This window comes from Equus caballus, chromosome 17 (genome assembly GCF_041296265.1).
Source record: "Equus caballus isolate H_3958 breed thoroughbred chromosome 17, TB-T2T, whole genome shotgun sequence".
Classification (NCBI taxonomy): Eukaryota; Metazoa; Chordata; class Mammalia; order Perissodactyla; family Equidae; genus Equus; species Equus caballus.
In genome coordinates, this window is record NC_091700.1 from 45,613,147 (window position 1) to 45,685,235 (window position 72,089).

The window sequence follows — 72,089 nt, forward strand, 5'->3', positions numbered from 1 at the left end:
AAGCTGAAATCATCCGGCAACCCTAAGCTATAAGGCAGTCATGTTGATGATTCAGAGTATGTTTATATATATTTTAAAGTATATGAAATGAAAACATTTCAAAAATTTGTCCACAGGCTCTAGTTTGAGAAATGCTGCACCATATCCTACTGCCTGTGCCCTAAAAGCACAGACGGTGGTGAAACATCCCTATTACCTGCTACAAATATCTGAAACTCCACGTTCCAGAGCCACACCTTTCCTTCTCAAGGCTTTTCATCCATTAATGTCTTAGAATCGGTCCCTGGAAATCAAAAAATGCCCAAGTACAAGAGGGGTGTTCCAGATCAGGGAAGGGAGAGAAAGCACAGGAGATGGAGAAAGGGATCCACTGACTTACAAGGAGTGCTCGGTCAGCCCCACTCAGTTATTAAAATCTGAACACTGTAAAGGACCCCTGCTGATAATGCAAGGATGCAAGAACAACTAACGTGATAGTTAGTTACACAGTGCCTCTCCTCTGCTCCTCACTTTAACCCAAGGAGGAAGTTGGTGGATATGATCATTACCCCCATTTAATGAATGAAGAAACTGAACCCCAGAGGGGTTTGTGAGCCACTCAGGATAATGTTTAGTAAAGGGCAGACCTGTCATTGAAACCAGGATGCCCGACCAGACCTTCTCTTTCCTTCCTTTCACCTCTATACGAACATGAAAGTGAGTGACATGAAGATGTACATTTGAACCTTAGTACTTTTAGTAACAGGGCATTTCAGCAAGCTTGAGTCCTAGGGGTGAGCATTACAGGCTCAAAGAAAGACCTCCGAGAGGAAAAGGCTTGAAGCTTTGGTACGTTCTGTTCTACTATAAAGCAGGAGTAGTCCAATGCCAAAACATTAAATCATGGCATCTAGGAGGAGGAAGGATAAAACAGCTGGCTCCTAGGCCCAGCCCCGTGGCCGAGTGGTTAAAGTTGTGCACTCTCCTCTTCAACAGCCTGGGTTCACAGGTTCAGATCCCAGGCGTGGACCTACTCTGCTCACCAACCACGCTGTGGAGGTGTCCCTCGTACAAAAAAATAGTGGAAGATTGGCACAGATGTTAGCTCAGGACTAATCTTCCTCAAGCAAAAGAAAAAAGAGGAGGATTGGCAACGGATGTTAGCTCAGGGCAGATCTTCCTCAGGAAAAAAAAATAAACAAAACAACCCCCCAAAAAACCGTCAGCCTTCTCAGATCCTGCTGTATTTTACTTCATTGCCTGTAACACAATGAAGTCACAAAATGGAACAATTTAAAAGAAAATATTCTTATGTACACCTACACGTCTGCAGTTCCCTCTTGAATTTTCAGAGCATGTTAATTTGGAATTGCTAAATTTCTTCACGTGCGATCCTTCAGCTTGTTAGAACCACTGATCTTCGTTGGCTTATATAGTTTCATCAAGAGCTCAAAGATGTTTCCCTTTTCAAATTATTTCCTTGCTTGTTCACTTTATCAGTTTCTCATTCACACATCAGTAAACTGTATAAATCACCTTAAACCTTGCCGATTTATTTAAACAGTAGCTAAGGCTTTATGACAGGATAACAGAAGCGTTGCTGCCCTGGATCAGACCAATGGTCCCCCAGCTTAGAATGTAAAGGCAATATTTAGAATCAAGGCATATTTTGAAGAAAGGCAAAATTACCTTCCAAGATTTCAACCTTCAATACCTATGAACTGTATCTTTGCTGGTAATAAAATTAAAACAAGTACAATAAAAAAAAATTAGCACATGCTGGTGATGAGAACAAACACTGGCAACATCAGTAAAACATCTTTGGAACTATCACTACCTTTAAAATGCTCTTTTTTTTACTTCCTCTTCTGGGGTTCTCTCAAAAATTGATAATCTTAAGTATTTTAAAAAAGCTTTATGTACACAGATGTTCGTCATAGGATACTAACAAACATTTGAAAAAGTTTAAGTATAGAAATATGGTAAATTTATTCAATGGTCTATTAGACAGTCATTTTAAATGTTAATTGTATCTTCTATTTCTTTATATACTTTTAAAATGAGTAGGTACTATTTATAATGATGTACATATATTAATTATTTCTATATATTTTTGTTATGTGCCGCACGTCCACGTGTGTGTATAGTACAGCATTAGGGATCTCAAAGTAGAACCAATTACCCATTTGTTCATTAACTCATCCACTTCTTAAACATTTAGTGTGCACCTACTGTGTGCCAGGTTGTGTGCTGATCTGAGTATTCAATACTATGTAAGAACATTTCTTGCTTCGAAAGACCTTACAATCTGGCAAGACAGATAGACAATACTGGAAAGTGCAATATAATAAAAGATGCAGCATCACTGGAATAAGCAAGATGATGTTACAGAAAGCACAGAATTAAGGCATCTAATCTAGCCCATACTTGGAAGATCGGGGTAGGTTTCCTGGAGGAAGGGACCTCTAAGCACAGTACTTGGCATACAGTATATGCTCAATAAATGTATTTTGAATGAATGGCATCTGAAGACAGAGGACAAAGAGAGAAGAAACCCTTTCAAGCCAGAGACCACAGCATGAGCTAAGGATGAGAAGCAAGAATATAAAATATTTTTAGGAAGTCAAAAATTTTCCAATATGGCTAGAATTTGGAGTTGAAAGTAGAGAAGTGACAAGACTTGAGGCCAAAGAGGTGAGTAGGGACAAGACTAGGAAAACTCTGGAGTTTGGCCTCATGCTGAGAATGGGGAGTGAGGATATTGCCAGATTGGCCCCGTAGAAGGGTCCTAGACAGAATGACACACACATCGACACGAATTCACATTAACTGAATGTGAAATGAAACAGAGAGGGAGGAGTCAGGGTGCCTGGCAGCAATGGAAGCAGTGTGGTATTATGTATATTTTACCACAATGAAAAAAAGTATCAGATGCAAGTTCTGGGATCTTACCTTCCAGTGTGGGCCTGTCCCAGGGCCACAAGATGAACACTGCCAAATGACTGAAGGACCAAGACCCGCTCAAAACCACTCATCTCAAAGTTCTGACGATGGATGGTGGTGACGGTTGCACAACAATGTGAATGCACTTAATGCCACAGAACTGTACACTTAAATATGGTTAAAAGAGCAAATTTATTTTATATATATTTTACCATAATTTTTAAAAATTAATCTCAGCCCAAACTAAACATTACCTCACAGAGGTTTTGAATTCTTTGAGCATCACAAAAGAAACATGGTGAATAAAGCAATCAGTAGGAAATACTACGTGCAGTCCTCTCATCCCAGTTCTCACTGACTCCTTGTAAGACTCCCAGAAGTAATGAGCAAATCTTAGTAGGTTGCTTCGATTTAATGCAACAAGTATTTATTGCAGTATCTACTATGTTCAAATTATCATGTTAAAAAAGTACAGGGGCTGGCCCAGAGGTGTAGTGGTTAAGTTTGTGGACTCCACTTCAGTGGCCTGGGGTTCACAGGTTCAGGTCCTGGGCACAGACCTACACACCACTCATCAAGCCATGCTGTGGTGGCATCCCACATACAAAATAGAGGAAGACTGGCACAGATGTTAGCTCAGGGCCAGTCTTCCTCACCAAAAAAAAAAGCACAAAGCAGGACAGCAAACTAGAGTAGTGATGCAATTAAAGATGAAGCCTGCTAGTGGCCTTAAGCAGCTCTTGGATGTTTGTAACCCTGGCTCTAACTGTACAATGTGGATTCCTTCTAATTGGAGTCATCAGAACTGTCACAGATACATCTGGTGGAGACAGGCAATAGCTTACCCTTAGCCAGCTTCTCTTTCCATAAAGAATTGGAGAGTGTTTCAGAAATATATTCAAAGGATTATAATTAATGAAGCAAAACCTCTTAACAGGGAACATAGCTGTCTCCACCATATAACGCAATGCAACAGTATAAATTTGAAAGTCAGTACAGTCACAAGAAGACCAAGAATTGTGTAAAATAACCTAGAAGTTTAGAGGGTAAGTACACAGTCTACATTGATGCCCTCTTTCTAGAGGTTCCCTCTGTCAAAAAAAAAGGTTAACTTTTTTTTTTAATCATAGTATTAAGTTCACTGAATAAAAACGAAGTGGTTAAAAACCGAAATAAACAGCAAAAGTTTTCCATTAATCCTTTTAGTTCAATTTTAAGGTTGATAGACAATTAGTACACTTTTAGAAACATTATAGTTAGAATATTATATATACTGCAACTTCTGTTTTCCATGACTTGGACATCTGTATTCCAAGCTAGGTCCTTTTCGTTCTTTTCTTTACAGATTTTGGTTTTAAATTACAAAATATAGGCTTTTGAAACAACCAATATAATACAATTATGTATAAGGAAAACATTACTAATTCTTTCTACCCTATGATAGTTAAATTCTACATCAACTTGGCTAGGCTATGGCCGTCCAGTTGTACAGCAAACACTGGATGTTGCTGTGAAGGTATCTTATAGATGTGAAAAACATCTACGGTCAGCTGACGTTAAGATTACACTCCACAACAGGGTGGGCCCCATCCAATCAGTTACAGGCTTTAAGAGAAAAAACTGAGGTTTCATGGAGAAGAAGGAATTCTGCCTCAAGACTAACAGAAATCCCACCTGAGTTTCTAGTCTACTGGCCTGCCCTGCTGCCCTACCGATTTCAGACTCGTCGATCACCCACAATCGCATGGGCCTATTCATTAAAGTAATTCATGTATGTGTACACACACACACACACACACACACACTCTATTGGTTCTGTTTCTCTACAGAACTCTAATGCACATCCTTTAAATCCATTTCCTACCTATGAAAGTTTATGCTTTTTCCCTAAGAAATGAGTTTGTGGTATACGTACGAGTCTGCATCTTAACTTTTTTCTACTTAACAACATATCCTGGACATCTTTCCAGATTAACAGGCTGAGATCCAACTCATTCTTCTCAGGAACCACACAGTAAGCCACTGCACACATTATGATGTAAGCGGGGCGGGGGGGGGGGGGGGAGTAGACACACATAGGTAGTTTCCAGTGTTTTGCTCTTGGTTCCGTTATTTTGCATCAAGCTTTCAAGAAAGCGATTCAAACACTGCCCTTGTCTTGTATTCCTATGCTTTGCTTCAGAATGGATCTACTTATAATCTACCGAAAATCGACCCTATCAGATTTTCCCAGCTGCCAGTTTAAAAATAAATAGCCTGGATTTAAGGCCAAAAGAGTCTAACAGGTGCTAGGCAAGTGTGAGTTCTACTATTCACAGGCCTTTGAGAAACACCAGCGGCGGGCTGCTCTCCGGGACCTCCACAGAAAGTCAATCCTGTACAACTACGTCACTTAATCTCTCAGGGGGGAGAACTGAGACAGAAAGCCTCCCCCTTTTTCCCAATTCTGTTTTTTTAAGAGACTAAGTTTAATTCAAATGTTAAGACGACAGGCACCTAGAAAATATTTTTAAGTAAAAAAATGAATGAACCAGGTTTGCATTTCCTGCACTGGTTATTTTATGCCAACCAGAGACGTCTCTGCTTAGTCCACAGTTAACCTCGGATCCCAGTTCCTGCCTCTGGTCAACACCCAACAGTGGAAGGAGGACTGGGGGAACCTGAAAGTGCAGGGCACTGATGTCAGCACAGTGGTGTTCTCCAGGGTGCCCTGCCAAGCCAGGCCACGAATCAAATTCACCGGCCTCTACTGAGCTGCAGGGTATTTCATACAATGGGAGGGCACACAGGTGTCCAGGCAATGAGTAAGATGATCCCAACAACTTCCCTGTGCAGAGAGAACTGTCTGAAGCCACTTTCACAAACGCTATTTCTACTCCAGCCCTCTGGACTCTCTGGAGCTAGTCTCTGTTTAAATATTTCTATTTATCTGAAATAATCACACGTTATTTTTATTATTATATATTACTTCAGTTTATTAAATAATGAAACAAGGTTTAGGCCACATATTCCAATGATGTTTAAATAAAGAGCTCAAAATATGAAGGCATATGAAAAATTTATAGTCTTCAGATAATACATACTATTTCGAGTACATGAATAAATATGAAGAACAGGAGTCATTTTTTATATCACAGATCAGCAACATTTACCATCAATAATTACAGAACTCCACAAGCAAATGAAAAATTCCACTTTCTTCTTTTTGGTTATAAAAGCTAAAAATCCTTTTGCTACATTTACGCATATCCAAGGGGGCAGAGGAACTTGTAGCCACACCCCTGAAAACAAGGGGAGCAAGTCTCCCAAGCCTTTAATTCTTTCTTGGTTAGAAGCTTCAACAATGGCATTAACCCCTTCAGGAAGCAGAAAAACCAACACAGGTTAAGATTCTGTTCTACAGAGTGTTTAATAAATCTACACTGAAGAAATACTAAATTTCTGTCTCAAAAACGTGCTTAAGTTTCACAGTGAGGTTTGAATTTCTTTTCATCCTGGTATGAACATGTGCATAATTTTAATAAATTGATAGAATGAATATTGCATGGTCTTTAAAATGAACTTCCTTCTACTGTTTTAGAAATTATATGTACACTTAAAAAGGAAAATTTCTACATTAAAAAAAAAGTGGTTCATATAAAGTAATCCTTTAAGCTCAAGGAACTTGAAAGTGAACGCCTTTCTATAGAAAGCCCTTACCACATTAATGGAATGTTTTGGTAAGAAGAAAGAACTCTCCTCTCTATAAAGATATGGTTTGGTACCAGAAGTGAAGCCTGAAGGAGCCTAGCGTCCCAGAGTCACGTCTACAGCTGGCCAAGGAGATCTGAACTTTCATCTTAGTCTTTAAGCAACTAACACCTACATGCCACTCCACCTCCCCTTCTTTTTCCCTTTCTCTTTAATGACTTTGTCTCAGCTCTTTCTTTTGAAAATAAAATTGTGCTGCACAAAATCTTTGTCAAAGTCAACATTAACAAAGAAGGCAAGCTGAAAGTGACTGGGAGGAAAACTGTCCAATGCCCAAGGAAAACCTGCATCCCTTCTTTCTATTCTGCTTGAAGGGAGGAGGCAGCCCAGGGGCTAGAGGGTAAGTGCCCGGCACACATGCAGAAGTGCATGCCCTGGAGCCCCAGTTAGTATGTATTGAATGTTGTCCTCCAAGCGTAGAACTGAAGGTGCCCCAAGTAAATATTTCCCTTTCCTGGGCTGTCTTCTAGAAGTGCAAAGTTCCTGGGGCTCTCAGAGTCACTTTTTATTTTGAAACGAATAAGTCGAAGATGAGAAAGAAGAGGCAGGGGGACAGCCCGGTGGTGCAGCGGTTAAGTTCGCATGTTCCGCTTCAGCGGCCGGGGTTCGCCGGTTCGGTTCCCGGGTACGGACATGCCACCACTTGGCAAGCCATGCTGTGGCAGGCGTCCCACATGTAAAGTAGAGGAAGATGGGCACGGATGTTAGCTCAGGGCCAGTCTTCCTCAGCAAAAAGAGGAGGATTGGCGGCAGATGTTAGCTCAGGGCTAACCTTCCTCAACAAAAAAAGAAGAGGGAGAATGATTTATCTTGTCTTTAGAAGAAAAGAAGAAAGGGAGATATTATACACCTCTTATCAGAAACTACATAAATAGGTGCAGCATTAAAGTTTTTAGAATTTCAAACAAGTATTTTCTATCCAAAGTAATTCAGAAGCCCAAGACATGAAATATTTTAACAAACATGACCTGATCTAAAGTAAAAACTGGGGAAATCACTTGCAACATTTTGCTGAAGAAAACACAATAAAACCTCAGTTTATACAGTGCTCTTTCTTTCATAAGGCCTGTAACAAGAGCTTCACCCAGGATTACAAAGAGAAGCCCCTGATAAGTTGACTCTTCTATACACAAAGGCTATTTATTCTGGGATGACAGCTGTATGACAGCAGGATGTAAACACACTCACACTACAAGTCAGGTAGTAACAGCTGCTGGTTTCTTTATTTGACCTTTAACATCAATAGATGTTATTATTCCCATTTTACAGATTGGGAAATAAAACTTTGCTAAATATCAAAGAGCAAATTGCTAACATTACCTAAGAGAGAACCTGAGCTGCTTGAAACACCTGCCACCAACACGGACCCCATCACCTTCAAAACCAACACATCACACCATCATGGGTTTAGATGTCAATACTTTGTAACAATTCCTCACAAAGGTCAAGTCTTCAAAGGCTTAAAATCACTTATTATAAGTGAAAGATCCTGCCAAAATAGGAAATTACAAAGCAGTGCAGTGTTCCAGAGGTCTACTTCCTGCACTGCTTACACCCGGGGTTGAAGAGTCCAGGTCTTCACGTGTGTGATTTCTTCAGCCGACAAGAAGCCAAAGCCCCCAGGAGATCAGGAACAGTAAGCCCCTCCCGGAGGCTCTATTCCCTGCTTCCGACGAGCTTGTTCAGAGCAGCCGGGTCTTCCCGCCTCGGAGCTGCCAGGATCAGGTGCTCCTCTCCCCTGAAGAAAACAGCACACACTTCCTGATCTTCTTGCAAGTTTTCCTTAGCAAGAAACACGCATTTAAAAGTTATCTTTGACGTTGAAGGGCACTTTAATGGTAAAGACTAGGGTTTGGATGTTACAGTTTATGCCATTAAATGTTTGCTGCAGAGCATCTGATGCCAACACACAGCAATCTGAACTAACCCAGTCTTCATCTGCTGCTCACACCTCAGAATCTGTGACGAGCCAAGCGGTGAGAAGCAGTGTGCAACACAGGAAGCTTTACTCTTTCGGAAGTGAGCATTTTCGGAGCGCTGTCTCATGGAGCCTGGACTTGTCACAAATCCAATTTCTTCAGCTGCTCATATGTCACAAAGAACTGCAGTTATCAGTTAAGGCTGACAAAAAAGATGCCATCTCAACAACCCTGAGGTATGAAATCAGACCCACAAATAGCACATCTCCTAACAAATATGTCTGGGCAGACCACATGATGTGGACGTGGTGAAATGAGGGGCTCCATCCCTAACTGCCCCAGAAGATCGCCACATAAGCCTTCCCAAGGTCGCCTTGGAACAGAAAGATCACAGCTGACACAGACAAATCCCCCAGCATCAGCTCCGACGGCCTCTTGGAAGATTATATCCTCACTAACTAGCTTTTATGACTTTGCTGTGGCAGGAAGACTTTCCAGAACAGTAAATTCTGTGAGAAAGAGAAAAACAGCAAGCCCTGGGAAGCTCTCTTCAAGGGTTTCTGCTAAGCAGGCCTCCGAAGGACGGAGCTGCAGCTAAAGAGAAATAAGAGGATGGTGAAAGCCAATATTTCCTACTTTATATATAATCCTGCCCTTTCATGTCTAATAAACTGCTACTTCTTTCCTGCCTCCCACTTTGGCACATAGTGGGATCATTCTGATCAGCCAAATAATTCAGGGGCTAATTCCTGTTTATCCTTAGGCACTCTCTAAAATAAGCATTCTAGAACTCCCCCACCAAACCACTTCCTTCCCAAGGGTGGCTAGGGATAAAAATCAATTCTTGTGTCTCTCTGAAATCATAAAAACTCAGCTTCTGGAGCAGAGTCTGAATAAAAATTTTTATTGATAGCACTACTTTTCAATAGCACCATCACTAAACCAAGATTCATAGTGCCTAGCACACAGACTTCACATTTCCTAAAAAAGCACCTGAATAGTTCTTAGAATCAGAGGAACTCAAAAAAGTAAGAACTTACTTCTAAATTATAATTAATAACATGATAGTTTATACAAACAACATTTGTTTAGCTACATCTTTTTTCAGATCTACTACAACAGAAAAGGATACAATGATGTTCCAAGGTCCAAGTCTCAACCAATTTGGCCAAAACCCTTTATACAGAGCAAAAAACCCTTCATTCTTCCATGTCTAAGGGGAAAAAAAATAAGTTAACTTCCAACTTTCCAATTATGTCAAACGTATTAATAATTAGTAGCCAGACTCATCTATTTTTCTTTAAAATACAATCCTGTTTGGAAGGACTATTTAAGAAATCATTGCCATCTGCCTCTTCTTGTTCTTTAAAGGCTTCTGCATAGGTGAAGACTAAGGCTCCACGCCAAACTACCCCTTCACAGAAAACACACAGCAGTTGAATGAGTAAGAAATTAGATTTAATTCGAACTAAAGTCTTTTGCTTCCAAGCCATTTGGGTTCATAAACAGGTCGGAAATAAAGAGGCAATGGTGGTAAAGATATCATTCAGAGCACCACTGTTTCATAAGTTACTGGATGGATAAAAAGTACTTTTGCTTCATTAAAGCAGTACTTAAAGTCTAGAATGCACCAGAATCACGCTGGATAACAGGAACCATAAAGTGGTCCCTAACCTTTGACAACTAACAATCTAGTAGGGGTGACAGTCTCAAACTTTTGTCCACTCGTGAACAATAGGCTCGATTATTTAAGCTGAGAACTACAGAAAGATCGACGCGTTGCCTTGAGAGAGATGTCTGAACGAAGGATATTCATTCCAGTTTGACTCAACAGGAAGGAGATCTATTTTGGAAGGAGACACAGTTCTACTATGATCACAGGAAATACGACTATTTTCTCACCCTTCGCAGCAGAGCAGAGATATAAAGAAATGAACTTTCACTTCTAAATATTCATCCAGATTTTGTATTTATAACCAGTAATCCTGGTGTGGTGAAAACTGGTACCATCTCAGGCTTTTAGAGCATCACTCGTCTTAGTTTTAACAGCTCTCGAAATTTAGTTACCTCTTAGGTAAAAAACAAATAAATAAAACATATATCTATTTGGAGACAGATTCATTGATTGAAGCAATCCACTAGAATGCTGAAGATTAAGTAAAATAAATTTTCTTATTTCCTTATAGCGGCCCTTATTATTATCAATTATACTAACAATAAGGGCTTACTACATTCTAGGCCCTATGCTAACTGCTTTCTAGGCTTTATCTCACTTACTTTCACAATAACCCTATGATGCAGGCGCTATTATTGTCCCATTTTATTTATGAGGAAACTGAGGTATAAGGAGTCTAGACCTTGACCAAAGACACAGTTACAAGTGACAGATCCACAGGTCTGTCTTGCTCTAAACTCTATGCTCTTAAATCATAAGAAACTCTTCAAAGGGTAATGTGGAATCTCATGGGCTACGAAAGGAATTCACAACTCCATACAGATGGACATTCATTCTCACCTGTAACAAGCAATCCAGGGTACCCGTGTAGCCAGGGCAGCTGCCATCTCGAAGGACTCTCTGATTCATCATACGTGTTCTCACAACATCAACAGGGTTTGAGGCCAGCGCCCCGGCCAGACCACAGGTGAAGCTTGAGCTATGAAGAAGATACCATTGGAAAAAGAAAAAGTTCACCACCGAGCTGCAACCACCACTATCAAAGACAAGAAACAGCCTCCTCCCAAACTATGTTAAAGTGACACATAAGAAGATGCAACAAGATGAAATGCACCAAGAACGAGGTTCATATTTAGAGAGCCGCACCAACTCCTTCAACACCAGCACCGAACATACAGGCTTACACACTCCAGCCACAGCTAAGAATATCTTTGAGTTTCTGGAATGTTAAAGAATCAAAGAAACGTGAAGGAACGTCCTCCAAGGATGGTCTATTGCATCTGTTCACCTATAAGCAGGCATCAGAGACATTTCAGCCATATCATAACCATGTTTTTCTTAGAGATCAGAGAAAAAGATCTCCTCACTGGAATGCCCACGAGGGCCCACAGGTTCTACTACATTTTCAGTCTCAGAGGACGACCACAGACCACACTTGCTACCAATTAACTCAGAGCAGAGGTCTCAACTTCGGCACTGCTAACATTTTGTCCTGGATAGTCCTTTGTTCTGGAGGTCTGTCCTGTGCATCCTAAGATGTTTAGCAGCATCGCTGCCCTCTACCTAGGAGATGCCAATAGTACTCCCCCTAGTCATAACAATCAGAATAGTTGCCAGAAATGGCCAAATGTCCTCTGAGGGGCAAAAACCATCCCTTAATGGATTAAACTCTGACACATCCATACTAATCTGCAGCTATCAAAAATAAATGAAGACTGTATGTACCAACACGGAAAGATATCTGGAATGTATTATTAAATTTTAAAAAGAAAGACAAATACTGTATAAGTGACAACTTATACACGAAATCTAAAAAAAAAAGCAAACAAAAAAGAGAGGAGCAGAGTGGTTTTCAGGGGCTTGGCGGTGGGGGAATTAGGCAGAGGCTGGTAAAAGGAGACAAACTTTCAGGTATAAGATGAATCAGGTCTGAGAATCTAACATATAACGTAGTGACTATAACTGATGACACTGCATTGTATAAACGAATTCAGCCGAGAGAGAACTTAAATGTTTTCACACACACACACAAAAAGTAAACATGCGAGGCAATGGATGTGTTAACTCGACGTAGGGAATCCTTTTATAGTGTATACGTATATCAAATCATCATGTCATACACTTTAAATATCTTACAATTTTATTTGTCAATTATACCCAATAAAGCTGAAAAAATAAAGATAAAACTAAAAAGTAAGAGAATGCAAAGCACGATCTTATTTGTGTAATAAAGTACCATACATGTAATATCCTTTTGTAGACATATTTGCATGTGCACAGAAAACGCCTAGAAAGTACACATCAAACTGTTAAGAACGGCTACCTACAAAAACGGATAAGGACTTTTACTTTTTCCTGGTTCGCTTCTGTATTGTAATTTTTCAAATATGAGAATATAATACTTTTGTAATCAACTTTCTTTAAATTCACATAAGTATGTAGCAAATTTCCACCCTCAACTCATGCATACCTAAAATATTAATTTTTTAAAAATCCTCAACATACAGGAAGTGGGTATACACGGTGTCTCCCATCAGGCCCGAGAGGATCAGATGCTTCTTGGTGAGGTCGTAGACCGGCAGCTCCACGCCAACAACAATAGCAGCCCTCTGAGCGGTGAGGGACACGCCCTGCGCAAAAATATTAGATTCAGATGTCTCTGCAAAAAACAAGCCTTGCAAATGTGCAAAGGTTCTACTCCACAAACTACAGCAATTTTTATGTTTTGCTGCTGATAGGCAGAAATGTAGTGACAGAGTAGAAAAGACTAGAGCGTAGGAAGTCAGAAGCTCCAAAGTCTAATTCTGATTCCGGTACTAACTATATGACCTTGGCCAGACCTTAGCCAGGACAAGTCACCTCTCAGAGCCTCTGGTTTCCTTGTACATAATAAGAGGATTGTACTGGATGACCTTTACTGATAAACCACTAGAATAGTAGCAAGTAGCACTCCATACCAGCGTTTGCCTAATAATAACAGTCACCACTTACGAGCCATAAAATCATACAGGTCAAAAAATCCAATGTAACTGTAACCCAGAAACCCCTTCTCCATAAGAATTTTTTAAAAAGCAAGGAAACAAAAAAGTACTCAATATTCACAGAATCTCTTATATATGAATTATTCAGAAAGTCCTTTAAAATCATGACGTATTCCTTATATTTCCATTTTACAGATGAGGAAATTAAGGAAGAAGCCATCTTCCAGGGCAGATGTCACTCTTCTTCCCTTACTCCATTATGCCATTTGGATTAAATAAAATGATGGAAATAGGAAAAAGGAACTCAAAAAAGGAAGAACTAAGTCAGATGGATGCGTTTTTCAAGCTTACCTTCCACAGTCCTCTCGTTCCCTCTTGCTGGTAAATGTTAATGAAGTTGCCTATCATTCCTCCTTGAATGGTGCTGCTTTGTGCTTGCATCCGTATCTAGAGATGATTTTAAAGACTAACATGAGGACACTAGCACACTTCTCCCCAAATGTAGACCTCTGAAAATCATTCAATCTCTTGTTTAATGCTCATTACAAGAAAAAAATTATAATATAAATGCCAGTTTAAAATGTCCTCAGTAGACTAAAATTAATTTATAAGGATTGGTTCTCAGGCACTTTGGAATCAACAAAAAAGCATCTAGAAGAGTCCAGAGAGTCCTGGATACAGTAGCTCATGAAGTGTCAAAAGATATTCATTTTTTTTAAATAGTCTTTTGAAAAGGAAAGAAAATGGCATATTTCCCTACAGGTTACTAAGTAGGAAAGAGAGAACATGATGGTAATTCTAAAGATTTAACATAATTAGTAAGAGTATTCAGTGTACCTGGCAGCACCAAGCATGGGTGAACGTATTTCCTATTTTAGTTACTCCAAGCCACTATTATTTCCAACCAGCTGAACCAAAAGGTATGCAGGCGAGCTGGCCACGGGATGGCCACATGACGCTCGTCGCAGTCTGTTACACTTGAACTTATAAATGAACTTTGAAACAGCCACGGAATTCACATGACCAAGATTCCAACATAAAAATAATGTTTGATGTAGCTCTCTGCATTTTTAAGAACAAAAAGAGACTTCTCACTAAAAAATTGGTACCTTATTTTGGTTTAGGGACCAAACACACTACCTCAAACTTCTAAAGGGAACTGTTACTGCCACGCTAACTTGGGAAAATAAACCAAAACACAGGAACTGCCTTTCTGAAGCCCTGATGTACATTTCAGAGATTAATAGGAATAAAGATATTTTTTCCCAGTAATCGTACCCCAACATAGCATAAATTTATGGCAAAAGTGCCTTGTGTTTTTCTTCACACATGCTGTCCCTTCACTGTGCATAACTGCAGTGCATTCAACGTGCTGCTGCATAAAATGTTGATGCTCGTCAGAATCTCCTATTAGACTGAGGGCTGAGGGCAGGGTCCTTGTCTTACTCATTTTTGGATTCTAAGCACCCAGTACACCCACTGGTACAAGGGAGAAGCACAGTGAATGCCGGTTAAATAAAGGGGGAAACAAGGAGAGGGAGGGAGGGAAAGGAATAACTGGAGAGGGTTCAAAAAGTAACGCAGGCCCAATTTTTATTTTATGTAAATAGTTAGCCCCTTGCCTTATTCCAAAAAGGATTTAAGGAGGCTGTATCCCGGCTATTGTCAACAAGGTCATCTAATGTGACATGTCTAATTGTGGTAAGTAAATATTTTCATTAGTATTTCCTGAAATCAAATTAATGGATAACATAATACGTTCAGAAAGGGTCATTAATGAGTAGCCTAGACTTGTTTAAAACTATAGCTCATCTATTTTTAATGAACCAACAAAACAAGGGAGATATTCAGTGAAAAATGAAATTCAAATGCATCCAAGCCTAAATTTATTTTCTGCTAAATCAACAAAACTTCCAAAGTCTCCCAAATGAGCTCTACTTTTGAACTCATCTCTACCAGTGAGAAATTCACCTAGTAGATATTTATAAGTTAGAGTCTTCACAGTGGTTAAATTATAAACAGATTCACACATACATAGTGTACGCTATATTGGCAGATTTTCATTATCTGGACATGGTTCTCAGTAAGAAAATACAGAGGATGCCTATAAGAGATAGAAAGGACTGCTTACTTTCAAAACATCAGTTGGATTAGCAATGGTCGAGGATATGACTCCAGAGAGAATTCCACAGACCACATTTATCAGTAGGGTCTCATCTGTAAATGCAGACATATTACTTGACTTTACATATATACAGAGCTCTTCATAAGTGTAACTCATATACATACCACTTGCGCATCTTAAGAGAATAAAGAAATTTATGCTTCATGAATCAAGTAATTTTAAAAGGATTGAGGATTTTGCTGGCTAAAGGGATTTTGCTTAGCAAAATTTCTTGATATCCAAAAAGAATGTGAATTATCATGCAAAGTTAGTAACTATCTACCAATTCCCTTTTGTGTGTACATACAGACCACTGAAGCAATTAAGATGAGGAATATCCGGTAGGAGAATAAAAAAGACACACGCCTATGAGCCATTTTGAGAGTCTATGAGAAATGGAGATAAAGTTTTAAAGCCCATCGCACAGATTTAATCTGAAGTATACTGAAGCACTTCCAAAGCGGTGTGGCTGTTTATCACTCTCATGTGACAGCGACTGGTGATCGTCCCATTGTAAAAAGAGACAGGCTGCTCTATAGACAAAAGCAAAGCCGCAGAATGAACCAGCAACAAATTATTAGAACTCAGAGCTCTTAGCACTAAAAAACGTATTCACTGCTTCCCTGAAAAATAGGTGATAATTCCTATGACTTTAGAAAATTTTAAATTGGCTAGAACTGTAACTTATTCTCTAGCCTAGACATTTTGGAGATGAGGACAAGTCAGGAGAATGTTTATAAGACTGCTCCTTTTAACTGTTAGTCCCCTAAATTCGGCTGATAACTGACTAGCTTTAAGCACAATTCATTTAGCCTTATACCCAGAGCTCTCCTCAGGAGTAGTAAAGTCACAAATAACCTGAAGAAAACAGATCCAAAACCACTTGGACAAAAGATTCCCCACTCACCTTCTGGGCGTTCGACAAATAGTCGCTTCAAGCTCTGGTAAGTGCCTATCTTGATGGTGCCATAGGAAGCCTGCCGTAGCATCGCAGGGGCAATCCTGTCAAACCAATTACAAAGGGATGGAAAAATTCTAAAAAATCTCTTAAAATCTTCTAGAAGAGCCCCACACAGAGAGACACTCACGTATCTGCCTTCCACACTAAAGCAGATTTCTTAAAATTCAAAGTCCAACAGAGATATAGGTGAGTTCAGTTAAAATTGTGCAAATTATGAGTCCACTAAGTGAAAGCTCAGCCCTCGTATTCATCCTTAATGAAGCGTCAGTGGAGTTCCACTTGCCCATTCACGTTCAGAGGAGAGGGCTTTCCTTTCTCAGTACGAAGCGCCCAGTGAAACATGGCCTCTGTTGGCATCCATCATTCTTCCACTGCCGCTCTGGAGCTCATCTACCTCCTTGGAGGCCCTCTTCCAGGTATTTCCTCTCCCTCTCGTTAGCCTCTCTGACCCCAGAACCACCCTGTGGCATTTACACTCCCCAGCTCAGTTTTTGCACTTCCAGCTTCCTTCTTGAATTGCAATCTGGCTTCCCTCCAGCCTCCCCATCAAAACTCCCTTTTCACCCAGGCGAACAACTGACATCTTTGTCGCTTAATTAAATGATGCTTCTCAATTAGTACCTTGTATAACGCCCCCGCAGCATTTGCTACTGTCCGCCCTTTGTCCTACTTGCAGCTGTCTCCTCCCTGAGCTGCTGAACAGCACCCTCTCCCACGTCTTTTCTGTTCTCTGCAGCATCCTACCTCCGTCCTCTGGGATTCCCCAGAATTCTATCCTGCACTTTCTTCTCTCCTTGCTCCACGCACTCCCTGGGCGAGCTCATCTGCTCCCACGGCTTCAACTACTGTCAAACACTGATGACTCTGAAATCCGTGTTTCCAACATTGATCCAAAGATGCATTTCCAACTGCTTCCTAGGTTTCTCAATTCACATGGCCTACACCCACCTCTAGATCAACTGTCCCACACTGAATTAATTATCTTTCTTCTCCAAGCAATCAGCTCTCCTCTGCTGTTTCCTAGACTAGGGAGGGGAACCTCCATCTACACACCGGCCAAAACCAGAAATCAAGACATTAGCCTGGTCTCCTCCTCCCTCACCACCTCCTCATATATTAGGCCACATAGTACGTCGATCCTATGCCCTAAATAGCTTTCTAGCCTGTCTTCTTTCTCTCCATCCCCACACCACCACCTCAGGACAGATCCTTGTTGTCTCTGCTTCCTATGTGACAGCCTGTTTCCAGTGTTACTAGTCTGTAATTCTTTCTCCCCATGGCAGTTAGGCATCTTTTTACAATGGAAACCTGATCATGTCAGTCCCTCTACTCAAAACCCTTCAGTGGCTTCTGCCTGCCACAGGCATAGCAAACTCAAGTGCTTACAGGCACCAGGCAGATGCCGTGGGTGAGGGAAGCAGGCTGGGTCTAACTATACACACGTGCACTATGTGAGTGGCAGAGGTTTTGGTAAAGCAGAGAAAGCATCCTTAACACCAGTTACTATGATCATAAGCAAATGAATGTGGACTCAGATGTTGATTTTTCTTGAGAAGATGGAATCCCAGGTTTTTATGTGCAATTTCTCATATTTAAAATATTGGCTCAGTTGAAAAACAAAAATCTTTGGGGACCAGTGGGTGGAAGGGCTGTGAGGCACCAGTTTGGGACCTGCGGCATACTGGAGAAAACCAAGATGCTCAGCGCAGCCTGACGTTGTCCATGTCCTGACCCCTCATTACTGCTCAACCCCATCTCTTGCTACTCACCAACCCCCACACTCTATCCATGCTGAATTACCTGCAGTTTCCAGGATGCACCATGCTCTCTTGCACATACTACTGGCTCTGTTTGAATATAGTTCCCCTCCAACCTCACCGGGCTACCTCATCTTGGTCCTTCAAGATCAGATCCAGCACCTCCTGGACTGAGCAACTTTTCCTGAAAACCCACCCCTTCCCCCGTCCCCACAGCCTGGGACTGCCCAGCCTCTACCTGACTCCAGTACTTACCAGACCCCTTGGTGATCCTGTTTACACACCTGCAGCCCTCACTAGACGACAGCTTCTTCATGACAGTGTGCTGCTGCGGATCCCCATTACTCCTCCCAGATCCATTCTCACCCTTCTCTGTCCTGCTCTGTGCCCAGAGATGCTGGTGCCTGTGGATGACGACACCACCCAGGCTCCCTTGCCAGCTGACCTCTGGGTGGATTCAACCAGTGGAAGATGGGAGGGTGGGAGGAGAAAGAAGCGGAGGTACTCTTCCTCTCCCTGGGCACTTCCAAGGCATCCCTCGACAACTGCTGTCTGCTCCTCCAAGGCTCAGGCCTAGGCGGCGGTGCTAACACCATTCCGGCCCTTGCCTCTTCGGTCCCAGGGTTGGCAACAACCTCGCACTTTGTTAGTTTCCAGGTACCTCAATAGCCTTCACTTGTTCCCTTAACCCGTGAGCAGCTCCTTCATCAAAGTCTCTCATTTAAACCACCCAATGAATCCTGGTTCCCGCGGGGACTGACTGACACAGGCAGGGCTTGCCTCGTTCACGTCCCCAACCAGCGCCTACAGCACACTGTTCACTAAGTACCGGAGGAAAGCAAGGAGTTCACGCAGCTTTTACTCACGGACAATACTCTTATCATTTTCGTTATGGCAAAAACCTGGGTGAATGAGAATAGCCAAGCGGGAGGGCTATTTTCAGAGTGAAATACTGAATTACAGAATTTTTCAAAAACAAGCATACTTTCTGTATTATCTGTATTTGAATATAATAAAAACATAGTTTCACCACAAGATTTGCTACATAAAATACATATGTAGAAAATAGAGTTGAAATGAAAAATCTACCTTGCTCTTTTCAAATATACCTCAAACTTTTACTTTTTCTCCATGAAGTCTGAATCTTAAGTCTACTCATTTGCGAGGCCCACGGTGAAATATACACGCCAAAGGTCTGCTTACCCGGAGTACAGCGCTTTCAGCCCTTCCTCTCGGCCTATCCTCACTAAAGCATGCAACATGCCTCGATACCGGATTTCTTTAAAGTTGGCATCATTCGTCTGCCCTTGAATCTGGAGCCGTGTCTTGGTTAAATCAATTGGAAATGTACCTAAAAATTGTAAAGAAAGAAATATTTCACTTAATAAAAAGAAATCCCAAGGGCTGGCCCGGTAGCGTAATGGATAAGTTCGCACACTCCACTTCGGCAGCCTGGGGTTTGCAGGTTCCGATCCCAGGCACAGACCTAGACACCACTCATCAAACCATGCTGTGGTGGCATCCCACATACAAAACAGAGGAAGACTGGCACAGATGTTAGCTCAGGGCCAATCTTCCTCAAGCAAAAAGAGGAAGATTGCAACGGGTGTTAGCTCAAGGCCAATCTTCCTCACAGAAAAAAAAAATCTACTAAATAAAAATACACAGTGGTATATTACTGGGGAAACATTCTGACTATAATGTAAAGTAAGAAACAGAATTAAGAAATGGCAGATACTTTGCAATCTTTTCTCTGTTAAAAAAAATTGGGAACCAAAACATTAAAAAAAATGGATAAATGTATTTTCCTTTCTTTACATATTTGTTTATGTCCCATCTTATTCTACATAGGATTTGAGAAGGCTGCACTGCTGTACAAAGTAGATACATGGAATGATTCATACAAACAGGAAATCCATTTCAAAATATGTTACTACAGGGCCAGCCTGGCAGCACAGCAGTTAAGTGCACATGTTCTGCTTCGGTGGCCTGGGGTTTTCTGGTTTGGATCCCGGGTGCAGATATGGCACTGCTTGGCATGCCATGCTGTGGTAGGCATCCCACATATAAAGTAGAGGAAGATGGGCACAGGACGTTAGCTCAGGGCCAGTCTTCCTCAGCAAAAAGAGGAGGATTGGCAGTAGTTAGCTCTGGGCTAATCTTCCTCAAAAACAAAAAAAAAAAGTTACTACTTTTTACAGACGTGAAGGCTAAAATAGGGTTCATTTGAATGAAAAGGAAGTAAAAGTTCATTTTCTAAAGGAGTTTCTCACTTTGTGTTTTATAATCTAAAAGTAAATCTGTGAATGTAAGTAAAAAGCTTAATACAGTACTTAACGCACAGTCCATCTAAACAGATAAAACCCATACTCAGTAAACCTGATTCACTGTCAATGGGAAAGTCCACCTGCCCAGAGAACCTTCGCAGGTGTGTGAGTAGGTGGTTAAGGTGCCTGAAACCCTTAGCCCTGATCCTCACTGGCTCCTCAGGGGCAGCCTCTGTCCCAGGGCAGCAATGACTGAGCCCTGGAAGCAAATGAAGTGTCCAGTCCAGCACTCAGCACTCAGCAGCTGCTGAATCAGTATTTGCTGAATGAACGATTCCACGGGATAAACAAAGGAACAAACAGGATCTGATGTGGAACTGAACTGACGAGGAACTACAAGTAGGATACGGATAAGGCACATAATTGGAAAGGGATGGAATAACAAAGGTAAGTGCAATCTGGCTCAGGAGGACCGTTGAGCTCCTCAAACCTCTTTACAGCCCGATGTGCTAACAGTGGCAAAGAGGGGAAAAGGACAATGAAAACAGGGACAGATGTCATCCAAAAATGATTCATGAAACTTGTTTGTTCAATTGGTTCAACTTTCTCCCCCTAAACTTTGACCCTTAAACTGGTAATAAATAGCCAAAATGACTATTTTGTCTGAAAAGCATACCAAAAGAAAAAGGAAATTTTGAATTCTGAGATTAACGTTTCATAATCTCACATTCTGTGCTTGAGCTACATTCACATCAAACACTGAATCCCGACACCATCACAGGCAGCAGGCAAACCGGCCCCAGCGCCCTGGGCTCCTTACCGCATTCTGCCGTGATGGAGGCCAGCCCTCCGTAAACAAAGGGCTTCCAGTTGAGGGCCGACATTCTCACCACCGTCCCTGCTCCTTCGAGTCACAGAAACATAGCCTCCAACAGGGTTTTTCCTGCACACGAAAAGGAAGACGTTTCAAAGTTGTGACTTGTCACACAGGCAGTTTCTTCTTTAAACTTGAGTTTCATCTGGAGAGTGCCACCAGATGCTATCACTGACACCCTCCTGCAGCGGTTCCCCGGGGGAGCCTCGCCTTAACGAAGCAAAGCAGCCCTATCCACTAAACCCCAAGTCAGCAACTACTATTGTCACTTGATCAGTTCCCTTAATTCTCATTCAGGCCTTAAAGCGTCCAATACACTGATTCCTTGATATGCGTGTATGTATTCAGCGGAGCACAATGGAGGCTATTTTCTAGAAGTCTATTTTATCTTTAATTTGTTTTGCACTCAATAAATATTTGTTATTTGCTCGCCACTGTCTTACTGAGTCCCTCCTGGGAGGCACTGGAATCCCTCAGGTGCACTGGAGCAGAAAAACGCTGCAATCCAGTGTCACAAGGTAAAATGACAATTACTTCCAATTACCAAAATACATTTCTAGTTTACACTGCATAAATGTTAACTCTCTTCTCTTACCCTTACTATGTGAATAGCTGGGAGGCAGCTTGGTATGAAGGAAAGAGATGGACTCGGGAGTCAGAGCCACACCACCTCCTAGGGAAGTTCCTGTTAACCTCTAGGTTTTTGATCATCATCATCATTATCATCACCATCATCATAACCATCATCGCGGCAGCCAACACAACCAATTAACTAAGGTAAAGAAAACACCTAGCTTTTAAGCTTATTGTGGGAATTAAATATATATGTTAAGACTAGCACAAGAAAGACACCCCACAACGGCTGCCTTCCATCCTCTTTCCCTCAATAGGTCTTCCGGCACTGTGACATATATTCACAAGCCTGCCACAGCCAGGTCCCCCACATTCAATTTATGTTCTGTGGTTTTACACAACTTCTGTTGGTAAATCTGGCCTTATGTCCATTAACAGGAAACACACGCAAATGAACACTTTTCTATATATACTATCAACTATAATTATTGTTGGTTTAAAATAAAATTTCTAGGGGCCAGCCCAGTGGCACAGCAGTTAAGTTCGCACGTTCTGCTTCCGTGGCTCAGGGATCGCCAGTTTGGATCCTAGGTGCGAACCTACGCACCATGTGTCAAGCCATGCTGTGGTACGAGTCCCACATATACCGTAGAGGAAGATGGGCACAGACGTTAGCTCAGGGCCAGTCTTCCTCAGCAAAAAAAAGGAGGAGGATTGGCAGATGTTAGCTCAGGGCTAATCTTCCTCAAAAAAAATAAATAAATAAAATAAAATTTCTAATTTATTATAGTCATTACCAGCAAGAAACATGCCCAATGTTTTTACTTTGCACGTTTTAGCAGTTTCCCAAGTCTATAGTTTCCAAGAATATCAGTTCTCAACAAGGCCAAGGGGCTTGTCCAAGCTGAGGGGAAACACAAGGAACCCAAAGGGGACCCTAAAGAGACCTACCCACAGCCACTCCTCGTTTATGGACATTAACCAAACTCAGAGCCTTCCAGCTCTGACATGCTAACAGAAGTGAGTCATGAAGGCATGGGTGCTGGTCCAGTAAGCCAGGCAGCAGACGGGCTCCGTTAGGGTACTACAGAGAAGTGCCACCTGGGATGAGGTGGTCAAAATGAGCCCATTCTCCCTAGAAGGGGAACCTTAGCCGTTGGGGTCCCACTCTTGCCTGCAGGAACCTGTGGGCACAGACAACGGCAAGCTACCCCATCCTCACACCAAGGTCCCCTCTGTCCTCCAGGCAGGCATCCACCGGAGGCCAGGCTAGTCAGTGGGCCCCCAGAGGTTCTCCAGCTCATCTTCCTCTTCCTCTCCATCCTGCTGCAACTGCCAAGCATCAGACCCCACCACCTGACACCTAGACCGAGGGTGTTCATAATTGGCCTGCCTGCTCTAACCTCCCCCATGCCCAAACCATCCCACACACGGACACAACTCGGTCGCACACACACACCCCTGCCCTGCAAAGTCCTCTGTGTCTCCCCATTACCCAGACCAAAGTTCACAAGAGGCCCTCAGGAATCACGGTCGATGGTGGAATACGGACAGTAGGGTGTCGGAGGAAGACGTGCAGATGCTTCAGAGATGCACACGAGCAGATGTACAGGGTCCAGAATTGGCTTTAAAACAGTTCAGCAAAAGGGAGAGGGAGCAAGGCAGGGGGGCAGTTGAAGCGAACAGGGCAAACTCTTCATAATTGTTGAATATAGTGATGGTATATAGGGTACACTGTACTTTCCTCTCTGCTTTGTGTATTTGAACTATTTCATATTAAAAATGATTAAATGCTTTTTAAAGCAAAAAAAAAAAGGCCATCTGGGGAGAGGGAAAAAAAGGCTCCCTAAGCATGGAACTTGAAAATCATCATATGTCTTGTGTATTTCAGTGCCAAAGAACAACTCCGCCCCCAGAACTCAGCTCCCTATTATCCTTGAAAACATTAATCTCCGTACTTAACTAATTCTTAGCCTACTAAGTTCATAATTAATATAATGATTAACACTGTAAGTCACAGAGTGTAAGAACACACTAAAAATAAATCCAGTAATACATTTCCTGTCCAGTAGTATCTTCTTCAACCCATTCTTGGATTTTGCTGAATCCAAGTTAAAAAACAAAACAACTACGTAACAACGGCCTGCGGAGGTCCTGTAACTTACCATTACAAGTGTTCCATACAAATGATTCCAGGGGATCAACTGGACAACAAGTTTGGGATAGGAGAGCAGAAAAACAGACTAGGAAACCCAGTCCCAGGAAGGGGCCTGGCCCAAAGGCTCCCAGCTGATGGGGGCAGAACGGGCCTCCAAATCAGTGCTACTGAAAATCAGTGAGTTAAATAAATGACAGCCAATTCACGCCTTGGAATACTCATCAACTAAATTCCAGTTTTAAGTAGCTAATTCTCAATGATGATATTATAGTCGATTCTTCTTTTTATTTATCATATTTAGTAGTGATTTTTTTCTATATATAGACATGCACACAAACATACACAAATGATATCCATAAAAATGTCAGCAAAAACTTATGAGAAATGGGATTAGAGCTTTTGATCTCCAATTTAGAAACAAACAAAACATTTTTAAGACCATATTGTCATATGACTTCATGCCATCTCACCGATTAACCTTCCGGTTTCCTGCCACTGCTTTTATTTGTTTGGCTAGTTCAGTTTTAAAGAGATTTGGCTACTTTTTCTTTTGTTGGTTTTGATATTAAGCTTTTAGTTAGATTAAAACCCAGAGGTTCCGGGTTATACGCATATGCAAATACCCAACTAGAGCTCAAAACTGAATCCTGTGGCTGGAGCACACAGCCATCAGCTCCTATTCAGATGTACCACAACTAACTTACCTTCCACAAATGAGTGCCCCTCCTGTCTTCCTGGTGTAATCTATTGGATTACAATTTTCAAAAGTTAGCTAGGAAGAGGATAAAAATAACTTTTAGGCTCTTCTCTTCCTTTCCGAATGCTAGGACCAGATCCCTGAGCAGTTAAGACTAGGCGCCTTCCCATGTTAACGTTGGCTGAGTCAAAAGAATAATTTGGCTTAAATAACAACCAGAGAGTATCAGTAGTTGGTCAAACATCCAAACAAGAAAAGGTTCTAGGGGCCAGCCTGGTGGCGCAGCAGTTAAGTGTGCATGTTCCACTTCTGCAGCCCAGGATTGGCTGGTTTGGATCCTGGGTGCGGACCTACGCACTACTTGTAGAGCCATGCTGTGGCAGGCGTCACACATATAAAGTAGAGGAAGATGGGCACAGATGTTAGCTCAGGGCCAGTCTTCCTCAGCAAAAAGAGGAGAATTGGGGGCTGGCTCCGTGGCCTAGTGGTTAAGTTCGCGCGTTCCATCGCAGGCGGCCCAGTGTTTTGTCAGTTCGAATCCTGGGTGCAGACGTGGCACTGTTCATCAAGCCATGCTGAGGCAGTGTCCCACATGCCACAACTAGAAGGACCCACAACTAAGAATATACAACTATGTACCGGGGGGCTGTGGGGAGAAAAAGGAAAAAAATAAAATCTTCCAAAAAAAAAAAAAGAGGAGGATTGGTGGCAGATGTTAGCTCAGGGCTAACCTTTTTCAAAAAAAACGTTCTAGCTAAGACTGGAATAGAGACATTATGTTCAGTAAGCTGGACTGGCCACAGCAAGCTGTGACAGGGCTTAAGTTATCTTGGGCTGAAATCTCTGTTCAGTCAACTAAACCATTTCTTTGTTTTTGAGCTCTCTTTGAAGGAGTTCTCACATACATTCCTTAACTTCCTAGCACAATTTTTTTGAAATATCCCAATTCTACTGAAGTGGCAAGACTGACAGGCCAACAGTCAGGGAGGCTGATATTCTTACCAATCACTGTTTGGCAGCATCCCAGCCAGAGATCCAGAAAACGGATTACGACTTTGCAAAAATTCCAGCCTCAGGCATAGCAGCGGCTGTCAATCACTTCCCACTTTGCACTCCTCTTTAGGCCATACCCTCTAGCCAGACTAAAACCCAGTGACCACTTCTCTTTGCTGCATTATGAACACAACACTAACAACAATAACTGTCATTATTGCATATCTGATATGTCAGGCATTGCTGTACGGTTTTCACATAAAGGATTTTATCTAATCCTCACAACCCTAGGAAACAGGAATCATTGTCCACATTTCACGGTTGACGAACACAGCCTGAGACAGGAAAAGCGACTTTCCCTAGTCACACAGCTACAAAGTACTCAAACTAAGTTCTCCACGAAGGAACACATGATCTTTTCATCTATGTATTACAAAGCCAAACGGTACTTTTGAAAGGCTGTTAAATAATATTGGCGGATGGGAGGGTAGGGAATTCTACACATTCAGAATAAACGCAGGATTTTCCTGCAGGGGAAATACAAAACTTTCTATCTACTTAAAAGAAAAAGTGTCTCGGGCTGGCCCCGTGGCCGAGTGGTTGGGTTCGCGCACTCCGCAGCAGGCGGCCCAGTGTTTCGTAGGTTCGAATCCTGGGCGCGGACATGGCACTGCTCGTCAGACCACGCTGAGGCAGCGTCCCACGTGCCACGACTAGAAGAACCCACAACGAAGAATACACAACTGTGTACCAGGGGGCTTTGGGGAGAAAAAGGAAAAAATAAAATCTTTAAAAAAAAATAAAAAAAATAAAAAAAAATAAAAAAAAAAAAAGAAAAAGTGTCTCCTGAGTGAAAATGTCTATACAAACTAAAAATTCCAAAGGATTCTCCCTACACTTAAGACATATGCTAAATTATCTATCCTCTACTACTCTCTTTCCTAGCACTTTTCTCCTCACCTCATTTGCACAACTGCAAAGAGAGGTAATTAAATACAGTAATTGCTGCTGGAACTTCTGAAAGCTTTCCAAGTTTCCTATATAATTAATTCTACGTAAGTTCTTTCAATTTTGTGTTCCCTTTTCAGCCTGCAGTCTTAAACTGTAACCACAGCCTCTAAACCTGTGCGCTCATAAATCTTTGTTCCCCGCAGGGCTGCCTTTCATTTCCCATGCCTTTTTAAGGTACAGGGCGGAAAATAAGCTCATCACTGATTTACAAGATGTGGAATTTAAAAGGAATCTCAGAAATTATATCTCAAGTCACATGAATTAATCGAGCCCACGGTCACAAAACTGGGCAGAGGCAAAGCCAAGACCAAAATTCATGCCTTTCAAAAGACTTTTCTTATTACAGCAAGAGGATGAATCTAGACTCTGCAAGGCAGTCCCGACATTGTTTTGCTATTCTTCAGCACTAACAATAATACTGATCATTCATTGCAACTGCTTTATGCAAAATTAATTACAAGTGGAAAGACGCTAAAATTCAGAGCTACATTAACTTTCCGAGCAAATTAATTCGACCCGTCCACGCAAACGTGAGCCAACCTGGCGTGTTCCGGGACCAATTCAAAGTACAGCGTGCCCTTTCCCAGAGTATGGAGCTCGCCGGCACCCGGCTGCACACTCTGAAGGAAGCACGAGTGGGAGGGACGCAGAGGGGGCGAAGCAAGCGGCGAGGGCACTGGGGCACGGGCGCACACGCCAAGACAGACGGGCCTCACACTCGGATCTCAGCGACGCTGGAGCAGCAATGACCCCACACCGCCCAGGAAAGAGGGCCGGAGCCGACGCTCCTGCGGAACTGGCCCAACCCAAGAAAGCGGCAGCCGGAGCAGCGGGGCCTGCCCCGGAACCTCGCGCCCACCGAGCCCGGCCCCGCACGCCAACTCGAGAGCAGCGCCAGCCACAGTCCCAGCCCCCGGCCGCGGCCGACCGGAGCGGGCAGCGCCGCCCGCGGCGGGGCGAGGAGGCCCGCGCCGGCTGGTTCCGGGAGCCGCGGGGAAAGGGAGGCGGGCCGGAGGAGGGGCGACGCGGAGCGGCCGCTGGCCCGGCGGTCAGGCACTTACCCGGACGCGGCGGCGCAGCAGCCCAGCACCTCCTCCTCCGCAGGCTCAGAGCCCGCGGCCGCCCAAGAACTGGAGAAAAGGCCGCCGAACCGCGGGGGCGGCCCAGGAGCCCACGCGCAGCCCCGCCCCGGCCCCGCCCTCCATCTCAGCTCTCATTGGCTGTTCCCTGCCCAGGCCCCGCCCACGGAAGCTGGCGGCGACCTGGCCGCCGAGGGGCGGGACCCGGTAACCTGTTCCCAACAAGTAGGGGCGGGAGCTGCGTGGGTCTCTGTGACGCCTCCTGCGGCCTCGGATCTCCGCTCCGCGGTAAAAGAGAAAGTTAAGAGCGTACCGTGAGCCCCGAAAAAGGAGACTTCTCAGGGTGCTGATTCTCTAGGTTCACGTGAACCTCCGTACTCAGAATGGAGTAACCTTTCACGTCTTTTTTTATCTCAGCTTTTTAGTTTGGAAATTTAGAAACTGACGGAAGAGTTGAAAGAATGGTACTATGAACAGTCTACCCTTCGCTAAATGCTAACATTTTTCATTCGCGTTCTCTCTCACTATACAGGTTTTTTACCTCTCAACCATTGGAAAGTTGCAAAAAACACTGCTTCACCCCTAAATACCTCGCTATTATCACATACGAGAAATTGAATATTATTTCAGCCATATCATCTGATACACCGTCCATATTTAAATTTCCTTTGTTGTCCGCAAATGTCATAAACACACACACACACAAACACACAGGGTTTTTTTCGGTTCGGGATCTACCCGAGATTCACTCGTTGCGTTTGACTCCATGCCTCATATACTACACAAATTCCTTTCGTTTCCTACACTAGTATGAGTACTCTCGCTTTAAAAAAAAAAATCTTTCATAACTTTGACCTATTTGAAAAGTCCAGGCCAGTGTCTTGCAGACTATGTCAATTTGGATTTACCGAATTGTTTCCTCATGATTAGATTCAGGTTAAATGTTTTAGTAAGAAAGTAGGAGGTAAGGTTTTGTACTTCCATAGGGAGACACTGTCGTTTTGTCCCATTATCCATGACGCCAAGTTTGATCACTCGGTCAAGGTGTGCTCTGGCAGATCTCTCCACAGAGATCCCTCTTTCCACCTGCAACGGATAGTATCTGCAGCGATGTTACTGAGCAAGGACTTGCCAGCCAATGCACATAGAAACCAATACTATGGCAGTAGCTTTTGAGAAAAGGAAGAGCTGTATTGAGAGGTCAAGTGGCAAGAAAACAGGATGCAACGCTCTCAAACCTGTCTCCCCAATGCAGGGTTTGGGGTAAAATTTAAGGGATTAGGGAGGGCAGGCTGGTATGCAGAAGTGCTGACAGGACAGATTTTGATTGGAAGGACTTTAAACAAGACCTCTTATAGCAAGGTAGGAAAAGGGGCTTTAACACCATATCTTCCTGGACAACAGACTCCTCACTTCTGATAAAGTCCCTGCTTTCAAATTCCAGTCGTGTCCCAGTCCTTTGGTTCCATTGGTGGTAGGGGGAAGGAATCTTTGGTTCCAGGTGTTATTTCAGGTCAAAATTTTCTCCTCTGTGCATGTTCCAGCTACATGACTTGCAATTTTGGCTCACTGTCCTTGCAAGACAGCTTTAACATTCTGTTATTGATAAGATGCGATTTGTTTAAACTGGTCCTATGGTCACAAATCCTCTCTTTCTGTTATTCATACCTCAATCTTGAGGGTTATGGAGTGACAACGGCTCTGGCTGCTTCCTGCTGATAAGGGGCGTAGGCTTAACAGAGGCCTGGGGAATGAAATTGTTTAGCTTTTAATTGTAAATACTCATGAGTCCGAGGTTGTAATCGAAGTGTTGCATTATGGGCTTCTTTCACAATCATGACATGAGTTAGGGGTGTAGGTTTTAGGACACGAGAAACACAGCAAGTGTAGTTTCACAAGGAGGAATATAAATCCTAATAAACACAACTTTATGATGCCTAGCTCAAGCAATCTCTCGAATATAGACCTTATTCCCAATGGGAACCGTGAGAAAATATTGTTTAAGAGATCAAACCCAGGTTCTTGGGATGAGACTTGTTGGAGCCAAGTTGCCTGTTGTCTAGTTTTGTCTATATGAGTTTCAACCTCTGAAGAAGTGTTAATATAGATGCAACAGAAAGAGTTAGCTGCAGCACAAACACCTCCTTGTTCAGCTAGTATGTAATCCAGAGCAATTTGGTTATCTAACACTACTTTGACCAAGGAATCTAATGCTCTTTGTTGAGCAGCTAAGGCTTGGGCTGTTTCAGTGGCTACCATTCCTAAGGTGAGAGAGAGATTTCTAATCTTATATTCCTGTGCTGTCATACCCAACCAGGGTGATAAGGTTTATCCAAAGAAATATCCATCAGACTGTCCTTGAAATCCAGGCAAACATTTGTTTGGTGCTCCCCAGACTGAATCCCCATCTAATATAGATTTTTTAATTGTAGTAAAAAGTTTTAAAGAACTCGTCCAACGCTAGGCTTCGTTTGAGTTATGTACAAAGAAAGGAGTGACTAAGTATCCTAACAGATAGGTACCTCCTATGTGCCAGCTATCAAGGCAATTATAGGCCCAGGGTTGGTGATTGGATCCACAGACAAAGATATACCCTGAAGGGGCACATAGAATACCAGTCATGTTGTTACAATTTTGGCCTTCATTTTGGGAGATTTTATCTAGGACCTGGTCAAGCCAGGGGTCAGAGCAAGGCAGCATCCAGGAGGAAAAATTTAATCCACAGATTGGTATAGAATTGGGTGGTCCAGGAAGGGACACTCGATCTTTTTTATGAAAATTTTGACATAATTAGTGGACCTGTAATTCGAATTTTGCCAGCACCTTTCCTGGACCAGAGGGTAGGAAATAGGAATTGAGTAGTAAATGTCATCGAGTAAACAGGTGAGTATAGTCTGTCCGTCAGCAAATGTCTGGTTCTTGTGGTTATAGGACCTTTTGTCCTTACATTCTCCTCTGGAAAACATTATAGGCTGCTTTGTAGGGGGTGTTATAAAGAAACAGGGGACAGGAGATCCTCTGTTGATTAACCTGACCCTATAGGTTACTTCTGAAGGTTTTTTGTCATAAGTCACTGTGAAGTTAGATTTGCTTGAGAAATTTACTACTGGCATTACTATAGGATCACCATGATCATGTACTGAGTAGGGTTTTGGGTGGCACATCCAACAGTCGGTTAGGTTTACTGATTTTGAAAGAGCCTGTGAAATTCTTATTAAGAAATTATCTTTCCAACCCTGAGAGGCTTGGACAAAAAAAGGACGTAGCAAAGAAAAGTAGGGGACATTTTATAGTCCGGACTTGAATTGACAAAGAAAGTAGTTCAGTCCTTCTGGGAGGAGGCAATTAGTTTGTAAGAAGTAGAAAGTCAGGACAATTATAGCAAGAGGAAGAAAGAGGACAATATAGTGGGAGGGGTTTCACCAGCCAGGGATGAGTGATTATGGAATTCCATCAGAGGGGCAGCCGAAGTTTTTAAGTAATCTTCTCTGGGGCTAATTCAAGGAGGAAGGGATGATTAATTAGATGGTGCAGACTAGTGTGTCTGAGAACAAGGAAGAATTAAGTTGCATCAATACAGGCCTGGTCCAGTATCTTGGGTAAACTGTCCCCTTCAGCTGTCGTCTGTTTCTGGCCTCTCAACCTGATCGTGCAGAGGCTGGCTTTAGAGGCAGGAAAAGCTTCTTATCCATCTGAAGATCTAAGAGTCCCTTCGGTTTTGTTGCTTTTTCTGAAAAGTAACTTAAGATCACTTAAAGGTTCAGAAGAATACTCTTGAGGGAAAAGTCGGCCACAGGCCTCCATCGCCACCCAGTGTTTGGATGATTCGGTCTTTCTGTTTCCTCTTGTCCATGAAGGGCATTACCCGTTTGGGAATTATAAAGGGGACCACAGGGGTCCTGACTGGAAATGGGTATTATTTTTATTCATGAGTGGTGTATCCAAGGTTTAACTCCTTTTAATTTTACCGAAGAATGCGTAACCAGAAGGATTTCATAGGGTCCATGCCACTTAGGCTGTAGTTGGTCCTCAGGATGTTGATTTTTCCAAGTCTTCAGGAGGATCCAATCCCCTGGGCTTATGTAATGCAGTGGAATGTCTGCGGGAAATAGTAATTGGCTAGAAGCATATTTATGTATAGCACATAAAGTAGCACCTAGAGACTGTACACATTTTATAGCATCTAGTTCTTTTACAATATGATCATTTTCAAGATTGCAATAATACTTAGTTTTAAGGAGGGTCTCCCATATAACATTTCATAAAGGCTCAATTGGAGCTTACTTCTAGGGGCTACTCTTACCCTAAACAGGGCAACTAGCAAGACCTCATCCCATGTTAAGTTGGTTTCCTGGTATATTTTGGCAATTGTTTTCTTTAGGGTATAGTTCATTTCTTCAGTCTGGACTGAAGTCTCCATGAAGTGTGTAACTTCCATAGTATTCTGAGAGCCCCAGACATCTCTTGTGTTACCTTGGCTATGAAAGCTTCTCCATTATACCTTTGAATTGAAAGAGGCAGCCAAAAGTGAGGGGTAATTTCTTTTAGTCAGGCCTTTGTTACTTTGGAAGACTTTCCTGTCCTGCATCAAAGAGCTTCAACCTGTCTTGTGAAGGTATCTGCAAATACCAGCAAATATCTATAATTTCCATGGCTCTTGGCATAAGAGTAAGGTCTACTTGCCAGTCATCTCCTGGTTCTGTCCCTCAGATTTGCACCCCTTTGGTTATTGGTGGTGGCCTGCTTTTGGGACTGTTTCTGGCACAAATCAGGCAATTTTTTACTACCTTTTGGATAGTCCTTTGCATTTGTGGACCAGCAATAAACTTTTGTAGCCAATGATAGGTTGCATCTCTCTCATAATGGGTTCCTTGATGTAGATGAGTAATAATTCCTTCCACTAAATGCTTGGGTATAAGCACTAGTCCCTGTTCATTATAAATCCAGCCTTCTTTGGTTGTTTGTTACTGATCGCTGTATAAGTCTTGAGAGTCACCATGAGATCCCCATTCATCTGCTCTGTCTAGATCCATTGCTGAATACTGAGGCTTAAAGAGAGACAAATCCACACTTGGAATGAGTGTGAGGGGCTTAGGACTTGGGTTTTTAGTTCTGGATGCTTGTTTTGCAGCCTGATCAGCCAAATTATTTCCTCTTGCTATATAACTAGCAGTCTTCTGGTGGCCCAGATAGTGTATTATGGCCACTTCTTCTGGCATCATAACTGAATCAAATAAGGTCAGTATCTCCTCCAGGTGTTTAATCTCTTTCCTTCCTGATGTGAGTAGACCCGTCTTTCCATATGGCCCCTGTACATGCCCAACGGAAGGTGTACTTAGAATCAGTATAAATGGTTACCTTTCTCTTAGCTCCAAGATGCAGGGCTCCTGTGAGGGCTATGAGCTCTTCCTTCTGAGCAGATGTATCTGGAGGGAGGGCTTCTAGGACCTCCTGATGAGTTACTATCGCATACTTGGCCTTTCGAAGTCCACGGTCCATGAAGTAAACATTTCCCATCAGTAAACATTTCCATATCTGGATTCTCTAAAGGCTGACCAGTAAGGTAGGGTCTGCTAAAATAAGCTTCTTCAATTATTTGTATACAACCATAGACATGTTCTCCTGTCACAATGGGGAGCAGAGTGGCTGGGTGTAGAGTGGATGCTGCCTGTAATATTACATTCGGGTTGTCCAATAGTATGGCCTGACATTTGCCCAGTCTCCCTAAAGTAAGCCAGTATTCACCTTTGTTTTTCAAGTAGAGGCAGCACACAATATGGAGTGTGCACAGTAGTAGGTTGGCCCAGGGTACATTTTTCAGCCTCTTGTAAAAGGTCACAGGTTGCAGCTACAGCCCAGAGGCAAACTGGCCACCTTTGCATTACAATATTCAATTGTTTGGAAGACTAAGCTACTGGCCTCTGGCAGCACCTCAATTCTGAGTTAGCACCCGAGGACTTACGCCCTGTTGTTCATGTACAAAAAGATCAAATGCTTTCTAATGTCTGGGAGACCAAGTGCTGGGGCTGTTAAGTTTCTCCTTGATGGTGTGGAACACCTTATGGTATTCTGCAGTCCAGCTTAATGGCTCATTGTCATTTCCTCTAAGAGCCTCATGTAGAGGTTTGGCCATGAGTCCAAAATTAGGGATCCAAATACAACAGAACCCAGCCATTCCTAAAAAATCCTCACAATTGTCTTCTGGTGGTGGGTACAGCCACTGTAGCTAATGCCTCCCTTCGATCCAGGAATAAGTTTCTTCATCCTTTTGATAACTCAAATCCTAGGCATTTTACAGTTGGTTGAGAAATTTGCACCTTTCTTTTGAAGATTTTGTATCCCCGTTCTGCCTGAAAGTTTAAAATAAGGACTATATTTTGGTCTGAAGCTTCCTTAATTTTACTAGCAATTAGTATGTCATCCACATCCAGTAAGACCCCCTCACTTAACTGAAGATGCCTTAAGTCCTTGGCTAAGCTCCCCTGCAGATGATGGGGGCATTTTTAAATCCTTAGAGCTGGAGTATCATCCAGCAATATTAGTGTTTTGCGTTAGCCTCTGGATCATCCCATTCAAAGGCAAACAGGTTCTGGGCCTCAGGACTTGGGGGGTATGCAGTAAAAGGCATCCTTTAAGTCCAGAACTATAAACCAGCAGAAGTCTCCAGATAAAGTTCTAAGCCAAGTATAAGGATTTGGCACTGCCGGATGTATAGCCTCTACAATTTGATTAATGGCTCTCAAATCCTGTACAAAACGATAGTCTCCAGTCCCAGGTTTTTGTCCTGGCAGGATGGGAGTGTTATACGGGGATTGACAGGGTCAGATTAATTGGCATTTAAGAAAGGTGGCTATCAGAGCTTTATACCTTTTTTCCTATGTCTCTTTAAAGGATATTGTTTCCAATTTGGAGTCTTGGAGTCTGGGCAGAATTTTACTACTATTGGGTCAGCCCCTTGGCTCTTCCTGGCCTCCTGTCAGCCTGCATGTCCACTCTTACCTTTGGCAGAATTTCTTCAGGGACTCCCAATTGAGGCTTGTCTCCCAGTTGCAACAGCACCGCTTGGAGGGCAGAGGCTTGATCTAGGACTTGTTTTTTTTTTTGAGAAAGACCAGCCTTGAGCTAACATTCGCTGTGAATCCTCCTCTTTTTGCTAAGGAAGTCTGGCCCTGAGCTCACATCCGTTCCCATCTTCCTCTACTTTATATGTGGGACGCCTGCCACAGCATGGCTTCATGAGCGATGCCATGTCTGCACCCAGGATTGGAACCGGCGAACCCCAGGCCACTGAAGTGGGCACACAAACTTAACCGCTGTGCCACCAGGCCACCCTGGGAGGATTTTAATGTCTACTTTTTCTGGTGAAAGAGTCACTTGGGCATTTAATTTTGTTAATAGATCTCATCCCAACAGTGGAATAGGGCACTCAGGCATATATAGAAAGCTGTGTTTTAGATATGTTTTCCCCATGTGATACTCGAGCGGTTGTAGGAAAGGCTCATGAGAGACTTCCCCAGAAACATCAGTAATGGATGTGGTCTTGGGGGAGAGGGAGCCCTGTCTGGTGTTTAGTACAGAATAAATAGCTCCAGTGTCGATTACAAAGTGTATGTTTTTTTCCCACAGCAATTATCACCCGGGGCTCCTTGTGGGAAACGTCAATGGTGCTGATGGAGTCTAGAGGAGCCCCTGGGCCCCATCATTCTTGGTCACTGTCAGCAAATTGGGGCATCTGGTGGTTAGGCCATTGGTCTCCTCTCTTGACTTCCAAAAACGGTTGGGACATTCCTTTTCCAATGGCCTTCCTGCTTACAATAAGCACATTGTCTTGGCCCCAGGACTGAGTGTCCCTTGCAGTTGGAAGGTGGGGGCCCAGGAGGTCTTACTCCTGGCTGTTTGTCTTTTCTCACTGGCCTTGGCGGATTGGGACTGAGGGCTATAGCAAGTAGGGCAGCTTGCTGTCACATCTTCTGCTTGTTTCTGTTTCTCTTGTACCTGGTGGTGGCTGTTAAACACTTTAAAGGCAATCTCAACAAGTTGAGACATGGGCATCCCCAAAACCCCTTCCAATCTTTGTAACTTTTTCCTTATATCAGGAGCACCCTGGTGGATAAACGTCATATTGATCAGCCTCATGTTATCCAGATGTCCCGGGTCAATATCAGTATACTTTCTGTAGGCTTCAAAGACTGTTTCTAGGAAAGTTGAAGCTTTTTCTTTTGGTCCCTGTTATACCTCCTGGACCTTATTTAGGCTCTTTGGTTTGGGGACCCCCTTCTACATTCCACTTATTAAACATATTTAAACATATTTTAAACATATTTTGTAACTGTTTAATTTTGTCTCGTCAATGGGGTTCCAGCCTGGCTTAATACCAGGCATGGCCTATACCTTAACTGGATCATTGAGGTTTAACTCATGAAGCCTCTTGGCCTCCTGAAGAGCCCTTTCCAGTATCATCCTACGTTCCTCTGGGGTGAAGAGGATGTTCATAAGGGCTTGATTGGCAGCCCAATTGAGATTGAGTCCCAAAGATGGATGTAAATAAACTTTCCATCTTTTTGGGATCATCTTGGTAAACAGGTGCATTTTTCTTCCAATTGTATAAGTCCAAAGTTGAAAAGGCTGGCCTTGGTCATGGAGGCCTGCAGGAGCTTATCTTAGTGAGAAGTGCCCTGCCTGGGTTGGAGCCTTCCCTGGGCCAAATTGAGTGCACCAATGGGGATGAGCAAGAGAGATAATTCCTGTCTGACTATTAGGTAAATGGGGGTACAAAGTCAAACCAGTGGCTTTAGGAGAATCAGTATGCCCTCCTTGGTCACCTCCAATCCCATCCCCAGCATACAATGGAGGCTCTGTAGGGGATAGCAAATGAGGAAGGACATATCATCTGACTTTGATTCTAGGAGGATAGGTTTTTTCTGTGGATCCTCCCTCTGACTCAGAACCTTACATCTCTTTTGCAAATTCTTATTTTGGTATAATAACATAAAAGATTGCCCAAAGGGAATCTCATTCCGTTTTTCTTCCCTTTCACAGAATAGGTCTGATTGCAAGATGGTTTTATAGTTCAGAGACCCATTCTCAGGCACATCTCATCTGACCCCAATTGGGGCCAGGTTGTATTACAAAAGGAAATCATTCTCTTTTTCTTCATGGGCTCATAACAGAACACTGCTCAGTTTTGAAGAATGCATTCCCATGGGCTGCAATTTGGTATACTATTTACATTTCCCATTTTAGGGGGCTTTTTTCAAGGTGGCCACAATAAACAAGGTCTTTGTAGGGGGTAGTGTTTAGAGTCTGATAGTGTTGCTTGTGGGAACAGCTCCCTTAAGAATAAGCAAGGGGTCACCTGTCTCTCTTATGTATTTTGGCACAACAAAGTTCAGGCGAGTAAGCCACTGGACGAGCTGCCACTGCCAACTGCTTTACCAGGAAGCGTGAAGTCCCGATAAGAGAGGTTCTTCAAAAGGGCGTCCCTATGAGGCTGCTACACATCATGGGCAGATGCCCTGACGCCTCCCTAAAATTCCAGTCACCTGGGAATGTCCCCAAGGACTGGAGGGAACAGCGCCCCTTTCCTCAGAGTCAGAAGACCCTCATAAAGTTAATTTCTAAAGGAGGTTTGGTTACGGTCACCAAGAAACTCAGTACCCAAACAGCCAATTCAGTTTAGACAAACATTAACACACAATTCTACATATAACACAGATCAGAATGCTAACTAGACCACCAAGAGTAACTCATGAGTTAAACTTTTATCCTGTCTCTTATTATCTTGGTGGTCCAGGCCCAAGATTCAGGACTCAGCCCACCAGGATTCCCAAGAATACAAGTCAAACTTACATTTTCAGGGGATCAAACCAGAGAGATGAGGTAAGGGACAGTTACTTCTTAAAGTTACTCGTTACTCACCCAGAGATATCTTGATCCACAAGCAGTTTCTATTTGCAAAAATGAAGAAAGTGCTGAAGAGCCTGGAGTGCCATGGTGGGAAATGGGAATCCAACCGGCCGAACCTCTAAACAAAGTTGTATAGACGACCACTTAGGGTCAGCAACCAGAACGCAGCAACCACACCCCATTGAGGGCTACAGAGCCTCGGGCAGGCAGTCACAAGACCGAGGTCCCTTCATGGTCACCAGAAATTATTACCAAACAAGGGCTTACTACCCAAGGTGCATGGAAGACAATACTACGGCTCCGGCTTTTGAGACAAGAAAGAACTTTATTGCAAAGTTGACCAACAAGGAGACAGGAGGCAAGGCTCTCAAATCTGTCTCCCCAATCCAGAGTTTGGGGTTAAATTTAAGGGATTAGGGATGGCAGGCTGGTATTTGGAAGTGCTGGCAGCCCAGATTTTGACTGGAAGGGCTTTGAACAAGACCATTGATGGTAAGGTATGAAAAGGGGCTTTAACACCAGATCTTCCTGGACAACAGACTCCTTACTTCCGATAAGGTCCTTGCTTTTGAGTTCCAGTCATGTCCCAGTCCCTTGGTTCCATGAGGAGAGGGGGAATCTTTGGTTCCAGGTGTTATTTCGGGTCAAAATTTTCTCCTCCATGCATACTCTGGCTACATGACTTACCATTTTGACTCATTGCCCCTGCAAGACAGCTTTAACATTCCATTGTGGATAAAATGGGGTCACTTTAAACTGGTCTTGTGGTTACAGTGATCGGGTGAAACCAGGTGCATATTTTCACCCAATGTGGCAGCACGCACTGATGAACACATCGCATTGGTTATAAAGTGGTTTTCTAATTCTTTCACTCCTTTCATTTAATTAGCTGTCAATCCTGTCTGAAGAAGAGTACCCCTCCCCCTCTTTCTCCATTTCTCTTTTTTTTCTTTTCTTCTCTTTATCCTCCTCCCCTTCACAATTCCCCTCCCCCTCCTCCTTCGTCTTGAATAACAGTGTGGATTCCCAGAGTCTTGTAAATTCAATTTAATTCAATTATTTTAATCAAATACCCTTATAATTTTTGGTGCTCAAATTGCCCATATCTGGCTAGTGGAAGTCCACACATCTGGCTCCTTTATCCTTACACATGTCCTATCAACCTTTGAGCTCTTGCTTGCTTTCTAACACAAGACCTACTAGCTCTCACTTTGTCTTCTCTGCCCTCAGCAGCAAAACCCTAGTTCCTTTTAGTAGGAAATGGCACTTAGAAATCGTATCTGAGTACTTGGTATGCTCATTGCTACTGGGATGTCATTTCTTCTAGGCCCTTTCAGTGGACAAAGCATATAGATACAGATATAGATATAGATATAGATATAAAACAGTAAACAGTATTCCCTTCACTCAGATATAGATGTAAATCATGAGTTTATACTGATACCTTCAACTCAAAATCCAACACCATTGGGTTCACTCCAGCCTTCCTCTTTCTATATTGATATCTTTCCTCTCCCACAGTGAAAACCCTGATTCCTGTCAGCATCAATATAGTTACCTATTTTTTCTATCCTACAATATACACAAAATAGTGGAGACTTATGCACCAGTACTGCCACCAGCAACAAACCTTCTAAGTTTAAGATTTCTTTGCAGTTCTTTTTATATTTATAATACATCACTCTAAATGTGTGTGGTTAGAGTACTATATTCAAAAGTTACTTGAATTAATTTGCTTTTCCATATGGTTATGTTATTGATTTCATATGTTTTTAGGTTTGCCATTTTTATTAGCATCAATTTTAAAGTTTTCTTTTTTCCTCTTTTTTATTTCTTTTCTTTCTTTTTTTTTTTTTTTTTTTTTTTTTTTGCTGAGGAAGATTCACCCTAAGTTAACACCTGTTGCCAATCTTCCTCTTTTTTTTGCTTGAGGAAGATTAGCCCTGAGCTAACATCCATACCAATCTTCCTCTGCTTTATATGTGGGTCACTGCCTGAGCATGGCTAATGAGTGGTGTAGTTCCACACCCAGGAGCTGAACCCGTGAAACAAGGCCACTGAAGTGGACCGTGCCGAACTTAACCACTACACCATGGGGCCAGCCCCTTTAATTTCATTCTTTGAATATATGAAGCATCCACCTGGTTCAAAATCAAATCTTACAAGTGTTATACTCAGAGGAGTAGCACTCACTTCCCATCCCCTCCCTCTATTCCCACATACCTCCTACCAGTAACCATTGTCATTAGTTTCCAGTTTATTCATCCATCCCCCCAAATTAAGACCATAGATATACATGTATCTTTATTATTTATCTTTGGTTGTATAACTGAGCTTAGCAGCTTAAAACAACAAAGACTTATTACCTCCCAGTTTTTGTGGGTCGGAAATCTCAGAGGGGCTTTGCTAGGCAAGTCTTGCTCCAGGTCTTCAGAAGAATGAAATCAAGGTGTCACTTGGGGCTGCAGTCCTCTCAAGGCTTGGCTGGGGGAGGGTCCGCTTCCACGCTCACTCAGCCCGGCTGTTGGCAGGCCTCAGCAGATCCTCTTGCAAGCTCATTTACATGGCTGTTGGCAGACCTTAGGAACTCGCTGGTGGTTGGCTAGTGTATTCGTTTCGTGGGGCTACCATAACAAATTACCACAAACTGCATGGCTTTTACAAAACAGCAATAAATTCTCTCACAGTTCTGAAGCCTAGAAGTCCAAAATCCAGATGTGGGCAGGGCCACAATCTCTCTGGAGCCCCTAAGGGAGAATCTTTCCTTGCCTTTCTCCTAGCTTCTAGAGGTTGCCGGCCATCCCTGGCCTTCCTTAGCTTGCAGTTGCATCACTTCAATTTCTGGCTCTGCCTTAAAGTGGCATCCTTCCCTCTGTATCTCTGTGTCCAAATCTGCTGCTTATAAGGACACAAGTCATTGGATTAGGGTTGGCCCTAATCCAGTATGACCCCATTTTAACTTGATGGCATCTGTAAAGAACCTATGTGCAAATAAGGTCACATTCAGAGGTACCAGGAGGGTTAAGACTTCAACATGTCTCTCTGGGAGACACAATTCAACCCACAACGGCCAGATTTATCAGTTCCCTCCATTGTGGTCTCCCCATAAGACTATTCACAACATGGCAGCTTGCTCTGCCCTAGAGAGAGAGACGAAAAAGAAAGAGAGAGAGATTCCAAGATGGAAGCCGTAGTCTTTTTGCAACCTAATTTAACACTGACATCTCACTACTTCTGCTATATTCTATTTGCCGGAAGGAAGTCAATAAGGCTAGCCCACTCTCAAGGGGAAAGGATTGCACAAGGTCATGAATACCAAAAGGCAAGGATCACTGGGCCATCTGAGAGGCTGTCTACCACAATGTATGTATTTTTTCTTACTTCTCCTTCTTTCTCACATCAAAGGTAGCATATTTTATTCTACCTTGCTTTTTTCACATAAGAATATATAATGTATCCTGGAAATCACACAAGAGCAGTTCAGAGAGGCCTTTCTCATCCTTTATTACTGCAGCATAGTTCTCCATTGTGTGGATGGGCCCAGGATTTTATTCAGCTTCCTATGATGTGATAGGCAGAATTCTAAGATGGCCACCAAGGTTCTTGGCCCCTGGTGTACACACACCTTCTCCCAGTTGTTCAACCAAGCACTATTCTTGGTAAGGCTGTGAAAGGATTTTGTATGTGTATTCAAGTCCTAAATCATTGACCCTATGATAGGGAAATTACCCAGTGGGCCTGACCTAATCACACAAGCCCTTTAAAAGCAGAGAGTTTTCTCTAGCTGGTCACAAGAGGGAAGTCAGAGCTTCAAATAACAAGAAGGATTTGATGCTCTGGCTTGAAGATGCAGGTGTCTCATGGCAAAGAATGCAGGTGACCTCTAGGAGCTGAGAGTGGGCCTGGCTGCCATCCTGCAAGGAAACAGCATCCTTAAGCCTACCAGCACAAGAAACAAAATTCTGCCAACAATAAGGGTGACCTCAGAAATAGATTCATCTCCTTAGTTGGCCAGATGAGAACCAAGCCCAGCCAACAGCTTGATTTCAGTTTTGTGATACCCTGAGCAGAGAACCCAGCCACACCATGCCAGTCCTCTGATTGATAGAACTGTGAGCTACGAAATGGGTGTTGCTTTAAGCTAAATTTGTGGTGATGTATTATACAGCAAAGGAAAACTAATACATATGGCATATAGGTTATTTGCAATTTTTTGCTATGACACATGATATAAGAAGTAAACTTTTGCATGCATGGTTTCATTGGAGGAGGAGTAGCTACAGGACAAATGCAGAAGTGGAATTGCTGGATCAAAGAGGAGACGTATATGTATAAGACTGGCATCCATTGATGCGAAGTGCTCCTCCAGGAATCTTCACGTTCATTGGTTCATTCAAGCCAAAGAGGTGTTATTTCCATTTTACAGATGAAGGAATTAAGAGGTAACTGGCCTGGGCCAGACCACGGACTGGGGCTCTCTCTCTCTCTCATTCCCTTCTCCTGTTTCTCTAGCTCAGGCTTCAAGTTGGGCTTAAACAACCCTTTTTCTACCCTCCAACTTGAACTCTAAGTGAATCCCTGGGGTTTGTCCACATGCTGTTTTGAAATCAATACAGTTTGGACCCGTTTGAGGTATCAGTTGAATCCTGCCAAAAACACAATGCAATCTCCAACCTTTAGGGAAATGTCATTGGAGCGCTTTCCTTTCTAGGGCCTGGAAATAAGTACACAACTTTTTCTACTCCCACTCTCATCTTACCAAGTCCTTGCGAGACTCATGACTATGTGGCATGTGCATATAAAGGTACTTCCCCCTTTCCTATGGATCCTTTAGACTCCAAATTCTGCTATTTCCCTGTGCCCCCCAGCCTCTGCCAATCTACACATAATCTTAACTTATACACACATAACCTCTTGTAATTTATATTTAGCATTTAGTAATACACAATTTCCAACCTTTCAAGTAGGAGGATCCTTTTGTAATGTAAACTAAATTTTTAAAAATTTTGCAGTCTCTATAAAATAGATGATAATACTTTCAGCATCCATCAAGAAAGCATGCCCTGAACTTGAGGACCCTCTGAATGACCTTGAGTCCCCCCGAGGGTGTTGGTGCACAGGTTAGAAATCACTGCTCTGGAGAGCAGTCACTTGGTTACCTCATCATAACAGTTTAGAAACAACAAGAACAAGAAAAGAGAAGTGAGGAGCCGGCCCTGTGGCAACAGTTTAGGTTTGTGCACTCTACTTTGGAGGCCCAGGGTTTCACAGGTTCAGATCCTGGGTGCAGACACGGCACCGCTCATCAAGCCATGCTGAGGCGACATCCCACATAGCACAACCAAGAGGACCTACAACTAGAATATACAACTGTGTACTGGGAGGCTTTTTTGCCCACTACCGTATTCTTAGTGCTCAGCACACACAACCCCTGACATGGTAGGCACCCAAGAAATATGAACCTGTTTGAAGAGTCCACATAATTTGGGAGCTGGTGTGGAGATGGAATGTACCCCTTCCCACTGACCTCCCCACAAGTGTGAGCCCTGCTCAAAGCTTCCTTAGGTGTGCTCCATTGGAGAAAATGTTCACAACCAAATTCTCTTGCACCTCCACTTTAAATTCACAAGTATAAAATCAATGGTGCGTTTCAAATTGAAATCACAAGGTAATCTGTCAGGTTCTCTAAAGAGTATAATTTCTGTTTTTATTACAGACACTTCACATAAATGACAAACACACGCAGATTGTCTTACACTGTAAGGTTGGTACTAAAAATATTAGTACTATGGGTTTGATTTAGCTTATTTTTCCTATTTAATGCTAAACCATTTTGGGGTTATATAATCATATAACAATTTACCCATCTAAAGACAGATACACCAGTTCAGGTCAGCTGAGTAATTGGATGATGAAAAAAGGCAGGACATTGATGAGATTATCTTTTTTTAAAAGATCTTATGTTTTCCTTTTTCTCCCCAAAGCCCCCCGGTACATAGTTGTATATTCTTAGTTGTGCGTCCTTCTAGTTGTGGCATGTGGGACGCCGCCTCAGCATGGCTTGATGAGCAGGGCCATGTTGGCACCCAGGATCCGAACCGGCGAAACACTGGGCCCCTGCAGCAGAGTGTGTGAACTTAACCACTCGGCCACGGGGCTGGCCCCTGAGATTGTTTATCTTGAAGAGATGTGAAACTGGGACCAGGACCTGGGAGCCACACTCCAGTCATGTGTCCCCTTTTTATAGAGGAGTGGTGTCTGACATGCAGCAGGGACCTCAAGTCTAAGCCTTCCATTTGGAATTTAGTTTCTCTCCCTTCATCCCTGGGCATTTTTCTCCCACAAACCCAATTTGTCTGTGTCCTGTTTTAGGACACAATTTGTTTGTGTTTTATAGCCTGATTTAGGTGGAAAAGGAGAGAGAGAGAAGCAGGCCATATTTAAAGGATTGAGAATAATAATAACTTCACACTTCTCAACAGCAACACCAGAAGCTAGAATACAATGGAGCAATGCCTTCAATTTGAGGGAAAATTATTGCTAAACTGTAAGCCATATCTAACTGAGAAAATAAAAATGTTACAGACATGCAAGGTCTTAAAGAATTGGCCTCTCAGGCATGTGTCCTCAGAAAAGCTGATGGAGCATATGCTTCCCCAAAACTAAGGAATAAACTAAAACAAGGAAGACATGGGGTCCAGGAAATAGCAGATCCAACAAAGAAGGGTGGGGAAAGGACCTCCTGAAATGACAGTGAAAATCAATCTCAGAATGAGAGCAACCAACCTAGATGAAGCAGGAGTATAAAGAGATCCTGGAAATATTTTGCCAAGAAAAAGTGAAATTGATAAGTCCCCTGATGTCCATGAAAAGGTATTGATAGGAAGCTTTATACCTCTAATAGAGAATTTGAGAGTGAATTAGAATAGGCACTCAGAAAAATAAGCCAAAAAAATTTTGATGAAGGCAATTATTAATTCTAGGGAAAACCAGATGTTATATAAAAAAGGAAATATAATTATAGTACACTACACAGCTCAGCTATGAATAACATTTACAAAGTCAGAGTAATGAAAATATTATACATTGATTTAACGAAAAATTGTGATGTAATTCTAACTAGGGAATAGTGGAGAACTCTATGTGTCAGTGAGAGTATGTATGTGTGAGTGTGTGTGAATGGTGAGTGTGCATGGGTGTAAAGGGTGAATCTTTGCCTTCAGTAGAAGGAAATCTTGGGACTGGCCCTGTGGTAGAGTGGTTAAGTTCGCACGCTCTCCTGCAGGTGACCCAGTGTTCCGTTGGTTTGAATTCTGGGCGCAGACATGGCACTGCTCATCAAACCACGATGAGGTAGCGTCCCACATGCCACAACTAGAAGGACCCACAACGAAGAATATACAACTATGTACTGGGGGGCTTTGGGGAGAAAAAGGAAAAAATAAAATCTTTAAAAAAAAAAAAAAAAAAAGAAGAAGGAAGTCTTGGGGCCGGCCCCGTGGCCGAGTGGTTAAGTTCGCATGCTCCACTATGGCGGCCCAAGGTTTTGCTGGTTCGGATCCTGGGCACAGACATGGCACCACTCATCAGGTCACATTGAGGCAGCGTCCCATGTGCTACAACTAGAAGGGCCCACAACTAAAATATATACAACTACATACTGGGGGGATTTGGGGAGAAAAAGCAGAAAGAAAAAAAAAAGATGGGCAACAGTTGTTAGCTCAGGTGCCAATCTTAAAAAAAACAAAAAAAGAAGGAAGTCTACAGCTGTCAAGAGAGAAAAATTAAGAAATAGTAGATAGGGCCCGGCCTGGTGGCTCAGCAGTTAAGTTCGCACGTTCTGCTTCTCAGCAGCCCAGGGTTTGCCAGCCCAGATCCCAGGTGCAGACATGGCACCACTTGGCACGCCATGCCATGGTAGGCGTCCCACATACAAAGTAGAGGAAGATGGGCACAGATGTTAGCTCAAGGGTAGGCTTCCTCAGCAAAAAAGAAGAGGACTGGCAGTAGTTAGCTCAGAGCTAATCTTCCTCAAAAAAAAAATTTAATTTTTTTTAAGTGAAGGAAAGAAATATCCTCCTAGTGTTCGTCCATCCTCATTGGCCAACCCTTCTCAGTCTCTTGCTGGCTCCTTCTCTCTACCAGATCTCTAAATATCAGAATGCTTCAGAGCTCTATCCTGAGCCTCTTCTCTTCTCAAACCATACCTTCTCCCTAATGGTCTCACTTAGTCCAACGGCTCTAAATACCACCCGATTGCAAATTTATATCTCTAGCCCTGCTGTTTGCTACTCCAGACTTACATTTACACCTACCTATTTGACACCTTGTCTTGGATATAAATAGCCATCTCAAACCTAACAAATACATATTTGTCAGCATTATCCAGAGAACAGAACCAACAGAATATAGAGATAGAGATAAAGAGAGAGATGTTGATTTAGATGGAGATGTAGCTATAGATCTCGTGATAAAGAAATTTACTACAAGGAAGTGGCTCATACAATTATTGAGGCTGAAAGGTCCCAAGATCTGCAATCAGCAAGCTCAAGACCCAAGAAGCATTCAGTTTGAGTGCAAAGGCAGGAAAAGACGGCAGAAGCAATCAGGCAGAAGGAGCGCTCTCTTCTCAGTCTTTTTGTTCTATTTAAATCTTTGGTAGACTGGATGAGGACCAAGCACACTAAGGAGAGCAATCTGCTTTACCCAATCTACTGATTCAAATGTTAAATCTCATCCAGAAACATCCTCACAGACACATTCAGAGTAAGTTTGACCAAATACCTGGGAACCCTATGGCCCAGTCAAGTTGACATAAAATTAATCATCACAAAATCTAATAGTCTCTTAATTTTGTCCCCAAAGCCTATTCCTTCCCTAGTCTTTCTCTTAGTAAATGTCACCATTAGCTACTCAAGATCAAATCAAAAACCCAAGTATCATCCTTGATTTTTCCTTTGCTCTCACCTTCAATAGCCACTTTGTAAGTCCTGCCATCCCTGGCTTTAACATGTATCTCAGATCTGGTCACTTCTCTCCATCAGCACTGCCACCAACCTAGTCCAAGCCACCAGAATCTCTTGTCTAGACTTTGCAGTAGCTAGCCTCCCTGTTTCCACTCTTGCAACCTTACTTACTCTCCAGCCAGTGACATTAGCCAGGAAGAGAGTAAGGAAAAGCATTGTTTCCTGTGAGTACATTCTCCAGAGAAGACAGCCTTCCAGAAACTTGACAGTTACAGTAGCGGTACCAAGGCTGGGACCTTTTTATGAATCCTTCCCCTTTGGGAGTTTCTGACCATGCTTTTGGCTCCAGCCACACACCTTTTTCCTACCCCCAATATGGTAAGTGTTTTCCCACTCAGGTTCATTGCATATATTAATTTCTTTTTCCAGAAAGCTCTTCTCTCTCTCTTCTCAGAGCTGCTCCTTCTCATCTTTCAAGCATCAGATCAAATGCCACTGCATCAGAAATGCCTTTTATGACCACTCTTTTTGAAGTAGCATCTCTTCTAATTATTCTCCATCACCTTATATATTTATTTCCTTCACAGCTCTTGTTAAAAATCAAAATTCATTTGTTTATTAATTTATTTGTCTGTCTGTCTGCTTGTGTATTCATTAGGATTAGCTAACTACTGCAACAGATAATTCCAAAATCTCAGTGGCTTAACAGAGTGAAGAGTATTGCTTCCTCTCACCCACACCAGTCAGAATAGTAATGGGGCTCTGCTCCATAGTGACAAGCAGGGACCCAGGATCCTTCCTTCTTGTAGTGCAGTTATCTTCATACACGGCATCCAAGATCTCTGTGGAAATGAAAGAGATGGAGCATAGAGAAGGCACACTTGCTCTTTACTTTCTCTGGTCACAATCCAAGGAAAGAACTAGTCACAAAACCCCACTTAAATACAAGGATGGTGAGAAGTGTGGGTTAACTGCATATCCAGAGAGAGGAAATGAATTTTGGTGAACATCTGGCCAATCTCTGTCCAACTTTGGTGGAATGTATTTCCACGAGGGCAGGTATACCATAATAACTAGTCTCACACGTCCACTCTTCCTCCCTCATCCATCTCCACAGACCAAGAGATCTGGATCAGTCTTCCTGCTGCCTAAAAGCCTTTAATGGCTTTCCATACTTAGCATAAACCCCCCCACATCCTTAACCTGGCCTAGGAGGCCTGCCTGGTCTAAGATCCTCAGCTGTGTCAAGCTCTTCTTCACCTCCTAAGTCAGGCACAGGTTGTTCCCTCTGCTTGAAATACTACCTGGCCTGCTCTCTCTTTTCACAACCTGACATTTACTCATCCTTTTAGTCTCAGGTCAAATGTTGCTTCATTCAAGAGGCCACTGTGATAGGCAGAATAATGGCCCCCAAAGAAGTCTATGTCCTAAACTGTGAATCTGTGACTATGTTAGGTTATATGGCAAAAGGGAATTAAGACCACAGAAGAAGTAAGGTTGCTAATCAGCTGACGTTTAGGTGGATGGTTGTCTTGGATTATCCAGTGGGCCCAATGTAATCACAGCATCCTTACAAGTGGAAGAGGGAGGCAGAAAAGTCAGATATATGATATGACTATAAATACAGGTCGGAGTGATTTGATGTGAGAAGAATTCAACCCACTATTGTTTTTTTGGGTTTTTTTTTTTTGGAGGAAGATTAGCCCTGAGCTAACTACTGCCAGTCCTCCTCTTTTTGCTGAGGAAGCCCGGCCCTGAGCTAACATCCTGTACCCATCTTCATCCACTTTATATGTGGGACGCCTACCACAGCATGGTGTGCCAAGCGGTGCCATGTCTGCACCCGGGTTCCGAACCAGTGAACCCTGAGACGCTGAAGCGGAATGTGCGAACTTAACCACTGTGCCACAGGGCCAGCCCCTCAATCCACCACTGTTAACTTTGAAGATGGAAGAGAGCCATAAGCCAAGGAATGTGGGCAGCCTTTCCAGAAGTTGGAAAAGTCACAGAAACAGATTCTCCTCCTAGACCGTCCAGAAAGGAATACAGCTCTGCCAACACTTTGATTTTAGCCTGAGTCCCATTCCAGACTTCTGACCTCTAGAACCATAAGATAATAACTGTGTGCTGTTTTTATGCCACCAAGTTTGTGGTAATTTGTTATGGCAGCAATAGGACACTAGTCCAGCCTCCCAGACTCCCTGACTTCCCATCTCCCTGCCATGTAAACTGGGTCTACAGCTAATTTTCTTCCCCAACAAGCCTCCTGTTCTCTCCTTGCAGGCCTAGATCTCAGGCAGGTCCATGCCTGGGCCTTCTGGGGCATGCTCCTGGGAACCTGACCTTCACTTCACCCAGTCTTCCTGTAAACACTCAAGAATGTGTTGAGTCCCCTCCAGCCCCACCCCAGTTATTCGCACCTGGTGAGTTGAAGGCAGAACAGTCAGGCAGGAAGGGGAACAATAAAGTATAAACCCCTCCATGAAAATGGCTGAAAGGGCTCCTCATCCCTGGCTAAATCCTCTCCCTCCACAAAGATTCAGCTTGAGGATTTGGCATCCGGCTAGTGAGAACTTTAAAAGTTATTTATTTCTTTATAATTCTCAGTTTCCTTCAAAGTAAAATCATGGTCACACTTTCTTCAGAAGGCTTTTGTAAGAATTAAATGAAATAAATGAAATCATGAACACAGTGCATATACTAAACATTATACTACCACCATTGTTATCATTACCATTATCGTGATTGTCATTATTCCGAATGTCTCTTTCATATTATGTAAAAAGGCCCACTACATATAGGTAAAACCAGCATTGCTAAATAAATAAGAGTCTAAAATTAAAGTCTTTAATATTTCTTAGTGGTTTTGTCCTGAGGTTTATACTCAGTAATTTCAATTAATTTTTATTGAATAACACAGTTTCAAAAATATAATAGGAACAGAAACCAAAATGGCCACTTACTTGCTATTATGGCTAGTTCTGTCTATGGAACACTAGGAAAACTAACCAATTCAACATGGAAAAAAAATCAATCTGAGCTTTAATTGGATCGTCCACATTTTTTTTTTTAGTCAATCACTTGAGTAAATAGTTTACCCTCTAACTTTCTGGGTGCCTTCATGTAGATACTGCCTAAGGAAACTATCAGACAAGTTCATCAGAAGAAAATTAAAATGGCAAATTGGAATCTCTAACAGATAGTATAAATGGCTTTTCCATGAAAAAGAATTTAGGGAACTGTAAGTGATCTGGGACACCAAATGCTGAGAGTCACAGTATAAAAGGAACTAAACAGGTGGCTTCCATGGGATAATTTTAGCCGGAGTGCTCTGCAGCATGCTTCTGAGAAGTGTAAGGGAGGTCAGTACCCTGGCCTGTGGCTGTAGAAATACCCTAGAATGTTCAAGTACATTCACAAAGTAACTGGGGACAGCAAGCCAGGACTGACACTGTTTTTATCAGTGGAAAGTTGAAAAGTTGTACAACATTATGAGGGCTGTGCTCTCAGTTCTTGGAACTTACCCTAGGCAAAGGCCGTCACGCTCAAGTTTTACCTTTGATAAAGAGGGTACACGAGCTTAGTACAAGGACTCTGAATACACTCAGGACACTACCATTCTGGTAATACTTGGAGCACCAGGGCAGTAGGCAAGGCCTGAGGCTGGCAGTGTTCAGATCTGAGCAGTTCAAAAGGACCACAGCCATTGATGTCCACGGCTTTCAAGCTAGTTAAACAGTAACTCACATTAGGAAACACTTTTTACATCATGACCCAGCACACACACACACACACACTACTGAGGCAAACATTTCAGGAAAGAACATTTATTATAACTACAGTGCCCTCTGATATTTACTATTCTATTCTATTTCATCTTTTTTCCTACTGTTTGTAACTCACTGAGTAGAAAATCCATAGTTTGAAAAATCCTGGTTATAAAAGTCAAAGCAAATCCTACTCTTGCTGAGTTATTCTATAATTTGAGGAGCCTATATGGCCCTCCTTTTTCATCTCTAGAGTTAGAAAAGGTTAATGGTAAGGAGAGAGCTGGCCACTCTTTGCTGTGGGCGATGCTCTTGGAGTGCAGTCTCCTCTTATAAAGTGGCAGCGGCTACCCTGTGTCCTGCATGGAATTGTGAGGATCCAACGAGCTGATTCTGTGACGGTGCCGAGGAAGAGTAAAGGGCTTTGTAAATAAAGGTTGTTGTTAAGGTTGAATAGCGCCCTGGCCCTCTGATAATTCAGCTTGAGGTCTCAACCTGGAAAATGCCTCTCCCCGTGGGTGAATCAGAGGAGAGATTCTATGTTCTTGTCAGACCACACTCACCCATGGCCCTGTACTGGACTCAGTCTGCTCATCATTTTGTTCATTTTTGTGTGAACTTAGCTGCTATCCAAGCTGCCATAAAATGGTTAAACAATAAATCCTCAGCAAACAAACAGCTCCTCGCTGCAACTTCTGCAGCTGAGACCTCTGAGAGTGGGGTCTGGTAACATTTAGTCAGCAAGCGATCTTTTGCTTATGTGAAGTCTATAAAGAAGTGTAGGTCCGTAAACCTACAGCTCCTGGGGTCAGTCTGTCTTTTCAGCAGAGGACCGGATCATCCCCAGCCTTCAAGAAGACCTGTTCAAAAACATATCGTTTTGCTCTGGATAGAGGTGATGGTTGCACAACATTGTTAATGCACTGAATGCCACTAAATACACTGTAAAAATGGTTGTCTTATGTGACTCTCATCTCAATTTTTTTTAAATGGAAAAAAACACATAGGAATATGTACCATCAGAGCAATGAAATGTAGGGGTTTTTGGTTGTTTTGTTTATTTGTTCTAGTTTTCTAGCATTCTGGATAGTCAAAGCAGAAAACTTTTAGGGCTTTAACTTTGAGCAAATGAAGATAGAAAGGCAGATAATTCTCTAAAAATAGTAAAGCAGTTGCAATCCAAAAAAATTAAAACATGGCCAGTTGACACGCTTCAGCAGTTAGCCTAGAATGAGGGATCCAAGACCAGCCCTTATCTCATTGCGTCCTCTGTAAAGCCTCAGGTAGCCTACATCACCCACAGTCCCCTTCTAAAATGACCATGATCCATCACCCCCATCACACTAATAGACTGAGGGAGCCATTGGTGGGCCAGCCAGAGGCCAGAGGTGACCCTGAGTGAGCACCCCACCCCATACGGGCACCTCTCACGGATGGTGAAAGTGGTCCAACAGATGCTCTCAGGACATTTGATATAAGACACAGGAAAAAGCCTGCCGGTAAAGGCAGGAGCAGTTGGTTCAGAGGCAAAGTATCAGAGTCACCATCACGGCAGAGCTCCCAGCAGGAATCCACAAGGACTTGACTCTGAAGAGTGCCCTACCTGGTATTGTTGCAACGGTGTCACCAGAGCTGCTATTGAAGTAATGGGGTGACAACCGTATCCTGGACAACATCCTACAAGGACTGACCACGTAGCCTGAGACAGCATCTCATCTCCTTTCATTTCCTATGTAGCCTTATAATTAGGCCTGTAAGTGGAAGTAAGCCGAGGAAGTGTCTGTGCCTTGAAATCAGGAATAATCTAATTGACATGTAAGAGCCACAAACAGAAGCAACCAAAAGGATTCTGGCTGCTCCTTGCTTCCCTCGCAGGGGCTGGCAGTTACTCTCTGAACTTGTTGGCAGAGCATCTTATTCCTGACCCTCCTCTACCTTGTCAGCCTCCACTACAGAAGCTGAAAAAGTGAAATACTCCTTTCCCAGTCCTTCTGCAGCTAAGCATGGCCAAGTGACAAGTTCTGGCCAACCAGACAAAAGTGGGACTCTTAGAGGGTGAGGAGGAGTATCTGAGAAAGCTTCTACTTCTTTAGAAAAGGGCCAGGCCCAGGAGCAGTGGTCACTGGCACTGCCCCTTCCCCATCCCCCTGCCCATAATACAATATGGTACCCAGAGCTGTGGCAGCCATCTAACTATCACAGAGTGACAAACATGACAGCAAAAGACCACATGCTAAGAACGGCAGGACCAAAAAAAAGAGTCAGGGTCCTTATTGGCATCATTGGGCAGCTAAGTCAATGCCAGCAGCTTCCTACCTCCAGACTTCTTGTTCTGGAGAAAAACACCACTTTAACTGGGTATTGTTACTTGCAATCTTCCTAACTGATAACATTGTGTACGTAAAACTAATAACAAAATATGTCTTATAGATTTATAATTTCCTTAAGTAAACTTTTTAGCAAATCGTATGTTATTCATTCCACAGTAGGTAGAGTCCTGTTGTTCCAAGCACCTCTTATACAATCTCCAGTTTTAAAAATCACTTAGTGTTGTGTTAAGGAGAGAAATGTGGGGGACTCAAACTCTGCATAGGTCAGTGCCCAGCTCTGCAGAGGCACCTGAAAAGGAATGATTTCCATTTGAATGTGTCTCCTCTTACACAGACACTGCTCCTGTGGGCTGCTGTATGCAGTTTCATGCAGTAAGAATGTGAAGATCTGATTTATATACTCAAGCACAATTTATCATTGCTTATGTAAAAGGGGGTTATTATAGAATTGATGCAGCCCTACATAAAATTATTAGGGGGTGGTCCCTAGAGACATACATAGCCAGATACATATTAAACCTACTATATTTATGAGCTAAAGAGCACATACATAGCTAGTCTACATAACTTGAGCTACAAATTGAGCAGGCACTCAACAAATACTGGTTAACTAGCAAATTCCTCTGTGGAAGGCAGAACAAGCAGCAGCCACATTTCAATCCCGTGCTTGTTGGAGAGGATAACAATGTCGTGTTGGGTTTCTCTCATCATCACTGTCCTTCCCCACAGGTCAAGGCCAGTTCTTAGTTAACGGCTTGAGTCACATGAACATGCATTCTGCTCAGAGTAGATAAATGCCAAACTTGTTCTACAAACATCACAGAGGGGTTTTGAATTGACGGAGGTTTCCATATAACCAAGAAACCCTGTCCTTAACTTAGATTTTCCAGTGGCCTGAGAAAAATCCCACAGCCAGAGTTACAAGGACCCACATTATCACCATTACCCTTTCACCTACTTACCTAGAAAAGGCGAACTAGACCTTGACTGGGGCATATTGATCTATTCAAGAGATTGCCCTCCACACTTTGACACATTATTTCCCAAATTTCAAAAAAGTCCAACACAAACAAACAGGGTAACCCTTTCCCTACATATGTTTCATTTAATAAGAACTCACAGAAAAATAAAAGCTAAGGATTATTTAACAAATTGGTTTGTATATTGTGTTCACTGTCCTCTTTCCGTTTATGCTATAAGGAAAAAAATCTTGAGAGACGGCCAGAAGGCTTTTCCAGTTGTGACTATATCACACGCAGCATGATGAGAGCGCTTGATCAATGTCAGGTAAATGATCATCGGTAATGATAACAAGGTTAGGCTGAGACTTGTTTTCTGTGAGAATTCCATCAGGACTTGCCCATGGTGAATGTCTCCAAGTTTGCACTTTACTACTTGCTCTCACCCACTAACAGCACTTTACCTTAAAATGAACCACAATAGCCGATTATCCAGCAAGAAGAGGAGGCAGGTTAATTGTCTCACTGTGGTGTCTGCACAGCCAGCCACGGGAAGGATGTAAAGAGACTCTCCTATGTAGGACAGTGGGATCCCCTCTTGCTAATCCTGTCTGACTGCAGTTTACAAATTTACCTTCCTTTAAAGATCCTTATTCACTTAATTCTCTGGTCCAGGAAACTAGAATTGAATCTCCAGCCACTAGTGTGTATCCTGAGTCTTGAGTCTTATTTCCTTTTGTGTTGAGCAAAGCATAGAATGAAACAGAAAAAGAGAAAATATGCCCAGGAAAAAAACTGATAAAAACTGTGGAGAGTGGTAGGTAAAAATGGAAATGCCCACATTTGACTGTGAATCCTCCAGGCAGCCATGGAATATAAATATTATTTCCTCACTTTGCTCATTTATGTACTCCTGCATTTATGCATTTAACAATCACTAATTAAGTGCCATGCTGGGTACAAAGGGTAAAAATGCCTTTGCCTTTAGAGATTTACAGTCTGATGGAAGAGAAACAAATGACCGAACAATTACATAAAAGTCTGAATAGGCTTTTGGAAGGCTTCCTGGTGGGAGACGACACTTGAGCTGACCAGGCCTTGAACCATGAACGTAGGTCCCCCAGTTGAAGAGCTAAACTATGACAGTGATGGGGCTGGCCCCATGGCCGAGTGGTTAAGTTCGCGCTCTCCGCTGCAGGCGGCCCAGTGTTTCGTTGGTTCGAATCCTGGGCGTGGACATGGCACTGCTCATCAAACCACGCTGAGGCAGTGTCCCACATGCCACAACTAGAAGGACCCACAACAACAAAAAAAATATACAACTATGTACTGGGGGGCTTTGGGGAGAAAACAGAAAAAAAAATAAAATCTTAAAAAAAATAAATAAATTACGACAGTGATAGTGGGAATGGGGGAGTAGAGTCAGGAGGGATGGAAGAGGTAGAATCCACAGGACTTGAGTGATCCACCATGGGGGCGGAGGAGAAGGAGTTGAGGCAAACACCTGGGTTTCTGGCTTGTGTCAAGAGGTGTCTGGTGATGCCACTCGTAGAGCAGAAACTGTGGGAAAAGGGGCAGTTTAGAAGTAAAGGTGATGATTCTGTTTGAGATATGCTGGTTTAAGACATCTGAGGAATTTTTTGTGGAAGAGTCTAGGAGTCAATTTGCTATATGGATCTAGGATGCAGGAAATAGGTAGGAGCTAGAAACAAATGTAGAATCATTGAAGTTACACAAGCAGAAGGCAAGTCCACAGCTCTGGCTGAGGACTCCCGCCCCCAGAGGCAGTGAGAGGAGCAACAAGTAAGGACCCATCTCGGGAGATGCCAACATGGAGTCACGAGCCAGAGAGCTGGCAAGGGGGCAGTGCCCCTAGGAGGGAGTGGCCAACAAATCCTTACCAAAAGGACAAATGAGATCAACTTTGGTGTGCCGATACTACCTTTCCTTCTGAGAAAGAAGTGAAGGACCAAAGGAGGATAAAGAGATGATTTAGAGAGGAAGAAAAAGGCAATTATAGTGTCAGAGACACACTAAGGTTAAGTCTACCTACAACAGTTCATGGCACACACTAGCTTAGGGGTGGAACAGCATCACGTTTCCACAAAAGGTGAGGAATCATGATAGAGATCTGGGCCAGCTCTGCCACTAACAAGCTGGGTGATCTTGTGGGTTTGACCATCTTTTAGCAAAGAGGTGAGCCTGTGTACCTGTAGGTTTTGTTCGTCCTGAAGACGGACTCCCTTAACACAAGTGGTGTTCCAGCCCTCTCTCCAGGTAACCTTCTCAAAGGGTCCTGCTGAGCCCCAGGGACCCAAATCATACCAGGTGTGATGGTGGGTGGGATGAGATCTATTCACATGGGTCTCTCACCCTAAAGACCCCTGGAACACCTGGTATCCTGGTCAGGACAGGAAAAGCTGCCCCACTCAGCAGGGCTACCAACGCCTGCAGTTAGAACCCAGGGTGCTGGGGAGTGTGACACATTGTTGGCACCAGCCCCACACCCATCAGCCTGCAAAGCTGCGGAGGGCTGGGTTCAAGCAGAGGTGCGTCAGTTCCCACAGTCCTCTCAGCTTTTCATACCTCTGCCCTAAGTTTATCCCAGACCTTTATCCTGCACAGCGTGCCAGGTTCCAGCACAACAGGGGCCTTTTCTGACCAGAAAGTAAAAGCAACTGACCTTATTTTGGAGAACTCAGAGCTGCTCTATCAAAAATTAAGCCTCTTAACAAATCCTTTCATTTCAGCTATTGAAGGGATCCAGGTCCAGCTGATTGCTTTGGAAGAAAGAATTCAAATGATTTACTCATGGGCACATAAATCCTTCTTGGATTTTAGTGCCTTTGTTCATGCCGTCATTTCCCTCTTTCCTCCCTTGAGTTAGAATTGAAGGCCCAGTCCACCAGGACACCTCACCAAGGGGCTTGTTCCCCATGACATCCCAGTGGCTAGGACCAAGTACATTGTGAATGAATGACTCTGACTTCATAAAAAGTTTTGTTTATGCTATTATTTTGGTAATTAATAGCATCAACCATCAACCTATCTTGGTATTTCTCTTGTATATTTATTTGTATATTTATATGTATAGTTTATAGTTTATCTCCCAAATCTAGTGTTGATATCATGTCTTTATGCTTCTCATCAGTGAACACAGTATTTTGTACATAACAGATGCTCAGTAATACTTGTCGTTTAACAGAGAATCTTAAAATTTTGCCAAAGGGCTTCCTTCCCTTCAACTCCCTCCAGAGTCATCCTTACTTCACACCTATTTATCCTCTAACTTTAAACACTGAGCTGTAGTAAAATTTCTCATCCCCAGAAGAATCCAGAATAGTCAAGAGAAAACAGCAAGATTCAGGCAGGACAATTAAACGGAATTAAGGCTCCTGGCAAAGCATTCTGGATGACTGAAGAAAACATGCTGAGAATAATTCATCCAAACTGAAAAAGTCCTGAGGCCAAATAACTACTTTGTACTGTAAACTGCATCATGAGACGCTATTAATTAGGACGTGACCTTGACACAGGACATAGTTAGAGCTGACAAAGGCAATAAAATGCAAAAGCTACAGTGGAATTCATTTAAAGAGGCTATTCTTTCAAAGATTTCCAGGGAATTAGCAGAAAACAGGGTGAGATCATACCGTTTCAAAGGTTCAAGACCAAGAATACAAACACCACGCCAAACAAAATGTTCCCTTGCAGAGGGTTTTATAGGACAACTTTGAAAGCATTTACCACTGTGTAGCTCATGTGTGGCCTTTGTTAGATACTTCAGAATTAATCTTGCTAAATGTCTTAGTCAGTTCAGGCTGGTATAGCAAAACGTTGTAGACTGGGCAGCTTATAAACAACAAACATTTATTTCTGTCAGTTCTGGAGGCTAGAAGTCTGAGAGCAAAGTGCCAGCATGGTCGGATTCTGGTGAGGGTCGTCTTTCGGATTGCAGACTGCTATCTTCTCACTATGTCCTCACACGACAGAAAGAGAGCAAGACAGCTCTGTGGGGTCCCTTTTATAAGGGCACTAATCCCACGCATGAGGCCTCCATCCTCATGACCTAATTACTTCCCAAAAACCTCACCTCCTAACACCATCCCATTAGGGGTTAGGATTTCCACATATAAATTTAGAGGGGACACAAACATTTAGTCCATTGCAGTGCAAAAGATGACGTGAGTGAAGCTATATTAAAATAGAGCCAGACCAACCATTTCAGAGGAATTGCCTTGCACATCTTGTTTTCTTTTTTTTTTTCCCCTGAGGAAGATTCACCCTGAGCTAACATCCATGCCAAGCTTCCTCTATTTTTCAGTATGTGGGCCACCATCACAGCATGGCCACTAACAGAACCGAACCCAGGCCACAGAAGCAGAGCTTGCCAAACTTAACTCTTAGGCCAACAGGGCTGGCCTGCACATCTTGTTTTCTTTATCTTTCAAACTAGACCAAACTGCCAACATTCCAAGAAGTCAGTAAGGACAAAACTATCCTGTTTGCAAGGACTGATGACTGAATGTCAACCAATCAGTGAAGTACAAGTCTAGCCTTTTGCCTGACGACTGAATCGCAAGTCAATCCGTGAAGTGCCAACCTAGCCATACCTCATTGAGCACAATGAACTCTTCTTTAATACAACTTACCTCATCTTCCTCCCTTTTCCCCATAAACGTCCTGAGCCCCTCTCCTGTCACTGGGACACTGTTTGGGTTTCTACCTGTATCTGTGTTCCCCAAATTGGAATTCTTTGATCCAAATAAATGCTTTGCTTCTTAAACTGGTTTCTGTTTTGTAGATAGACAGCAGTAAAGATACAATTTTTCTGACTTCTAAACTAAATAGGTCTGATTGTCAAGAATTCAGTTAACTGGGGCCAGCCTGGTGGTGCAGCGGTTAAGTTCACATGTTCCACTTCAGCAGCCCGGGGTTTGCCAGTTTGGATCCTGGGTGTGGACATGGCACCATTTGGCAAGCCATGCTGTGGTAGGCATCCCACACACAAAATAGAAGAAGATGGGCACAGATGTTAGCTCAGGGCCAGTCTTCCTCAGCAAAAAGAGGAAGATTGGCAACAGATGTTAGCTCAGGGCTAATCTTCCTCAAAAAAAAAAAAAGAGAATTCAGTTAACTGACAGGACACAGCTATTTACACTGTTATTAGTTATAAAATCACATGTAGTTTTAAAATTTATTTCAGCAATTGACTCTCAGGCTCATGCCTTATAAAATAATGTCTATGTACTATGTGTGTTACATACTTTATTTTGTTTAATCCTTGTAACAACCCATAGGAGGTAGCATTATTACCCCCATTTTCTAGACAGGAAAATCAAGGTTAAGGAGATGGATTATCAAACACATTGATGATCATTTAACTTTCTGTACAGTTCTGCTTCTGGGGAGAGAATACTCTGAGCAGAGATTACAAGTTTCCCATCTACTCTATGTTTTTCATTAAACACATATGACGTGGAATTCTGAATTTTTATGTATCAAACTCCATGAGTTTGTTTTCAAGCCTTACAAAGCAGGAAGCTCCAACCCTCACCCCAACTTTTCTTCAAAGGCCTGTTAGAACTACACAAATACATGTCAAACTTGGACTGTGCTCAAGCGCATCCAGAGCATAGAATAGTGCTCTCCAAGGCTGGGTGCATGGCATTAACTGCTCCCATTCCTTTTCCTTGAGGATACAGGATGATGAAATTCTGATAATCAGCCTGGTATTAAACTGAACAAGGAAGGGCATCTTTCAGTCATTCCAAACCAGTGTCTCTTTTGCTCCTCTGAATACCCTACTCTCTACTTCCTTTCCTTAACTACTGACCATGGTACCCCATTTCTCAGTCCATCATCTTCCCTTTAGTCCTGGTCCTTTATGTTGTCCAAGTCAGACCTCCATCCTCTCCCTCACCTCCATCACCACATCCTGGTGCATCTTCCTGCTCAATATCTCCTGCACACACCCATTGTGTATTCCTTCCTCCCACACGTTCCTCCATCACCACCATATCCTATCTGCACTGCTGTAACAGGCACCCGCTGGCCCCCTGCCTCCAGGCCTGCCCGGATGGCCTAGCCTATTCTCCGGTCCCAGTCAGAAGGGCTTTCAAAATGAAAAGCCTGCCCATCCCCCTCCACTTCGTGGTTCCCTGCTGCCTTCAGAACAAAATCCAGCTGCCCAGGCATGGCACCAAGGTCCTTCTGGATCCAGCTCTTGGCTTCAGCCTCTTTCTCCACACCATGGCATGCTGAGCTTTCGCTCTGGGAAAGGACAAGAGGTTTGCCAAACATGAAGTGCCCATGTCTCCCGGTCTTCGTGCTCCGGGATCCTTCTGCCTGACCTCGTCACACTCCTTTGTTCTCTAACTCCCACGGTAGATTGTTTGCAAAAACTGCCCTACTCATTCCCCTCTCAATATCCAGGTCCCTTGCAAGATGCCTCTGCAGCTTCTCTCATCAAGAGATGGAGTCTATTTCTACATCTGCTGAGTCTGAACTGGCTTGGGACTTGCTTTGACCAATAGAATGTGCTGGAAGTCCACTGTGTGGATTCTGAGCCTGGGCCAACAGGCCTCTTGCTTTTGTTCACTCTCTTGGATCCTTACCCAACCACCATGTGAACTTAATCTCATTTTTGGGTGTAAATGAAACAGCATAAACTTAGGCTTGGGATATGATTTCCTAGGCAGCCTCTGAAGCACTGGATGGAATAAACCAGAAGTTCTGGGACGTTAACCCCCCATGGATGAAACTTGATCAATTGGGAATGAGAAACAGGAGGGAGCCAGACAGATACATCTTCCCTCCTTTCTTTTTCCCTGGACTACTCTGAGGTACTGCTCCTCCTTGCAACCTTCCATATGAGCGGATGTGCCATTGAGTAACCTGCCGTGTCTCTTCACAGCTCATCACAAAGCAGAGGCCAAGGCAGTGACATATCTCAGAGCAAATCTGTGCACTTTCCTAGCTTAATTTTCCCTTTTCTCTCACCCTAACTGCCTCAGGCTTGCACCCCTAAAGAAGAGTCAAAACCCTAGCCTTGGCCTCATGTTCTGCTTTCTAGTAGACACAGCTAAGGCAGCAGCCAATGTGCACATGTCACAGCTAGGAAGCTCATTTCTAATTCAGAGGCTCTGGTACCCTCCCCAGAAGCCAAGAATTCCCGGAGAGCACATGTAGCAGTTTCCTATTGCTGCTGTAACAGGTCATCACAAACTTAGTGGCTTAAAACAATGCATTAGTTTTCTGACAGTTCTGGAGGTCAGAGGTTGAATCAGTTTCACTGAGCCAAAATCAGGTGTCAGTGGGGCCAGCCCCTTCTGGAATCTCTGAGAGGAGAATCTGTTTCATTGTCTTTTTCAGCTTCTAGCGGTGGCCTCCATTCCTTAGTTTATGGCCCCATCCTCCATCTTCGAAGCACATCACTCCAGTCCCTGCTTCCATCATCACATCGCCTTGTCCTCATCTGTTGTCAAATCTCCCTCTGCCTCCCCCTTACAAGGACCCTTGTTGTTACATTTAGGGCCCATCCAGATAATCCAGGATAACTGCCCATCTCAAGATCCTTAATCACATCTGCAAAGTCTCTTTTGCCATATAAGATAACATCACAATTTCCAGGAATCAGGACCTGGATATCTGTGGGGGCCATTATTCAGCCTACCACAGCACATATGATCCTTTTGCACCCATACATTCACCCCCAAGTGTGATAAACCAGTTACTTTTCAGAGTTCTCAGCAGTAAGTTTCTACCCCCGTTTCAGGTCCTCATTTCATTTTTAAATGAAAGGCCAGGTTTATAACATGATTCACCATTAATTTGGACAGATATTCTATCTCATCTTCTCACTGTTTAAATAAATGAAGACTTGGAGAGTTCAATTGTCTTTGGTCATCACAACATGAAATAGACACTGGGCAATGCCTCAATAAATTGACCAATTTGGCTGTCAGATGCCCTGATTCCATCTGGATAGGCTGTTTATTTTACCCAATCTCGACTTCCTTTTGTGCTGGCTAGGCCCAAGTGGTTCTGAAGGAATAACTTTCCATTGTTTCTAATTAGAAATTGGAGCTTAATACACACAAGTGATATCATATTTAATCTCTTTTATAACTTGTTTTTTATGATGTACAGGAAATTAACTAGGCATCAAGAAAAGAAATTGAATGCAGATGAGTAGATTACCCAATAGTCTAGGTCTCATTTCCTCAATGCTTTATTCTCATAAAATCTTATTCTTGATTTAAACCAATTTAAATATGTAGAATTGAAAAAAGAATTTGTGATGACAGCCTAGTTTTAAGGCGTCCATTCAGGTGTATTTTTAAAAAAATATATTCTTTCAGACGGACGATGTGTTTGTCCATTCTGTTGACAAATACTAATTTTATTGACACGCCAGGTACACTACTGGGCACAGTGAGTGCATGCAGCAACGAGAAAATCAAAGTCCTCACCCTCTTGGACCTTACACTCTGCTTAGGAGGAGATGGATAGTAAACAAACATATGAGTAAATAATGTCAGATGAGACATGTTATATGGAAAAATAAAGCAGGGCAAAGAGAAAAAGAACAATGGCAGGGGGATGTGGGGTGCCATGTTAGATGGGGTGGCCAGGGAAAGGCACATCTGAGAGGAGACTGAATGAAATGACAGCACACATCCAAGGTAAGAGCAGAGGGAACAACACATCTAAGAACTTGAGACATGTACAACAGGAAGTGCAATGGTCCTGAGGCAAGTGTGCTTGGATTATCTGAGGAACAGCAAGGGAGCCGATGTGGCTGGAAATAGAGTGATGGGAGATGCTATAGACTGAATGCTTGTGTCCCTCAAATTCACATGTTGAAACCTAATTCTCAATGTGATGGCGTTGTGAAGTGAGGCCTTTGGGAGATGGCATTTTCCCTGCATGGTCACAAGGGTGGAGTCCTCGTGACTGAGATTAGTGACCTTATAACAGAAACCCCTGAGAGCTCCCTCGCCCCTTCTGCCATATGAGGACACAGTGAGAAGACAGCAATCTATGAATGAGGAAGCGGGTTCTCACCAGACACTGAATCTGCCAGCACCTTATCTTGGACTTGCCAGCCTCCAGAACTGTGAGAAACACGTTTCTGTTGTTTATAAGCCACCAGGTCTATGGCATTTTGTATAGCAACCCAAGATGATCTCTGTCTCCACCATCTGTGGATACAGCAAGAAGGCATCCATCTGCAAACCAGGAAGAGAGCTGTAGGGGAGGTAAAATTTCTCCTCTGCCCTCTTAGGGTCTCTGGCTGGGTCTAAGAATTAAACTGAGGTAAGACAGATTAACAAGAGAAAAGTATACAAATTTTATTCAGCAATTTCCCACATACATGGGCACTCTCACAAGGAAAATGAATTCCTAAAGAAGCAGTTAGGGCCAAAAGCTCACATGCTAGGTTGGACAAAGAGTACTAAACTGTGAAAATGTGACAAGACAGAAGGGTTTGGGCTAGGGCAGTTAACTGGAGAAAAGTGACTAGGAAGACCAGGGCTAGCTTAACCAGGTTTGTTTGTACAGCTGTCTCTCAGCTTTGACTCCCCATCTGTCATGGGTGGCAGGGGGCCACCTTTCACAGAGGGGTTTTATCTCCAGCTTTCAGGGAGAAAAAGGAAGGTCATGGTGCCCTTCTTGCATCTGACATTTTTCAAGTGCCTTTAACTCAAAATAATCCTTATGCTAAAATGGCATATTTTGGGATGGCATGTTCTGCTTCCCTACAGAGCCCACGCCAGGAACCAAACTGACTGGCACCTTGATCTTGGACTTGCCAGCCTACAGAACTGTGAGAAATGTATCTCTGTTGTTGAAGCCGCCCAGTCTATGGTACTTTTGTCACAGCAGCCCGAGCTGCCTAAACATACCCTGACATGGATAGATACACAGTAGCAGGAAAAAAACTTCAAAAATTGGTTGGTAGAAAATAATCTTTTAAAATCTTTATAAAGCTGAATTCCCCAGAATTCTCCAGGGAAGGAAATGTTTAGCAAAACACCTAGATAACCTGTGTGATTCTGAAAAAGATAGCCCGATGTCTAAGAGTTAGGAAAAGAGATATAGATTGTGCTTTCTGGAAAAATAGGAGGACTCCAGTCAGAGAAGGAGAAGGAAGGAGGTGCTGGAACAATTTATCACAGATCGGGGGCCAGTAGAGAAGAAAAAACTGACTAGAGAGAAATTCCTAATGGTGGGGATGGCATCGGGGTTTTTAAGATCTGGACGTCAAATATTCCATTAAATTGTTTTCTGGTCTGTGCGGTAACCACCCCTGCACCCCCATCTCACCAAACATTCGGTCAAAGCTTCTACAACGAAAGCTCCGCGTCAGTGGAACTTGGGCAAGGAGGAATCAGATCGGTGGTCAGAATCAGGCACCAAGGTGAAAAAAGTGGATGGTGAGAGTAGAGGCTCTAGAATTGGATCAATAAGAACTCACAGCCAGAGATTACGAGGGGGAATGTAAGCTCCACCTAACCCCCCATCGTCGTCTGAAATGTTGGGTTGCCATGACGGAAGTTCCATCTAAGATTACTTAAATATTCAGGGCTCAGTAATTCCAGCAAACAGGAAGACTCGGGGACACCCAGAGGGTTGTTTCTTCAGTTACCAGCTGCTTTGCTTGGTTTGGGAGACAAGTTACAAGCTAAGAGGACAGGCTCTAAAATGAGAGTTACTGCCTGGGTTTGAATCCTGCCTTCACCACTTACTACCTACATGACATTGGGCAAGTTACGTAAATCTCAAAGCCTCAACTTCCTCATCTATAAAATGGGGATAACAATAGTATCTATTAGATAAGATTACTGTGAGATAATGAACATGAACGATTAGTACAGTGATTGGCACCAATTAGCAATTATTATTATTTGCTGAATGAAAAACCTAAGAAGCTAGATAGAGAAAGCTGCAAAATTCCTGAAATTACTTGTAGTTCTCCAACCCGCTGCCTCGCTCCCAATGCTTATTTGTTTTTGCTATTCCCTTGGCTTGGAATGTTTCTTCCCCATCCCAAGTTTTTATCCATCTGGCCTTCCAGCCGCTCAGGTGCCACTCCAACAGACAGAATTACTTACCACCTCTTCGTATCATGCTTAGGCTTTCGACTACTATCATTTCTACAAAAACTTTTCTTGCTTTTGCTTGGAACATGTTTATTTTCTTGCTTGCTTTTAAATTCTTCTGGTTTACTTCCTGTTTCTGTTGCTGCTTCCATTGCGTGAAACTGGGATATTATGTGTTTACTCCTCGTCACAGTACCTCAAGTTCCTTTGAGGTTAGGAGTAGTAGAAATCTAAGAACACATATAGGGTCAGGCCCGACAGTTGAGTTGGCATGCTCCGCCTCAGGGGCCCAGGGTTCGCAGGTTCAGAGCCCAGTCGTGGATCTATATACCACTGATCAAGCCATGCTGTGGTGGTGTCCCACATAAAATAGAGGAAGATTGGCACAGATGTTAGCTCAGGACCAATGTCCATCACACGCAAAAAAAATAAGAACACATATAAAAGTTGACTGTTATTTCAAGTAACTAAAGAAAAACCAAATCTTGTCATGCCACTGTCACTAAGATGGGGCACAGCCCTTTCCTGCCCTCTTTAAAATTCTTTAAAACAGCCCAAACAGATAATCTTTGCTTTTCAGTCAATAATGAACCAGTTTTTGCCATTCTCTTTTTTGGATGAACAAACCCATCATTTCCTACCTCCCTCGCCAACTTCCACCCCAAGCCTTGGCACAAGTTCCCAGGAAGTGGGCTGGAGGTTCGGTGTGCAGGGTCAATATACAAACAACGTAGCTATATCACACTCAAAACTGCCTCTTCCTGGGGCCGGCCCGTGTCCGAGTGGTTAAGTTCTTGTGCTCCGATTCAGCAGCCCAGTGTTTCACTGGTTCAAATCCTGGGCACGGACATGGCACCACTCATCAAGCCATGCTGAGGCGACATCCCAAATGCCACAACTAGAAGGACCCACAACTAAAATACACAACTGTGTGCTGGCGGGCTTTGTGGAGAAAAAGGAAAAATAAAACCTTAAAAATAAATAAATAAATAAAAACTGCTTCTTCTGGTTGACATCCAACCAGGGTCTGGTTTGTACCAGTGCCCCCAAGTCTCCACTCTTTGGGTTGAGCTTCCTGCCCGCGCAGCAGACTGCCAAGGATGTTTCCACTTACCCACACATTCACCGTCCTGCATGCTCTTCATTCCTTCCTGAAGACCCAAGTTCCTGTCTGGCATCACTCTCCTTCCACCTGAAGAAGTCCTGTTAGCATCTCTTGTAGCACAGGTCTGATGGTGAGAGACTCTTCATTTTGTTTTATCTAAAAATGTCTTTATTTCACCTTCATTCGGGAACACTAGTTTCTCTGGATACAGAATTCTGGGTCAAGAGGTTTGTTTTTTCTTTCATCACTTTAAAGATGTTGTCCCACTGTTTTCTGGCCTCCATGGTTTCTTTTTTTCTTTTTTTTTTTCTAAAGATTGGCACCTGGGCTAACAACTGTTGCCAATCTTTTTTTTTTCTGCTTTTATCTCCCCAAACCACCCCTGTACACAGTTGTATATCTTAGTTGCAGGTCCTTCTAGTTGTGGGATGTGGGACGCCGCCTCAACGTGGCCTGGCGAGCAGTGCCATGTCCGCGCCCAGGATCCAAACCCTGGGCCGCCGCGGCAGAGCACGCGAACTTAACCGCTCAGCCACGGAGCCGGCTCCCTCCATGGTTTCTAATGAGAAGTCAGAGCACTTTTGAATTATTGTCCTGTATAAAGTGACTCTGGCTCTGGCCACTTTCAAAACTTGTCTGTTTTTCACAGTTTGATTATGATGTGCGTAGGCATGGTTTACTTTGTATTTATTCTGCTGTTTCACTCATCTTCTTGTATCTATAAATGCCTTTCACCAAATTTGGGGAAATTTCAACCATAATTTCTTCAAATATTTTTCCTGTCCCATTTTCTCTCCTCTCCTCCTCTTACCCATATGTTGGCCATATGTTCTCAGGATTGAAGCCCAAAAAACAGGAAACTCACCCAGTGCTAGTCCCTTCTTCTGAATATTGACTTCTTTCCAGAATTTTCCTGCTTTTGTTCATGCTCAGTGCCTTCAGATAGTTTTTCTACGCCCCAGATTTTATAGGTGTTATCTGAGGAAGGTCAGCCTGATAGAAGGTCGCCTGGCTATCACCACAAGCGAACCCTGTTTGGGAGGTTCAGAGGAGGCCATCTGATAACCCACCATTCACTCCCCCTCGCTTCCTTCCGGCCTCCCAGGAAGTTCATCCAGTTGGTGTGAAAACAGAACTTCTCTACCTGAAAAGTCCAACCCCAGCAGTGGTCATGCAGAAAAGGATTCCTTCTGTCATTCTCACGTAAAAAGGATTTCATAAATTAATAAAACAGTTTATGAAACACCCCAGTCCTGAATTCACCCATTCTCACATCAAAAGGATTAAGATTCCAGAGGAATAAAAACAGAGTCAAGAGGCCAGGGTTAGGCTCAATGCTTCCAGGACCCAGCTGTGTGAACTTAGACAAATTCCTTAACTTCTATAAGCCAAGGAGACCATTGCACCCCGCCCCGTCCTCCCCCACCCCCTGCCAGAGGGTGTTAGGAAGATCAAATGAGGTAACATATGGGAACACCATTATAGACTATGTCTGACTTTATTGTTCTACTGGGACTCCCTGAAGTTCAAACATTGACTAGTCCCCAGGGCTTGGCATGAAGTAGGGCTTGTGTAAATGGCCAAATGGAGTAAATCTGATCACACTGCTTACCAGGCAGGGAATAGGGAGCTGCATGAGGGAAATGAGCACTCAACTCAGCCCCAAAGGGAGGACAGTCTGCTTTTCTTTCTTTAGAAACACAGAGCTGAAGTCATTTATTTGTAAAATTCAGAGTGAAATATAATCCTAATTGACTAGTGGCACTAGATATGCTGCTCAGGACACACACACACACACACACACACACACTCCAGCAGCCCCTCAGGAAGCCTTCAAGGGGGAGCACAGCCCAGAGATGACCAGTAAGTCAGATGGTGTCACTTAACAAACAAGGAGGAGACAGGGACTTGGCATAACCTAGAGAGGGACACTGACACCAAAGAAGACTGTGTTTTAAATTCAATCGGAAGAGGGACCTGAGAACTAGGCAGGGCTCAGCACTGAGCTAAGAGAGGCTCCTGCCGGCTAACACCTGGGGAGGGGCAGGATTGGGCTGAGCGGGAGGGAAGCCTCAGGTATCAATAAAGGCATGGATGCAGGAAAACAAGAGGCATGGCTTAGAAGGAAGCAAAGATAGAAGCCACCATTCGACCTGCCACGGCCCAGTGCCTTGCAAGTGAAATGAATTAAATACATGCATACATGTATTTCGTACATAACTACGTTTCAGTCAACCACAGACTTCGGATCAGATGGTGGTCCCATGAGATCAGTACCATGCAGCGTAGGTGTGTAGGAGGCTGTACCATCTAGGTGTGTGTGAGCACACTCTATGATGCTCGCACAATGATGAAATCACGTAACGATGCATTTCTCAGAACTATCCCCATGGTTAAGTGATGCATGACTATATACCCACCTCTTAAGGTTGAGCAACTGTTTTCCAAAAGTCTCCCCTTTTCCCCTGCTCCAAAGTACCCTCTGCCTCCATGACATTTTTCCCAAGGGAAGGGAAGAGCAGCTACCTGTTGTAAGGTGAGTCATGGGGCAGGACCCAGACGGGCAGGCTAGACAAGCCTGGAACTGCCCTTGCCACCTTCCGCAGGTGCATCTCCCCTCCAGCTGTATCCAGCTCTCGCTCCTGCTCACCGGCCTCCTTCCAGTTCTTTGAACACACCAAACTCACTCGTAGGGCTGCTGCTGACTTGCTTTTTTCACTGCCCGAAAAGCTTGCCTCCCAGATCTTGGTGTAGTTGGCTCTTTCTCAGTGTCCAGGTCTCTGTCAATGATTTCCTCTTCGGAGAGCCCGTTCTGGGCCCCAGCCTCAGTTCTTTGTTCCCAGTCACTTTCTATCACGTCACTGCCTTCTGTCCTTCTCAGAGCTCTTAACCCTCGCTGAAATTGTCTTAGTTACTTGTGTGATTGTTATTCTTAGCCTCTCTCAATTCTCAGCAGAATGCAGGTTGCATGAGAGTGTGGGGTGGGCTCGTTTGCTCTTTGTGGTATCCCCAGAGCCTGGAAACCTTTGAAGTCTTCACAACTCTTTGACAAATGAATGAATAGGATAAGATGAGGAATACAGGAGGGATGTGCCTAAGCACTTGGAGTGCCAGGCAACTTAACAATGGTATTTATTATTATTACTGTTATCATTATTTCTCTTTGGGGGCAAATCTGATCTGTCGGATAAGCCAGTAATAATGACCCTGAAACGAGAGAGCAGAAAGCATTGATTTTTTGAGAAAATCACCCTTCTTTTCTCTGGAGGACAAGGGCAAGTCCTGAATAGATTCACCACAAACCTTCCAGAGGCAGCACTGAGTGCTGGTGAGAGCAGAGCCCATAGCTTTGTGCTAACCAGCTGTGTTACCTTGGGGAAGTCTCTCAACCTCTCTGAACCTGTTTTCCCATCTGAGAAACAAAGGGGACTCATTTTACGAAACAGAAGTGAGATTTTCTTTATCTGTGAAATAAAGGGAGTTCACTGGATGATAGATAAGATCCCTTTTACAGAAAAGTCCTTCCTCTCCTCACGCTGCTGTTCTCGCCTGCCTCCTGGAGGCTCACCGAGCGAACTAAAGACAGGCAGAGGCAAAGAGAGCCCGGGGGTTTCCAGAACTAAGTTTTGTAGTCACTTCCCCAATGACCAGATTGCACGGGCCTCTTCCTCCCTCGGAATGGGGAGACGCAGGAGAGGTCTCAGGCCCCCTCTGCCTTTGATTCAGAACGGAGACTAACTTGCTTTGAACACTCCGTCTTAGCAGCTTTACACCTGGACATCCTTAAAATAACCTTACAAGGGAGGTGTTACAGCGCCACATTTGTTATCTCTATTTTACAAGGCGGGTGGGGTGCTCAGAAACGTCACACAGCTGAAAAGCAACAGAGTCGGGAGTGGAAACCAGGCTTCTCCTCCTCACCCCTTCTGCCCCACAAGCGGGCCCTGGGGAATTCCCGCCAATGGGTCCCAAACCTCTTGAGCAACAAAACCAGAGGGAACATCTTCAAGTGGGTCCAGGGCCAGCCCAGTCCTAACGAACCAGAATCTCTGGGGGCGCTGCCCAGAAATCTGTATTTTTGAAAAGCTCTCCACATTTCAGTGATACTCAGCCGGACTCGGGAACCACTGCACTATACAGGGCTGTGAAGCCAGCTGGCAGTTGGAAGCCGTGCCCGGAAAGGGCTGATTCTCCTCACTGTCTTCATTGAGAACGCTCTCCCGGTGCCCCTCCCGGCGCGACTGCGCCTGCGCTTGCGGCAGCCGTGTCTCCGCAGCGCCCTCTGCTGGACACGCGGTAAAACCTCAACTGCAACCAACTCTCTCCGCGAGCAAGTGTTATAGGGGCGTCAAGGAGCGCTCCCCAGCCTCTTTGTAATGTGAAAAAGTGTAGTGCAGGTCCCCACTGTGATGTGGAGGTGAATATTACTAATACCTGCTGACTGAGAAAATGTATAGTGATCATATGCTATTAAGGAACAAATGAATTAAGAATTTGCTTTTAATTAGACAGTATCAGCCACGCATACTTGGGGACATACAAAAGCGGGTATATAGTGGTTTATTCAGTAATTTTGGGTACCACTGGGTAAAGAGTTGCTTCTCTGGGAGTTGCCCAGATTTTATTCATTTATTCGTTTTGTTTTGTTTTTTTTTGTCAAGTATTTATTGAATGCCTAGTAAATACCGAGCACTCTTCTGGCACGGATCAGGACCAAAAACTCTCCCCTCGCGGAGTTAGTAGTGATAGAAACGGGTATTAAACAAACAAACAAATAGAGAAATATCTACTTACAAATGGTGGTGAATGCTGTGAAGGAAAGAACTAGCTTTTGAGAGCCCTGTTTTAGGAAGCATGGTCCAGGAAGGCATCCCTCTGGAGCTGACTTGAATCTAAGATCTGAAATTAGAGGTGGAATGAGCCGTGCAAAGCAGGGAGTGGGTTCCAGGTGCTTGAGGAGTTCTCATCTGAGACACCCACAGGAAGCCAGGGTGGTGGGAGCGTCCTGAGCAAGGGGGCTGTGAATCGAGATGAGGTTAAGGGGGTCAGGTTAACAGTAAGAGCCTGTTGTGTGACGAGCACTGTTCCACTTGTTTTACACGCTTTCTCCCATTCCATCCCCACTAGTCCTAAGAAGTAAATAACAGTCTCATCTTTTGATTATTACAGATGAGAAAATTGAGGCACAGAGAGATTAAGTACTTTGCCCAAATTTCTGTAGGAAAACTAGGATTTAGGCCCAGGCGGTCCAGCTTCAGCACTCATCCATTACTCTACGCCACCTTGTAGCATTGGTAAGGAGCTCGAGTTCACTTCTAAGTGCAATGAGACATCGTTGTAAGCTTTTCAGCAGGGGCTCTGAGCGATCTCTCTTATGTTTTAACAAGATTGTGCTAAATGGATAATAGATTCTAGGGAGGCAAGAGTAGAAGGATGACAAATGGAAGGCAAGTTCAGTTGTCCAGGCCAGGGAAGATGGTGGCTTAGACAGGCAGATAGCAGTGGAGATGGGGGAGAGGATTTAACACAAAAGTGACAGGACGAGGGCTGGCCCGGTGGCGCAGCAGGTAAGTTCGCACGTTCCCAATTTGGCGGTTCAGATCCTGGGTGCGGACATGGCACTGCTTGGCACACCATGCTGTGGAAGGCATCCCACATATGAAAAAAAAAAACAAAGTGGAGGAAGATGGGCATGGATGTTAGCTCAGGGCCAGTCTTCCTCAGCGAAAAGAGGAAGATTGGCAGCAGTTAGCTCAGGGCTACTCTTCCTCAAAAAAAAAAAAAAAGTGGCAGGACTGGTGATAGATTAGGTGTGGGGTGTGAGAGAGGAAGCTGTGAAAGATGGCACCCACGCTCAGGACACTGGATCAGGGACCATTGACTGAGATGGAGGGGGAGCAAGTTTAGGAGAGTGAGCGGAGTTCAGTTTTGCTCCCATTAAGTTTGAGAAGCCAGTGATACATCTAAGTGAAGAATCCAGTAGGCTGCTGGAAAAATCACAGGCATCTCACATTTAATGTGTGTAAAAGTTAGATAACTCTTCATTTACCTCATTCTGAAGTTCAGAGGACACACCTAGGCTAGAATGGAAATGTGCTGTTTTTAGCATTGCAGGTGCTATTTAGAAATGGATGATGCAACCTAGGGAGAGAAGAGTTCCAAGGACC

At 43.4% G+C, this 72,089-nt stretch overlaps 1 protein-coding gene across 7 annotated transcripts; it reads right to left on the reverse strand.

Moving 5' to 3' along the window:
• Positions 1-6,479: 6,479 nt before the first annotated feature.
• On the reverse strand, positions 6,480-40,581 carry SLC25A30 (solute carrier family 25 member 30). Of its 7 annotated transcripts, XM_014732102.3 has the most exons (11): positions 40,054-40,561; positions 37,700-37,805; positions 21,217-21,339; positions 19,333-19,480; positions 16,319-16,413; positions 15,379-15,464; positions 13,599-13,694; positions 12,772-12,896; positions 11,107-11,245; positions 9,724-9,804; positions 6,480-8,774 (listed from the first exon to the last, which is right to left on the reverse strand). In XM_014732102.3, exons 3-11 carry the CDS (start codon positions 21,278-21,280, stop codon positions 8,733-8,735), a joined length of 876 nt encoding a protein of 291 aa, XP_014587588.1. In that variant the 5' UTR covers positions 21,281-21,339; positions 37,700-37,805; positions 40,054-40,561; the 3' UTR covers positions 6,480-8,732. The 7 variants fall into 7 exon arrangements, with proteins under 7 accessions (XP_014587588.1, XP_001491327.1, XP_023477373.1 ...); XM_001491277.6 differs by lacking the exon at positions 37,700-37,805 and having other exon boundaries at positions 40,054-40,581; XM_023621605.2 differs by lacking the exons at positions 37,700-37,805; positions 40,054-40,561 and adding an exon at positions 27,764-28,079.
• Between the last annotated feature and the right edge of the window lie 31,508 nt (positions 40,582-72,089).

Coding starts and splice junctions, on each gene's coding strand:
- SLC25A30 (XM_001491277.6), bottom strand. CDS start 21,280: ATGTCGGCCCTCAACTGGAAGCCCTTTGTTTACGGAGGGCTGGCCTCC. Junction 19,481..21,216: donor CTCCATCACGGCAGAATGCG/GTAAGGAGCCCA, acceptor TACAATTTTTAG/GTACATTTCCAATTGATTTA. Junction 16,414..19,332: donor CTGAAAGCGCTGTACTCCGG/GTAAGCAGACCT, acceptor TTGGTTTGACAG/GATTGCCCCTGCGATGCTAC.